Source organism: Ambystoma mexicanum, chromosome 7q (genome assembly GCF_040938575.1).
Source record: "Ambystoma mexicanum isolate Mex_15411 chromosome 7q, UKY_AmexF1_1, whole genome shotgun sequence".
NCBI classification, from domain to species: Eukaryota; Metazoa; Chordata; class Amphibia; order Caudata; family Ambystomatidae; genus Ambystoma; species Ambystoma mexicanum.
The window spans coordinates 897,396,227-897,468,315 of record NC_090941.1 but is presented as its reverse complement, the minus strand read 5'-3'; the positions used below and the strand labels follow the sequence as shown (position 1 = coordinate 897,468,315).

At 46.2% G+C, this 72,089-nt stretch overlaps 1 protein-coding gene across 1 annotated transcript; it reads left to right on the top strand.

Moving 5' to 3' along the window:
* Window positions 1-16,531: 16,531 nt before the first annotated feature.
* PRSS23 (serine protease 23) lies at window positions 16,532-66,630 on the top strand. Its single transcript, XM_069639715.1, has 2 exons — window positions 16,532-16,904; window positions 64,717-66,630. Exon 2 carries the CDS (start codon window positions 64,728-64,730, stop codon window positions 65,850-65,852), a length of 1,125 nt encoding a protein of 374 aa, XP_069495816.1. The 5' UTR covers window positions 16,532-16,904; window positions 64,717-64,727; the 3' UTR covers window positions 65,853-66,630.
* Window positions 66,631-72,089: the final 5,459 nt, after the last annotated feature.

The following is a 72,089-nucleotide window of genomic DNA, read 5'->3' as shown; positions in this document are numbered from 1 at the left end:
TCGACTGGACGAAAACATCCAGTATACAAATGGTCATGCATGTCAATGTGTAACATTCCCAAAAAAATCTTTCAAATCTTTACGCCAATTTCTCAATCAATATGTGAAAGGCAAAGACAAAATCAAAATGAAACTGCTGCAAACTATGGATACCTGTCCAGTGCGTAAATACACAGGGTTACAAGGACATTCATTAGCCTGCATTTCAGGACCAATTTGCAAAATCACCTTCCATCATATCAAAATGATATCAACTCATCATCCAACTATGAGAAATCTAGTCTATAAACTGTACTATGCTAAAAGTCCTGCATTAGCACTAGCCAATTTAAATAACAATCTTCTACATGGTACAGCCAAAGAACTACTTGAAGAAATGTACCATATCCAGAAAAAATATTTTGGAAGTGAAAGCCACTTACAAAACGCAATACCTTTACAACAAACTAGCAACAATTGTACACATGGCAACCTTCTACTACAACCATACAAAAAAGAAGTACTAAAATTTAAAAGTACATCCGCTGAAATACCAAACCATGTGTGTGTGTGTTGCCGCAGAACTTTTTATAAAACTAACACAAAAACTATAGACAAAACATACAAAATAGACGACAATGAAGATTCTAAATGGTTTGAATTAGTTCTCTACCTTATAGCAGAAAACAAATATGAAATGACTGACCCTTTAATACTTTGCAGTTACTGCACTACAAAACTTGACAACAACCAAAATCCTTCACGTGCTATCACAAATAATTTGGAATTATTTCCACTACCAAAACCCCTGCAACAACTCAATTTATATGAGAGTATCATAATTCAAACAGTATACCCATTTCAAGCAATAATACGTCTTCAACCAAAAACAGCAAAATTACCTCCTTCTGAATTGGTGAAAGGTATTTGTGGCAAAGTAGTTTATTTACCATTAAATCTGACAGAAAATGTACACACTCTAGGAGTGCAACGTCCAAAAGAACAATCTTTAATTATGTTAGTAAATGGTGTACCAACAAAAGACAAAACAAAAAAATTTGGCAACAACTCGTCGACTTACATAAAGTTAGACAAGCCTTGCAATATTTAAAAGACAATATTGAGTACTACAAAGAAATAAATATTCAAGAAAACTTAAGGGAAACAACTGAAATAATTCAAGAGTCACGAGAAACTGGTCAATTTGAACTTCTGGATACAGATGCAGTATCCAATATTTTAGACCATTATACAATTCATCCATTGCACTCTAAAAACAGCATAGGTGATGCACTAGAAACGTACCAAATGCAACAAACCAAAGGATCATCAATAGGCATATGGGAAAAAAGTATAGAAGCACATGCTTTTCCTCTACTATTTCCTACTGGCAAAGGTGGAAGATACGATGACAGACCCACTCAAATAACGGCATCAGAATACCGCTCATTACGAATGTATTCTGAAGATGCCAGATTTAGACAAAATGTGGAATACATATTCCACCTATTCTTTGAAAGTGAACTAGCAACTCTATGTTACGGAGTTGCACACATATTGAAATCAGGAACACAGTTTCAAAATATGTCGGCTACACAATTAATACAAAAGGTGCAAGAAAAAGAATAGGTTTTACAATCAAGTATTACAAATCTATTTGCAAACATGCGTGGTACAAAAGAATACTGGTTCCGACGTCACAAAGATGTATGTTGTATGATCAGAAACCTTGGACCACCCACTTGGTTTGTTACATTAAGTTGTGCAGAATATGCATGTGAAGATTTACATGATTTCCTACGCATATCAAACAAAAACAAAACAAACATAGATATACTAACGCCTGGAGAACTTTGCTCTCTAGATCCTGTTAATGTTTCAAGATATTTCCATCATCGTTTCATTGCTATGCTACACTTTATTTGTAATAAAACTGTTCCTCCACTCGGAGAAGTGGAACACTTATTTTGGAGAAAAGAATATCAAGCCAGAGGAGCACCACATATCCACATGCTTTTATGGATTAAAGATGCTCCTAAATTTGGTCAGGACAGTGATGCCACTGTTTTGCAGTTCATCCAAAAATATGTCATTTGTGAAATCCCTTCACAAATGACAAATAGTGACCTTCATGCACAAATTGTACAGTTAGACATAATGTTAAAGGTAAATCACCTAAGAACACATATTACATAAAAAGAACAGAAGAATCAAAATATATCAGTGATTACAATGCAATCATTGCCCACTTATGGAATGCAACATAGATGTGCAGTACATTGCAGAAAATTCCACTGCAGTTGCACGATATGTTACAGCATACTTAACAAAAGCAGAAAAAACAGAGCTTCAAGACCTCTGGAATGACCTATCATCAGACAAAACACTATCTCAGAAATTGTACAGTTTAGGCATAAAAATGCTCTCTCATAGAGAATGTGGTGCCTACGAAGCTGCAGATCGTTTAACCAGTACTGCTTTGTATGGAAAATCTGAAAGTATAGTATGGCTAAGTCTTGGTCCTGCTAAATCTAGAAAAAAAGTTCTCAAATCATATGACGACATAGAAACAATAGCCAAAAATGATCCAAACTGCCAAGACATTTTGAAAAACAATTTACTAGACACATGCTACCCGAACAGGAATACCACTTTGGAAAACATGTGTCTATACCACATAGCCCAAAACTTTGCATACACAAATAATATAAAACCTAATGAAAGCAAAGGTAGATATACAGTGACAGATTGTGAAGGCAGTTTAGTAAAACTTACCAAACCAAGTTTAATTAATCATATCAAATTGTCATTAAAACCTCCTCAACAGAAAGAACTATATTACATGTCCCTCCTACAACTTTTTAAACCATGGAGAAAAGAAGAAGAGTTACTAGATAACTGTGACTGCTACAAAGATGCTTTCAAAGCAAATGAAAGCACTATCACCGATGTGAACTTTATGCAGTACAAAACAATGCTGCAAAATGAACAGCAACATGAAGAAGAACTCCAGGCCCAACTAGATAAGGACACTCCCGACATTAGTAAACCTTCTATAACAGGAAGCCAAGAACCACTGGGACAGCCACTAATAGCAAATGAGGCAGAATTAGCTATGACAGAAGTAGAAAACACCATGTGTTACTTTGAAGAAGATACAGAAGACTTAACTGCACTACAATCAAAACTAAACAAAGAGCAGCGCACCATTTTTGAAGAAGTAACAAAACAAATTGCACATGGTGTACAACATGAAAATAAAGAATGTACCTGCCAAAATTACAAACCTATACTACTATACGTCAGTGGTGAACCTGGTTCAGGTAAAACATTCTTAATCAAAACCATCAGCAAGTTCCTTCAACAATTGACAAACAACAAACTGGCAGTTGTTGTAACTGCCCCCACAGGTTTAGCTGCCAACAACATAGGTGGTGTCACTTTACACCGATTACTACTCCTTCCAGTTAACACCAAAACAAATTAGATTATCGCAAACTTTCTACAGAAGCTGCAATGGAACTACGCAGAGTTTTGAAACAAATGAAAATGCTACTAATAGATGAAGTGATCATGGTCTCCAACCTAATGTGGGCTTTGATTCATCTCAGATTGCAAGAAGTACTTAAAATAAACTACGAAGAACTCTTTGGAGGAAAACACATTATTGTTTTTGGAGATCTTCTTCAATTGACACCAGTGAAAGGTGAACCTATTTTTAAAACCTTAGGACACAAACTCTGCCATAAAACTATTGGCAGCATAGGAAATGTCAACCTTTGGCAACATTTCCAATACACAGAATTAACAGAAAACATGCACCAATCTGCAGACCTCACCTACGCCAACATTTTTAAAAGTATTAGAGTTGGTGTACTATCTCAAGAAGCACAAACAATATTAAAAACCCGGCACATCCATGCACTTTATGGCGATAACTCATGTGCTACTGATGTTATGGAACAATTAGCACAAAAAATGTCAAGTGTATGGCCTTAATGCCAACTCTTGCAAGCTGTTCCAAATTCAATGAAACAATGTTAAAAAATGAAATGCACCAATAATTGAACATTTTCTCCACAGATAAACTGGACGTACATGGTATTACACTACCTATGTGTCAACAAGCCACAAAAAGACTAAATACCTTAGAAAATTCAATCTCCAACACAGCTGGCTTGGAAAAAATATTAAAATTATCCTTAAACTATAGAGTAATGCTTAAACGTAACCTGGACGTGGAGCAAGGACTAGTTAATGGAGCACTGGGTACAGTTGTTGGCTTTCAAACATACCCATGTGACAACAACATTCAGTTTGTCAATATACTCTTTGACAAACTTTCAGAAGTAAAAAGGATAGGGCACTCAACAGCTCGATTCCTTCTCTTCAAAGACATGTATGTACGTAGAGAACAATTTTCTCTAACTCTTTCATATGCAGTCACCATTCATAAATCCCAAGGACTTACCCTAGACAAAGCATTGATAGATATTGGTAACACAGTCTTTAAAGAAGGCATGAGCTACGTAGCACTATCACGCTTACGTACACTTGAAGGTCTATTTCTAATCAACTTTGATGCAAGTAAAGTCAACGCTGATATTCCTTGCATTCTAGAATACAATAGACTATGTTCACTATACACCCCCAATCTAAAAGCATATCCTGTTCCACAAAAAATAAAACGTTGTAAAAGAAAACTAATTCAAGTAGAAATGCAACAGAATCTCACTGCAAATCCTCCAAAGAGAGTAAAATAAGTTAATACTTCATCATTCAGAATAAGTAAAGAAGAACCTATTAGTCAAAGTAATTTAGGTACTTCTTCAGAGAGGCAACATACACTCCGAAAAAATGACTTGGACACAGAACTACCTGGTCCATTCAAATTTTCAAATGTAACTGGTGTAAGTTGTTACGCAAATGTAGCAATTAATATTCTATTTCAAATGCCACCAATTGTTGACAACATTTACTTACACGGTACAGACCAATTGTGTTTGCAAATGTTAGTCCTTCATAGAAATGCAAAAAACAATCCTGACAACACGTATAGTGTTCACGGAATAAGACAAAAATTGGACTACTGTGCTGGAATGGTAAAATTCACCATAAACTCACAAGAAGATCCACAAGAATTTCTAATGTACTTACTACAAGTATTGGAAAACAAAAACATACATATAAATGAAATCTTCCAGATTTCATACATGTGGAAACATACCTGCACTCTCTGCAACAATGTTACACAAGAAGAAATCCCTAACGAGCGCTTTGTGTATGTATCCATACCAAATTGTGAATCCATTCCATTTCAGCAACTTGTACCACATGCAAACCATGGCAGATTATGTACTAACTGCAATTCAGATAATCGATCCACCTTACTAATACAAACACATAGTAAATACGTAATACTAATGCTTCTAAGTTATAATGCAGATGGTACCAAAAACAACTGCAAGCTGACTGGATTCACACATGGTCAAGTATCACTTGGTAGAAAAACCTTCACAACAATAGGTATAATCTACCACACAGGAGCCACAACCAATGCAGGTCACTACACTGCATATATAAAAAAGAAATGTGGATGGTTTGAATGTAATGATAGTACCATTACTCTAAAGCAGAGATTACCAGCAAATCTTACAAAAGCTTATTTAATATTTTTAAAGCCAAAATTTAATAACTAATCTGAACTTAAACATTAACAAACTGTTAGAATACGCCAACAGGTATCCTAATATCCAAAGATTATATGACAACCAAACAGATAAATGAATACCACTAAATTATAACAAGAAAAAAACAGTTAGAATACGCCAACAGGTATCTAACTGTCCCAAAATTTAGCAACAACCAAACAGATAAATCAATACCACTAAATTAAAAAAAAAATAATTACAGTTAGAATACGCCAACAGGTATCTAACTGCTTCAGAAATCTGCAACAAAAATATGGATGGTTACTCTAAAGCAGAGATTACCAGCAAATCTTACAAACGCTTTTTAATCTTCTTAAAACCAAAATGTAATAACTAATCTGTACTTCAACATTAAAAAAAATTCAATGAAAAAACTATAAACTGTTAGAATACGCCAATGGGTATCTAACTAGCCCAAGATTGTATAACAACCAAAAATATAAACGAATACCAATAAATTGTAACAAAAAATAGACAGTTACAATACGCCATCAGGTATGTAACTGCTTCGGAAATCTGCAACAATCCAACAGATAGAACATTAACCAGAAACAAGAAGTAAACACTGAAAGGAAACAAACAAATAGACTGTAGCAAAACAAAAAAGGGTTTTTTAATCCCACAAGGATTATTTTTTCCCACAGTCCCAATGATTTCAAAAACAAACACAGAAACTGAGCAAAATGCACAGTACACTGGTTTGTAAACCAAATATGAGGGTAAAAAAAAAGCTGAAATATCTATTATGAAATTTAATAAGTCTTTATAGAATACATACACTAACATGCTCTTTTCTTTTATCACAGAGCTTGAAAAAGAATACTTCCTCCAGGTACCAAACTCATGTAAAAAATGTATCGAATGTCAACAAATCATGCATTAAGTATAATTGAAACCATTTGAAAGATAATCAAATCTATAGGTATGATGTATGGCTGTGATATGGTGCAGTGGTTGTGGTCAGGACCTAGAGTATTGAGTATACAGCCTACAGCCTTCACCTATGCACCCTGCCACAACAACCACACCATATCACACACATAGTAGCTTATAACTTCAGTACTTATAACTTCGGTCTTCTGTACAGTCTGGCCACAACTCCAAAACATATCACACCCATACATCATACCCATGTTTGATTCTATGGGTGTGATCGATAGGTGTGATATGCTGCAGTGGTTGCTGCCAGGGCCTAGAGTCTTGGGTGCATGGTCTTCTTCGACCATGCAACCAAGACTCTAGGCCCTGACAGCAACCACTGCAGCATATCACACCCATAGATCACACCCATAGAATCAAACAATTTTTAACTATGATCACACCCATATAATCAAACATTTTTAACTAGGCCTCATGGCATTTTTAATGTCCGCAGACACCTTGGATGTCCTTAGAAAAGTTTCTACTTGCCTGCGTACAATATGGACTGGTATAGTGTCCTCAGGACACCTCCATTTTCATATATTTGCGGACATCCCGAACACAGCGTGTGTTCTTAGAACAGTTTCAACTTGCCTGCGAACGGTACGGACATCCCGACCACCACGTGTGTTCTTAGAACAATTTCAACTTGCCTGCACACAGTACGGACAGGTATAGTGTCCTTAGGACACCTCCATTTTGATTAATGGCGGATATCCCGAACACCAGGTGTGTTCTTAGAACAGTTTTAACTTGCCTGCGAACAGTACGGACAGGTATAGGGTCCTCAGGACACATCCATTTTCATTTATTTGCAGACATCCCAGACACCGCGTGTGTTCTTAGAACAGTTTCAACTTGCCTGCGAACAATACGGACAGGTATACTGTCCTTAGGACACCCCCATTTTCATTTATTTGCGGACATCCCGGACACTGCACATGTTCTTAGAACAGTTTCAACTTGCCTGCGAACAGTACGGACAGGTATAGTGTCCTTAGGACATTCTCATATGGAACGATTACGGACATCAAGGACAGCGCTACTGTCCACGGACACAACGAACACAACAGTGTTGTCTACCACCTAAATAGATACAATATTTGAACCCTCTCTTACCCCCCTACCATCCCCAAACAGTCTTACAGACCAGCACACTTGCCAAAATTGTATTTCCCCACCATTTGACACCGTGCTGTCTGCGGACGTCTGCGAATACTAGATGGAGGGCGTTTTCCAAAAATCTGACGCACTTCACGCTCTGCACCATCCAATCAGCGAACACATCGCATGTCCGGGGACATGACGCAAGCCGATTAGCCAATCAGGACACTGTCCGCGGACCGAACAGGGAAGTGTGTCTGCGGACCGGACATAGATATCACAAATTTGTTGTGACCTACTCTTTGGTCATTTAAAAAAAAACTACTGGACAGATTTTCACCAAATTTACAAAAGCGCGCTTTCGGGACCAAGCCGCTGCTCCTGGTCCAAATTTGGTAAAAATCCATCCAGCGATTTGGGCTGTAGATGTGAGCAAAGTTTTTTCCCCATTCAGTCTATGGGAAAAAAAGACATTTTGGGACCCCCCCCTATAACTTTGCCCCTCCTGGACCAAACCTCACCAAACTCAATTCAGAGTGGGCTGTATACTTTTTTTTGCAAAGTTTGGTGAGGATTCGTCCAGGGAGAGCGAAGATATAAGCCGCCCAAAAAGTGCTCTTCCTATGGAAACAGCAACTTAACCATAACTACACGGCCACTACCGTGGGCCGTGTAATCAATGAAAAAACTTTGTTAAAGGGACGTTATGGTTAAGTTGCACTAATAAAAACCTATGAAATTCAATGAAAATACTTTGTTAAGGGGATGTTATGGTTATATTGGACTAATAAAAACCTATGACATTCAAAGAAAAAACTTTGTTAAAGGGACGTTATGGTTTCAAGTAAAGTTTGGTGTGGATTCGTCCAGGGTGAGCAAAGTTATAAGCTGCCCAAAAAGTGCTCTTCCTATGGGTTTAGCAACTTAACCACAACTACACGGCCACTATTGTGGGCTGTGTACATTTCTATTCAAGGAAAAAGCTTTATTTGCATGGTCGTTAAATTGAGAGTATAGTACAACAAAACCCCTGAAATTCAGCTTAAGCCGCCTTTACTACGCACCCCCTGTTGCACAGCCTATGACCACAATGATGACATCACAGATCACATCACTGATGAGATCACTAATTAAATTAAATTACAGGAGTAACTGCCATTAAGCATGGCCTTCAGCCATGGTCAGTGTGCATGGCCAAATATATTTTAAGACATGAATGGGTACTAGTCATGGCCTTCAGTTATGGACAGTGGTCACAACCTTCACCCATGTGCACTGAATATTTTAAAACTCTAACAGACTACCAACCGTAGATTTTGGCCTTCACCTTTGGCTACAGCTTTCAGTTGTGTCCGTTGTATATTATATACACTGATCAGGCACTAGCCATGGGCTTTACCAAAATATTGCACAATAGCCACAACCTTTCGCTGTGGCCACTATATATTCTAGCATATAAATGGGCCACTAGCCATGGCCTATGATCTTGAACAGTTGCTACAACTTTTGACCATGTCCACTGTTTATTTTGAAATAATAACATGCCAAGAGATAGTCTATGACCACAATGATGACATCACAGGTCACACCACTGATGAAATCACGTATTACATTACAACTGCCATTCCCACTGTGTATTATACAACATTAACCAGTCATTAGCAATGCCTTTGTCCTTGCACGCTGTATATTATATATACTAACCAGTCACTAGAATTGGTCAGCAATACAATACTAACCACTGGCCACAGCCTTTGTTTGTACCTTTAGCGAAGGCCCCTGACTACAGCTTTCAACATTGCTCACTGTATATATTAAAACAGTGATGAGCTAATTGGCATGGCTTTTAACCATGTACATTGGTATTTTGGAAAACTAACTGACCTCTAGCTTTGGCCTCTGGTGATGGCCAGTGACCACAGACTTTGCCATGGCCAAGTCCACAGCTTAAATAGTTATTAAGCTAATCAAAGTTTTCATAAGCTAACTTATAAATGAGGAATTGTCTAATGCCATTACTAATGCAATCAGTTATATACAATGTAATTAGTGGTGTCACCAATGATGGACTTTGTATTGTCATAAGCGTTCTCCTACAACATGTAATTAGTTATGTCATTAGTCATGTGATCTGTGATGTCATCTGTTGCAAATCCATTGGGATAATGTAGATGATGCATATCGGAAATCGCACGAGCACCACAAAATAAAAACACAGGGCTCATGCATTACATACGCAGAAGTCAGCACCATCTCAACAACTGGCATCCACCAGTGGGACATCACCGACACTGAATGAAGCTTCAACCTCTGCACCAGTGTCAACTGCACTTGCTGAGATGGGAAGCCGCGCAGGTGCCACAATTAAGGATTGAGAGAAGTTCATAACTTCTGAACACCAGATTAACTGCAGTCCTTAGTTTATTTGTTTGAAGTGGCCATTTATTCCCCCCTTTTTTGGAAAAACAAATAATAAAAACAAAGAAAATACCAAAAAAATATATGTTCCTTTTTATTTTAATTCCCTTTGTTATATGTTTCATCTTTATGTGTTTTCCTCCCCTGTTCCACCCCACTCTTTCCTTCCCCCAAAATGGCCCTTTTAAGGTCATGCTTTAAGTTACAAAAATAAAGCAAATTGAACACAGACTGCAAAAATATATTACAATATCTACTGTAATTTATTATATGCAGTTTCAGTGTCTAAAATCCCCCAGAATGTTTGTTTGTAACCGAGGTTACAATGTTAACAAGGGGGGCATGGAGCTGCGGATAGAACCACTCCAGTCGTTGCTCGCCTTAGCAGCGCAAGCATAAACCTGCAACTCAATGGCTGATGCTGTAGCTGTGGCTAGAAATAATAATATTAAACAAAATATACAAATCTGTGTGTACACATATGTGCATTGTACATATACATATATCTATCATATGTATCAAATGTCACACATCCACAAACCCACGAGGTGCTATTTGCCAGAATATAGCCGCGGCTGTACAGGGTGCCATGTTTACCTGCCAGTAGCAATGCTGCACAATGAATGGGTGCTGGATATCCACGGCTATCACAATTCTTTTTTTAATAAAAAATCTGACAATGGAATATAAATGACAAATAAATAGTACTGATACAATGGTCCTTAAAATGTGTCAATACACGAAATGACTGCTCATGAAGTTATTTAAAGTGGTTGATGATAAATTATACATAGTAGTTTGTATATACAAGTTTGGTGTTAGGTAGGGTGGACAAGGTTCAAAAAAAGGTAAAACATAGGTTGGACAGAAACAATGAGAGTATAGTGCATAGAGAGTTCTACAATCAGAGGAACACAACTACATAAAGTGTACTTTCCAAAATCAAAATCACAAAAAGAGGACTACATTTACTAACCAAAATAAAAATATGGCCGACACATTTTGAGTACAACCTATCACAGACAAACACAAACTTTCAGCAGTAACATCAACCAATTGTAAACACAAAAACACACACATCATACATACCCTGTTCATAGAAATTCATACTAGGAATAATTTTCCTGAAAACAGAGAAAGACTTCAGATATCATGGCTGGTTTGAAAACTGTGTACCTGATAGGAGACAGTTGGCTGTTTAGGTTCAGGTTTTTGTGAGAAACTAAATATTAACATGGACCTAGGTCTGAGAGATTTTAAAATTAAATAGTTTGGCTCATGGGGAATGAGTGGCTATAAAGCAGGTTAAAGGAAAACATTTCTTTGAGTGTGTCCTGTTATTCCAGCAAATAAAGTCCATGATGAAAATCGTCCCAGGTGTCTGATTTCTCTTGTCTCTCTCTAAGAAGTGTTCATAGATGCCTGGTGCTTGATGCAAGATAGGAAGCAGGACCCCCCAGTTCACCCTTTTCTCCCCAGGTTGTTCCGTCAGATAACCTCTTTTGCATATTTACAGCTACCTTTTGCACTCTGTTGGCAACACTCCAGGGCAACTAATGGAGGAGATTAAAGCCCTTCTGTTCAGGGTGAAAACTACTGTCCTTATGTAACTTTGGGGCTATCTGTGGGGGATACTGTGAAGACGCTGGAGGGGGGGTCTGTACTTCCGCTCTCTATTTGGTAGAGGGGAGACACAGAGGACCCCTGCCAAGATTCTCAATAAGGTAGTAATAGACGAGCAATCAAGGCCTAGCTTCTCAAGAGGTGATGAGGGCTGGTTCTTAAGTACAGTGTAGTCCCCAAGCACCCACAAAGGAATGTCTGCACACTGTATCGATTAAAACACAGTCTTTATATAATTAATATTCAAGGTTATGTACACTATCACAATAACTCACTTTGTGCTCAGAAGATCAACAATGGTAAATATATACAGTTCTACAGTGGTACCACAACTATTATCAGATCTTGAAAAAGTGCATCAACTATACGGTCAAAATGTCACACAGATCAATAAAGAGGAAACCAGCAGTAGAGAGAGGAAGGAAAGCAAGATGGTTGAACAATTGGCAGAATACTGGTCACTACCGTTAAACACAGCTCTGTGTGGAGATCCCCCCACCTGGGCAACCTGTAGAGTAAAAATACAAGTCCAGTCCATATATCGTTCCCACTAGAATTCCCAATAGTTCTGCAACCCCAAAGTACCTGGCGTTGTAGCGTTCCTCATCGGGGAATCGACGGCCCTTCTTGAGTGCCCTCCCTTTAAGGTCGTCAAACGTCCGACAGAGAACAGGGTGAGCTACGATGGTGAAGTGGCAGCTTCGTTCCTAGCGGTGCTCGTTGACGGGGAAGCGTAAACGTCCTGCAAGGAAGAGGCGTGCGGGGCACCTCGGCGTCGATAGTTCTGGACCGCAAAGAGTTTGAAGAACTGTGGCCCAGCAAGGGCGTCGGGTTGACGGCATCTCTGTGGTCTTTGGGTGGCAGGAAACCCACTGATGGATACTCCTTGGCGCGTCGACGGTCAGGCCTTCTCCAGCAGGGTACAGCGGCGACGATGCGGACGAGAGCGTCCTTGGATTCGAAAGTTCTTAGGCAAACAGGAGCACGGCGGCTCCGATCGGCTACGGCGGTCGTCGACAGTGGCGTACAACAGTCCTGGCACTTCTCCTTGTGATTCCGCGGCGGTCCCCGTCTCAGGTCGGCAGCCTTTCAAAGGTCTGTCTACCAGGGAGTTTTGGCAAAGATCTGCTGGTGCACGATGGTCCCTCGTAGCTCGGGAAGAGGGCGCCTTACCAGGTCCTCTCTGGGTCAGTCCTGGGAGACACAGCAGCTTTCAGATTGTGAAGGAGAGCAACATCAATTCTTCTCGTCCAGCAGGGCTTCAAGGTTAAGCTTCACTCCTGTTACTCGTCGTAGTGGACTTCAGCTTCTGAGCATGATTCCTAGCAGTGAGAGGTCCCCAGATATACTTTTGATCGCCCATTAATTCCGCTGGGTCATACTCAAGCATCCAATCACGACTAAGGGCATTCATACAGGCAGGCAGACAATCAGACACACAGTGCATTCAGGCCATTCACTTCTCTCCAGACACTCACAACACGTTATGTGTATTGGGACAAATACCCAGCCATTCAACACTACACACTCCATTCATACCGGTTTCGGGCAGGGCTGTCTCAGTCATTGTGTCAAACACCAGATACTAGACACCCACAAGATAGAATGCATATTCGTCACACACTCCATTCACCCAGGTCCCACCCACGGGCGTACCCACAACATACCGTCGTTGAGAAGGCTCCAGCCAGTCTGGTCAGCATTTCCCCAGACTACCATATATGGAACTTCCACCCAACAGCCAGTCAGGGGGAAGCGACAGAGTCAGGGCTTCCCGGGACTTCCGGAAGATCAAGGTAACAGGCGATGGAAGGCAAGAGGCCATGGGGGCCATTTTGTCTCCATCAGGAATCTACCGATTCCAATGACAGGGCTTGGGCATCCCAAAATGGAGTTCGCTCAGGGCACCAGTCAATTCAGCACAGAGCTGCCACCAGCCCGTACCCTGCTCTGAGGGTCACACACAGGTGCCCAAAAACATACACTAGTTGGCACAGGGTTGCACCCCTACCCATGGGTGCCATAAGGGTATCGCATGGGTCTGTTCACCAAAACCAAAAGAGAGAGCTGCACCGCCAGGAGTCCCACATGAACTCCTGCGTGGAAAACACGACAGAACACACGATAAAAAGCAGTAAAGGACAACGATAGGGAGGCCCTGTCCCTCCGATGCATTTCCAGCATCACAGTTCCTAAGCACAATAAAAGGAGGCATACTAACAGTGTGTCTTGTTCTTTGAAACCTGGCATTGTTTTCCTCCCACCTTTGATCCGACCATCTGGCAGGGAATCTAAGGGGTGGAGCAGCGGTTCTAAGAGCCACCCACATGGACCATCTTGGGTCCTGACAATGATTAACCAGAAAGAGGCTTGAAAGGAGGAGGTGATTATCTAGAAAGGGGGGTGGAGGAGAAAGAACGTGACATGGTGTGCTGTAGAATAAAGGAGTGGAAAGAAGACCAGGATGAGGAGGGGCAGAAGGCATGGACTCCTTTGAAAGAGAAAAGAGAGAGGGGAATCAGGAAACAGCTAAGCCTGAGAAATGAGCAGGGAACACAGGAGGAGGAAATAACATGTGGTGAAGCACAGAGGAGGTTGGAGAGGAGATTAGAGCAGAAAACAGCACTAAGAAGGTGGTGGCTCCCTTAGGAATGTGATGTCTCAACTGGTTGAGAAGATAAAGCAAGGATGGGAGCGGGGTTGAAGAGACTGCTTCGCCAGTGAAAGGAAAATATCAGAGGTTTCCAGGCCCTGGGTGGAGACTTTTTGGCCTATCGTGGAGCTAACCCAGCCGCCTACCTTTTCTGCTCAGCCCAAGAAGGGTGTTGCAGAGACTGGAGGGTAGGGGTCTCCAGAGAACTTAACACTGGGACAGGAAGAATATGACACTGACAGTCAACCAAGAATCAGGAGACAAGTGCAGGATCACTTTGAGTCCTAGACTGAGAGTGAGGAAATCTTGTCTGGGATGACAGCAGAGAGAGAGAGAGAGAGAGAGAGAGAGAGAGAGAGAGAAGAGAGAGAGAGAGAGAGAGAGAGAGAGAGAGAGAGAGAGAGAGAGAGAGAGAGAGAGAGAGAGAGAGAGAGAGAGAGAGAGAGAGAGAGAGAGAGAGAGAGAGAGAGAGAGAGAGAGAGAGAGAGAGAGAGAGAGAGAGAGAGAGAGAGAGAGAGAGAGAGAGAGAGAGAGAGAGAGAGAGAGAGAGAGAGAGAGAGAGAGAGAGAGAGAGAGAGAGAGAGAGAGAGAGAGAGAGAGAGAGAGAGAGAGAGAGAGAGAGAGAGAGAGAGAGAGAGAGAGAGAGAGAGAGAGAGAGAGAGAGAGAGAGACACTTTGTTTCATCGAAAGAACTTGCTATGATTTAGAGACTTTTTCTTGTATTTGACCTTTGGAGAAGCCATCCTCTGTTGTTGTTGGTCTATTTTTTACTGTGTGTAGCACAGACGGGGACGCATGGAATGAATAAAAGTACATAGAACGGACTGGAGTGCATAGAACTGCGTGCCGTACATAGTATGGTCTGGAATCAGGGAACGTTTGAAAGAGCATGTAACCCATCATATCACACCCACGCTTACTCTCTTCTTTACACCACCACTCAACTACAACACAGAGATACTATGACACCATTCGGTATAACTGTTCTCATACTAACATCTCCCGCTCACTCCCCATCATTCTAAGTAAACACTGCTGGTTACACCCCCCCCCCCTGCCCAGCCAGGCGTTCTCCTCAGGCCTAACGCAGCCACAGTCGGTCTGGATAAATCCTGCCAGAACGAACACATACCCCTGATCTCAACCACCCCACCTACCAATAAGAAGCAGCTATTTCACGAATACCGCACCAGCTGCACACATATCCGGTGCGCACACGCGCCGCTGACTCTCCCTACTCTCTCTACTGACCTGAACTTCGGTTCCCAAGGGCGTTCAATCTACCAGCGCCTTCAGACCATACCAATGGTATATAAGGCGCTATATAAATGCAACATAACATAACTGTTCCTCGGTCTTGTCACTATCCACTGCAAACCCATTTTTGTTAAAACCAGATTTTCAGTGTGCCCCTCATTGATTTTCAAGTGCCAGTCAAACGCTAGAGCTTGGTAACAGGTTGCAACAGAACAGAGGCTCGGTCGTTTCTGCGCCCTTCATTGTGTGCAATCAAACAGGCCGTATTTCTGGAGACAAAGTCATACGTGCCACTGTGAAACGGGCTTGCCGTGTGTTCTCATACGAGAGAGCAGATGTTTAATACTGATTTACTGTCGTGCAAAGGCATAAAAGAGAAAGGACGGACCTTTAACCCACTTTCCTGAATAAAGCCATTCATTTTTGCGCACATTAACATCTGCATGGAAAGCCTGACGCACAATGCCGCAGCGTGGCGCTCGGTAATGCCAGAGAGCCCTACCAGGGGGTTTCCTCTCCATTCTCTGGCGGTGGGAAATGTTGATGGGTGCCTTTTGCCCCAGTCAGACATTCCTTCCTGCTCCAGAGACTCTGCACAGAGGGAGAGAGAAGGAAGGCAGTCAACCAGAGTTAACTTTTTGTTTTAGGAGGAATCTTTTTTCCGGTTTGGGAGGTGGGTGTGTGGGATGGGAAAGACTAACGGGACGGGCACTGGTGTTGGATTGTGCTAACAGGGTCTGGCAGAGCCGCCCTCTCTCTGTCATCACCGCAGCGGGGCTGTTTGTTCGCGGCCAGCAGAGTGTGGGTGGGTTGCGTCACGTGACGGCGAGGCGTCCACGGACTTAAAGCCGGGCGCAGGGAGTCCCAGCACTAGTCGGCAGAGCGGCGTGAGGAACCACCTGCACGCACACAGCACGCAGCGTCCCTGCCAATCCGGGCGCAGACAGGGGCGCGCCGTTCAGCCCATGCCTTCCAAAGCCGAGGGCGCGCTCCGCGGATACCTCAGGGAGTTGCAGCGCTGTCAGAATGGGAAAACCGCAGGATTTCGGTCCACACGGAGGATGCGCGCCTGATCAGTTTTAAAGCCGGGAGCTGATTCACGAGGCAGGCGTTTGAACAAGTCTGGAGCTCACTTTGGGTGTCTGCAAGTTGCCCACCTGCCCAGTCCTGAATGTAGCTCTCCGGAGAGGGCGAGAGCTTGGAGAGCTTTACGGGGCGGTGCACGGTGCATGCACTTGGTAAGTACTTGAAACGCACCGTCCACGGCGCCGGGCAGCTGCGAGCCCAGTGCAGACGCGCCCCACACCCCCACTGCCTCTTTGTGTCCAGGACAGCCCGGTTGGCATGGGCAGGCAGAGGGGGCACGCTTGCCCTGGGATCGCTTTATAGGGCTATGGTGCAATTAATACCAAGCACTGCGTGTCTCGTGCGAAGGGGGCGACACCGGGGTGCGACCCACCAGCATAAATAAGGACAAACGCGACGGAATGGGAATGCATGCCCCCCCTACCCCCCTCCCGCTGAATTAGCTATATTCTGAAAAGCGCCTTTGTTCTGCTTTTTAATTCCTCCTGCAGACGATAATAAGGGGGATGGAGCGGGGAGTGCACGCGCCGGCGCCCTGTCCATACAACCGGGACGTCCCATTTAAATGCAAAGTTAGGTTTCACTAAGAAATTCCGGACAAAGGCATGCCTTATTCGCTTGTTATTCTTAATAGTGTATTTATTGTATTTAGGAATAACAGGCTTCATATTTAATGCGACATTTTCAAATCCGTATTCTCCAACCCACAGTATCCACGGTGAATTATGAACTCGCTGATAAACACAACTGCCGACTTCAAAAAATTACAAAACATTCCACAACGTATTTTTGATACGTACTTTGGACGTGTATGAAACGGAAGGAAAAAGTTACAGTATATGGGTTTACTTCCAGAATTACCTTCCCAGGTGTTTGGTGGCCACTAAATACCCGTGAGGGAGGCGTGAGTGAGAGACAGCCTGCACTGCCTGCTGCTGCGCCCTGGCTCAATACAATGGGCCAGTGTTTGATGCAGAGTAAACAGTTAGATTGCCACAGGACCACATTTCTTCCACTTGATCGCTCCCCTCCTCTAGAACCCATCTCTACCACAAGATCGCATCTTCTTCACAAAACCACATTCCACCACCAAACCACACCTTTTCCACCAGCCCGCATCGCCTCCACTAAATCAGTAGACGGCATCATAAAACCACATCCCTCCCACTGAACCACGTCTTCCCCTTTAGACTCCATCACCTCATATAGAACATACCTCCTTCACAAGACCACCTCTCCAACAGTCCACATCTCTTCCACCCCTAGACCACATCACTCCTCTTGATCATATCTCCATCCCTAGACCACGTCATCTTCATGATACCACATCTTCACCTCTGGACCCCATTATCTGCTCTAGACCAAATCTCCTTTACCAGACTGCATCATCTCCATTTGACCCCCATTAGTTTGCCTAGACCGCACCTGCTCTACTATCCCATATCTCCTCCACCAGACCACATTTTATTACCACTAGACCCCGTCTTTTCTATTAGACCACATCCCTCTGTTGGTCCATAGCTCCTTCACTAAACCCCATAACCTCCATTTGACCACTATCAGTTTGCCTAGATCCCACCTCCTCTGCTAGACCATAGCCTCATCAACAGACGACATTTTCTACCACTAGACTCAATCTTTTCCACTTGGTCACATCTCCACTTTCCATCACTAGCACTGATCGCCTCCTCTAGAACATATCTTCTTCATAAGACCCCAGCTCCTCCACCAGCCCACATCTCTCCCACTTTCCACCACTGGAGCACATTGTCTCCTTGTGACCATATCTCCAGCACTAGACCCTGTGATATCTCCCCTATAAACTATCTCCTCCGCTGGACCATATTGTCTCTAACAGACCATATCTTCATTGCAAGATCCAATCTTTTCCGCTAGACCACATATCCTCCCTATTCAGTCAGTACACCATGCTGTCTACTATTGATCAGATCTCCTTCACTAGATCGTCTCATCACCAGAAGACCCCATCACTTCTTCTAACTCCAGACATATTGTCTTCACCAGACCACATCTCCATCTATAGATCCCTCCTTTTCCATTAGACATCCTCTCCAGTTTCCATTACTGCACTACATCACTTCCTCTAGACTTGATCTCCTTCACTCCATTAGACTATGATCACTTCCTCAAGACCACATTTCCTCTGCTAATGATAGTGATAATGACCTGACCACATCACCAACAATAGTCTACATACATTCTATCAGAACATGTCTCCTTCGCTAGACCTTAGGACATAAGGTCTGCAACCCATTTCCTTTGTTAGACCATATCTCCTTGACCAGTCCACATCTCCACCACTAGACCCCACCATTTCTATTCTATTCTCTTCAACTTCTGACCACTAGAACACGCCTCCTTCTGTTGACCATACCTGCTTCTGAAGACCGCATCACCTCCATTAGACACCCACCGGCATCCCCCACTAGGCGATACATCCTTCACCAGACTAATTCCCTACACCAAGACCCTGTAGTTTCCAGTAGACCACATCTCCACTTTTCACCACTAGACCCCCATATCCACTGCCAGACTATTTTATATCTCCTTCACCAGGCCACCCCTTCATGTTAGATCCCTATTTCTACACTACATCACATCTCGTCCATGGGGCGGGTAGGCTGTTCCCTTTTGCATTTTTCTGCAGAGAAGTAATAACTAATTATTCACTATGTTCTGAAGATAGAAACTCACTTGGAATATAATAAAGTCTTGTGTGGGCAAGAAATGCCCCCTGATTTGCTTCATTTGCCCAAAGTGGTCTGCCGGCCATTTTGTTTAATCACAGACTGGGACGATGTGTGCATCTGTGCGGTGTAAATCGTGTCCGGTGATATCATTGACTCTAAAATGTGACACAGCAGGCGACATTCTGATTCAATTTAAAACCATGAAGATTTCTGTGCAGGAGACGTGTGACCAGGCAGGTTTTAATGTTAGTGTTTAACTGCAGAACAATGTATGTCATGTTGGTGGGTGGGGGCTTTGACGGCAGTCCATAGTTTCCGTCAAGAAGGTGTGATCAAGGGAGAAGCAGTGGTAGACGTGTACAAATAAAAGTAGTGGAACTGTGACCTGGGCGGGGGGCAACGTTCAACACATTGTTCAAGGGTTGCAGCCATGCTGCTTGACAGCCAGTTGAGTTAAACCAGATTTCAGTTTAGCTGTAACTATAAAGTAGAGAAATATACTTTAACATCACAAAGAACAGTTGCGGAATGGTGCAAAAAGTTGTTGAACTGTTAACAGTAAAACATAGAAGTAGTGGCACTCCGCTCCCGACCGTTCCTGCTCACTTCGACCACTGGGGAGAAGGGCTTTCGCAAGTGTACTTTTAAAGCACTTAGAAAAGGCTCTCCATGTGAAGGTCTGGAATGAACCCTCGAGCTCACATAGATCCACCCCTTCGAGGGCTGCGTCACTTAGGCCTCATCTGAGCGCATACTGACAGCAAGCATCCCCAGCTGACCCCTTTCTCCCACAGCGGTGCATGGCCGCTCTCGGAACTATCAGCCGGCAGAGGCGCCATGCTGATGCTGAGTGGTAGGAAGGAAGACCCCCTGAGTGCCGGCGCCGTTGGGCATGTGCCGATATCCCGGCCCCGCCCTTCGGATAGCGATGTAGTCGGTGCTGCATTGTGTCTAAATATGCCTGCCTGAGATGGGCCCCTGAGGCGTGCACCCGAGCCCCGACGCTTGATGGCACAGCTGTGCCCGTTGTACTGTACACCGGGTGGCACTAGAGCAGTAGCGCGCACGCGTGTCTAGAGTGAACCCCCTTTGAGTAAAGACATGCTGCCAGGAAGCCTCAAATGCCAAGACTGCTTACTTTCCTATTAAGTTGTCACCACGGTCACTCGTGTGCTCCCCATAGACACCCCTTGCACACCCTTAGGCCACTAAGCCCCATCTGGAGGATGGGGGCAGCTCCACAGTGTGCAGACCACTGCAGGCTCAGCAAACAAGGGGTGACTTTGCACAGCGTTGTATCACCTCGTTGGAAAGAGCAAGTACTAGCTTTTTAGTGGACATTTAGAGTTTCAGCTCCACTGCCCGTGATATTCTGCAGCAATTAACCTCCCTGCTACATTCCTTTGAATCCGTTATTATTTAAGCACCCCAGTGGTGCCCGAGCTGTTGGAATTCAGGCCCCCAAACATCATATTGAAGTGAGCACCCAGGAACCCCGAGGCATGTTCAGTCGGCCCTGCCTGGGTGCGAGCACACTTCTAGGTGTGACTGGGCGGGGTTTCCCTACTGGGCCTGGGCGTACCTTGGGTTGTACCCTGTGTGGTGGTAGATCGGTTTCTCGCCCTCTTGACATACCATTCGTTCAGAGGTCTGTACTTCTGGCAGAAATTCTCTAGAAAGAAGTGTGTCCTTCATCCGGGAAATATGCACTTAGCGCCCACGCCAGTTTGTATCCTTTCATTACAAGCTGCCAAAAGAAAGCTCTGGAATGGAAGAGCCGACAGTGTCCATTTCTATGCAGGCCCCGCGTATGCATCTCTACTGCTTAATGTATGTATATGGGAATTTCAGCCACTGAGGGTAATGCAGCTGGAGCCGCATGGACAGAGCTCGGTAACACTGGGAGACCAGTGTGCGGTGTCTGCCTTACTGTCAAGCGACCTGGGACCAGATTATCTAATGTTCGTACCAATGCTAACAAGCATTGGCAATGCCAACAGTTTGGGCTTTTGTGTAGGCATGGGAAAGGCACTTTGTCAGGCACTGCTGTAGTGGTATTAACTGCCCATTGATGGTAGCAGCTGCAAAGTGGTGTGAGTTCCTGGGCCTATAAATGCAGTGCTTGGCAAATGTCTAATACTTATGTGCAAGCCAAAACTGTTGGCTTTGCCAAACCTTGTTTTTAACAGGACTTCAGTGAAGGACACACAGAGTACTTATAAATGAAGTGGCTGAAGGCAGGCCTGGTTGAGACATTTTTAGTACAACAGTAACAGCTTTACAGCTCCAATTAAGCAGCTAACTCTCAGAAGACTGCTTTAAAAAAATACTGGCAGACACTTTGTTTTCTAAGTTTGATAGTAAGGCTTGATACGCAGCAAGCTCAAATAGTGCTCATGAGGAGGTGTTTTGGGCTGGGAGGGGCAGGAACTTGGTGGGCATGGGCTTAGGGATTAGCATGGCCATGGGCAGTGAATGGGTCGGAAAATAAACAAAAAACAGCAAAAAAGTTTGTGTCCCTCCCCATATGCCACTTCCCCCCTTTTAGCTGATAGGCGGCACACGCGCCACCTCTCACGCCACATATGAGCCCAAACTAAAAATGGAGCAAATGCGCTTAGCAACAAGGGTCGCATTCCCAAACATGTGTGGCAGTGCAAGCACCGTTTGCGCATGTATAATTGCACATGCACTAGTGCAAATTCAAACTGTAAAAGTATAGTTAAAAACAGTGCGCCTCTCTTTGGGGGAAACAGCAGATAGTGAATTGGTGCGGGCTCACTCACTTCTGCCAGACACAAAAGCCAGCAGCAGGGGGGTTGCTAGGTCTGGAAAAGACCCGGGACTAAGCAGATGTCAGAACTGTTGGGACTGGGGGCTATCTAGTCTTTTGGCTGTAGCTCCTGAGATTCTATCCGGGGCTACAACCAAAAGATCTGGGGCTATACCCCACTTAGTCCCCCCTAGCAACGCCCCTGGCCACCAGCAGGGCTTAACATGTCTGATTCTTAGCGGCCGTCTGGAGATGTAGCGTTTAGCTGACACACCTGTTGTAGAGTGCTGTGCATGTCACACGCGTGTTGTAGAGTGCTGTGTGTGCTGCTTTTCTGCCACTTCAGGGCATTTTGTGTTGGGCATTTGGACTGGCTCGGGCTCTTTAATAAGTAAAGAGAAAGAGGCCACTTCTTCGGTCCATGTGCGCGACCTCACAGCCATCCTTGTGACTTAATGTTTGGCGTAATGCTGATAAGGAATGAGGGGGTGAGGGTACATTACTTTTGGGTGCAGTTTTTTGCCCTCAGCATTGCAGAACGCAGAACAGAAATGCAGCGAATAAGAGTCTTGCTGGAATCATAATAGGATCCGCTTTTACAGAACGCTCCCACTTCTAAGCGCTGCAGCTATATATGTGATTACCCAATGTATTAGCCTTTTCGGGATGAAGGGCTAGGTCGGCCGTGCCGAGATGTGCACACTGACCTCCAGGTCAGAGGCGAGTGCGTAACACGCGAGCTATCCCCCCAAAATCCTAAACCGACACTTAAGTAAGACCGCTTAGAATTCCTGTTAGAGCCAAGGATGACTCCCAAATGTGCGTGGTCGGGTGAGGGGTGGAGGGCGCCGCTTTCACGAGAACGTGGTGAAGTGCTTTGTTGCTGGCCCAGGGCAGGTGGCTTTGTTTCCTCACTTACACTAACTTGTTATGTTCACATGCATGGCATGTCACGTGACTGTCCTGTCTGAGTGTAACCTTGAGACTGGTGGTCGGGCGCACTCCGCGCGCCGCCCTTCCGCTGCACTTGGCGTTTCCTCACGCTTTACCCCCAGGGGCGCTCCGCCGTCTCGGAGTTAGTTCCGCTCTGTGAGCGCCACTTTATTGGACTTTGTCCGCTCGCGCCTCCCTGTGTATGGGATTTGTCTGGCGTTTTCAGATAACCTGCCCCCTCCCCCCCACTCCCCCGACCCGAGCCTCCGCTGGAGCTTTGTCTAACATTGATGCCTTGACCCTTTCGCAGAGAATTCTTCACCGTGTGCATGTTCACGAGTTCACGCTGAGCACGGCGCTTTCTTGCACAATCACTTGAAAAATGAATACACAACACCATGTTAGGATGTTAGCCATGGCAGTGTTGCTAAGATGTGCCAGTCCGTGTTTGAATGCATTAAATGACAGCGCCACCTTCCTGCACAGTGTACAGCACCGAGTCCGATGCGCGTTTCTGTGAGGGGATTGCTGTTTTTGTGTGCCCGACACACCCAGAGAGCCACCCCTACAAGGGGGCCCAGGTGTCCGTCTGTGGGGCAGTCGCGAGGCAGCGCCTGTCATATCTTGTGTCCACGCTTGGAGTGGCCGATCGGGCATTGGCGGGCCACTCTGGGCCAGTTGATGTCTCGGTCCCCTCTGGGCCAGCTGGCAATTATCCCCAATGCTACTGTCCAGTGTATGCCACATTTCCATCTTCGCTTCTCCAAACCCTTCGAGTTTTGGCTTTTCTCTAGTGTTCGACAATGATATCAAATGAATCCAGCACTGACAATGCCAACAGTTGGGGCTTTTGTGTAGGCATGGGAAAGGCACTTGCCAGGCACTGCCATAGAGATATTAACTGGCCTTTGATGGTAGCAGGTGCAAAGTGGTGCGAGTACCTGGCCATCTAATAGCAGTGCCTGGCAAATGCCTAATACACACAAACCAAAACTATTAGCTTTGCCAATGCTTGTTTTTTTTTTTACAGGACTTCAGTGAAGGACACACATAGTCATTATAAAATCGAGTGGCTGAGGACAACCTAGTTAAGACATTTTTATTACAACAGTAGCACATTTACTGCTCCAACTAAGTAATTAACTCTCAGAAGACTGCTTTGAAAAATCACTGGCAGGCACTTTGAGTGCAAAATTTGATGGTAAAGAGTGAATAAAGCGAGCTCAAAGAGTTCCAATGGGGAGTTGTTTTAACTGGGGAGGGTCAGGAATTGGTTGGGAATAGGGATAAACATGGCAATGGGTGGGCAAATATCCAAAAAAAACACCTACAATATTTGTGTCTCTCCTCATGCTTTCTCTCCCGAAGTCATCCAGCAATCACAGAATTGGTCTTTCCTCACCACATGGCGTGGAGGAGTCCCCTGACCACCCAGATGAAAGGTAAGCCCTGTTGGACTTTTGGGGAGCCCTAACCACTGGTGCTCTGGGCGGACATGTGTTTTTGTTTAAATATCAAAAAAACGAATTAATTATCTTTTTGCAAGACTTTAAATTAAAAAGAAAGACGCTTGCCCCGCCACACTATTGTTGTGTGCCTTTGTGCATTCTACATCCATTGACTTCAGTTGAGGGCCATACTCTCCATCATGGCTGCCGCAGGATTTGTAGGCACTGGAGTGCCTGCCTTGAGTTGGAAGGCCTTGCTGTGATTGGGCCCCTCTTCCATCAAAGGTCCATTCAGGCGAGCCGGTAGGTGAAGCTGGTCCGCCTCCCAAGGCCTGATTCTAAAGCCCCTGTCTGTGCCTGTCCGGGCCGAGGAGGGCCTGAAGGGATCCCTACCCCGCCTCAAACTATGTCTCACCTCCAGACTAATTACTACTTCCCCATGTTATTGTATTCATGGACATCTATGCACTTTGCAGACCTGCAAGTGAGTAATGGCTGAACTCCTCCACTAACCTCTCCTGAACCTTTTACCGTGCCTTGACACTCTACCTTCCTTGAAGCAACTAACCCACATCTTCTCTCAGTGCATTTTTGCCTCCTTAAAAAAACGATTTTAGGTGTGTTTACTCTTTTATCTGTGAACCATTGCATTGTGACTCCTTTTTTTCTGATGTAATTCTCTTCGTTTCTGGTTTGCATTTATGCCTTTGTGACTACTTCTACTAGGCCACCTGGTGAGCTTAGCTAGAACTGCGCTGTGCAGCTACTCTTCTTCTTTAATTCCTCGACTAAACTCTGACGCCCCGATGGTGCTCTTCATCGCTCCTATTTTCTCTAACTGCTACACTATCACCTATCCCCTCTCACTCTCCAGGTTTGCTAGGAAAAAGCACAAAAAGGACATATTGAGAGCAAACCCTGGACTTCCCATCACAGACACCTATGTCAGAGCTTCCTCTAGAGAGGGTTTGACTGATATCCTCTTCTCTGTCCCTTCTCCAAATCTTTGGACCCCCCATCTTCACTCTCTCTCCTTCCTCATCTTCTACCATTAACGGAGGCACCAAGTGAGAAGCCTTCTTGGCCGACTTCTCATCCTCACGTTGCTTTGTTAATGTCTATCACACAGGCACTATCCTAGATCAGGGTCCACAGCCCACCCCCCTTCTCTTTGACTGAATCCTGCCTTCTCTCATTAACTTCCTTCCTTCTCCTGTATCTCCTCCTTCTACTCTCTCTGACTGGTGTACCACGCCCCTGTACACCACCTCAGAAAACCTTCAAAGGCAAAGACCTCCTCCAGTTGTTTACTCTTAACGCCCACTTAGCCGACAAACACTCCACTGACATCTGTTTCCTTCTTGAAGACATTGACCTTGACATTCTCGCTCTTACTGAGACATGGTTCAATGCAAGCTCAGTCATTGCTTTTGGCTCCCTCCTCCCTGAAGACTTCAAGCTCATCTCCAAGCCTCGACCTCACCAAACTGGTGGGAAGTTGCCTTAATATTCCCTTAGTGGGTTCTTGCTTCCATCTTACCCACCCAGCTCTACTCTACCTTTGAAAGCCTGGTTTGCAAGTTGGTCATCTCTCCCATCTCCACCCTGACCATTGCTACCATTTACCAGCCTCCAGGTGCCACCACCCTGTTCCTCTCTGAATGGGCTGATTTCTGCTCTTCCTTTCATCCACCTCCAACTTCCTCCTCTTGGTTGATTTCAACCTCCAACTGGACTCCCCCGGCTCTGCATCCATCCTCTTCACTGACCTCTGCACCTCGCTTTCCCTCTTCATTCTCCCTTCTGGGCCAACCCACTCAGCTGGACACACTCTGGACGGACTAATACACTCCGACCTCTCCCCCCCCCCACTAGTCACACCTCTCTCTTGGTCAGACCATTTTCTCCTCTCCTCCCACCTAGGCCCCTTTGGCCCCTGACCACCCCCCCAAAAGCCCTGCCAACCTTGTTCGCTAACATCCACCTGATTAAACGAGTGTCAGCTGCTGCCTTAGCTTCCACCTTCACCCCCCAAACCCCTACCCCTTATTCTACCTCTGACTGTGCCCTCAGCAACCTCCACCTTTCCATCACCAATTCTCTTGAAATTCTTGCCCCAGTCATGAGGAGCCGCCTGAAACCTGCCTCTAAGCACAACACCTGGTACAACTCCTAACTTGCTGCCCTGAACCGAAAGTGCAGGGCAGCAGAGCGAAAGTGGCAAACCTCAGGCTCATCCTCTGACAAACTAGCCTGTCGCCTGTTCCAAAGGCAATGTAGACTCTCCATGCATGCCAAGAAAAGAGCCCACATACAGGCACAGGTTTCCAGGGCAAACAACCACACGGCTGAACTTTTCAAGATCTGCAGGGAACTAGCCAACCCTTCGGCAGTCTCCTCCTCACCTTCTCCTTCCCAGGCCCTCTGTAACGCAATGGTCACACACCTCGCCACCTAAACTCAGGACATCCTGATCAACCTTGCTACATGCTCTCACAAACCATCACACATCCCCATACCTCCCCTGGCCCCCACCTTCCTCCTTCTCCTTCTCCCCTGTCACACCTGAAAACATTACCAGAGTTCTCCGCTCCATGGAGGTCTCAAGGTCTCTTCTAAACAGGTTTCCCCTTGCTCATCCAGGACCATCAAAGATAACTTTGGCTCTCTTGCCCCTGCACTCACTGATTTCTGCAATTAGTCTTTTGACACTGAAACTTTCCCCTCCTCCCTTAAGAACTCCCTTGTGCGTCCATTCCTTAAAAACCTTGAGCAGACCCTACCTGTCCTGCCAACTACCACCCTGTTTCCATCACCCCCTTCCTGGAGAAGCTGCTGGAGAAGATGACATTGCCCCAACTCAACTCACACACCGAACTTGTTGGTGATCTCCACGACCATCAATCTGGATTCTGAGCATCCCAGAGGCATGGAAACTGCTCTTATGAACACCCGTGAAGAACTGTTCACATCTCTGAACCCTTGGTATCTCGGAACGGGCACTGGGCTGGTTGGCATCCTTCCTTACTGGCCGCTCTTCCCAAGTCATCCTGAGCACCTTCTCCTCTCCTACTTCCTTCTCCACCTGGGTGTCACCCAGGGTTCTATCCTCTCCCCTTGTCTCTTTAAAATCTACCTTGCTCTGCTTGCACGCCTCATCCCCTCCTTCTCCAACTTCCAGTATTACACAGACGACACACAGCTCTTTTTCAAACTTCATGCTGACCCTTTTGCACCCTCCATCATCCCTCACTGCCTATCTGCCATCCAGTCCTTGTGCACCTGCAACGATCTCTGCTTCAACGCCTCTAACGCTGAGATCCTTCCCATAGGGACCCCTGCTCCCTCCTTCTTCCCTTCACTCTGGCCTTCCTCCTTGTGCTTTCCCCCGCTCCTTTTTCTGAAGCCAAAAACCCTGGAGTCATCTTTAACTCCTCTCTTTCCTTCCTCCCTCACACTCAGGACATTGCCAAGCAGTCCCACTTTCAGCTCTTCCTTCTCAAAGGAATTCTCCCTTTTCTCACTTTCCCCCAGAGGCTCAATGTTACCCGAACCCTGGTTCTCTCTAGGCTTGACTATTGCAATAGCCTTCTCCAGCTGATCCAGAATAGAGCAGCAAGACTTATTCTTGGCCTTAAGCCCAGGGACCACATCTCTACTGCCTTAAAAAGTCTTCACAGGCTCCTGGTTGCTGTATGGACTAAATACAAATCTGTCTGCTTCACCCACAAGGCTGTCTGGGCTTGGGACCCCACTATCCTCAACTTTATCCTACTAAATACTCAACCTCTAGACACAACGTTCCACTGGCACCAACTCTTTGCGTGTAAAGTGTTTTGCTAAAAGGGTAGGTGGTTGTTCGCTTTCCTCAGCTGGTTCCCTCCTATGTAACCTGTGCCTTGAGTAGGACTTTCTTAAATTCTGGAAGCTCCTTAAGACTTTCCTCTTTACCTCCTTCCCTTCCACTCTCCTCTGCTAATCCCACAGTTGCTGTGATTGGTGTCTGGGGCCTTTATGCATCCTCGGGCCCCAGACCCCCCACAACCAATCGCCCCTGCTTCTGTTTACCCTCAGCACTTGCATCGGCACACCCTCTGCCCCGTAGGTTCGCACTTACACCTAACGTGCCTCTGGCCGTGTAGCACCCAAGAATTATAGCACTTCATCTTTGGCTGACCCATGAGCTCGGACTCCCCAGTACTTACCCCCTCTGCCCTCTTCCCTGCTGCACTTGCACGTTATGAAAACTCACAAGTCATAGTAGGTTCGTCCTTTTTCCTTTTTCCTCCCACTGCTCTTAAATATTGTGTTTTTTCATGTGTTTCATTCCCTTGTTCCCTCCCTTTGCTCTGTGGGCGCTTTGAAACAGTATTTTACTTACTGTATAAGCGCTTAACAAGCAAACAATACATAAAATAAATATGCCATTTATCATTATCTGTACTCTAATGCAATAGCTTCGACTTATAGGTGGCGCTAAGTGGACACCGAATAGCGCAACCTAAAAATATTGTCTACCAACATAAGGAGCAATAACATCGACCTAAAACAGAGAGTGAAAAAAGATGGCATATATGGGAGAGGGGAAACAAGCAGGTTTACAGGTTTTGCACCATGGAATTGGTGTGGGGTGCAATAAGCAAAATGTATGATATTAGCTTTAAGGGGTCTGGGATAAGTGGTGGTTGGCGAGCTGTGGGCACTGGGGGGCAGATAGAAGATCTTTTTTAATTAAGGGATCCACATGTTTTCCCATCAGGTTTTTGACATTTTATAAGTGAGATATATTTTCTTATTGTATATTTTTTGGTAAATGGTTTTGAAGCCGATATGCGGGCGCAAGTGTCATGTTTGGACACCTGTCATGATATTCAGATGCTGAACACTAAGCTAGCATTGTACAGACTTCATAAAGTGTCCCAACATGACTTTCAAAGCCTTTCCAAAGTGACCTCCGTGCATTGGCTTAGGGGGGGCCCATTTCCATCCCCACAGGGCGTGGAAGTAGGAGGCGGTCGCGATGCAGACCTTGGAGGCGAGCGAGGGATCAGAGGAGCATCAGAAAGGTGGGACTGGGACCTGGGGAGGGTCACCAGAAGGGCCATTGGAATCTTCATCTACACTGGGCATTATTGCAGGGAAGCTAAGGATTTTGATAGGTTGCCAGTTTCCGAACGTTCCATGCCGAGGGCTAGCTGGTGGCAAAATTACCCAATCTAATGATACTCAATGTATAGACCTCGGATGGATGAATGAAGAAGTCATTTCCGCTGGAAATCAAACTTCTGTCCTGCAGGCTAAACTTTGGGACGAGTGGTCAACTCACAGAGGTATCTTGCCCGCTCAATGCATGGGGAATGGATGTCTACTGGCAATATATGTTATTTACTGTAGGACTGTATAACACAGTGGGAAACAGAACCTCGTACATTCATTCTGGGATTCCAATTGTAAAATAAATTCTGGGGCAGGTGTGGGCAAGTCTTAATGCACAACCTTTGACCCAGGTGACATCATGGGAAGTGACATCACAGAGTGTGACATCATAGGAAGGGGCCTCACAGGCACCTGCCAATTGGCAATGCACTGGCTGGGCCTTGTTTTTTTTAATGACAGTCTGCTTTCCACCATAACTAAACAGTGATGAAAACAAGGTTTTAAATTAAAAATAACCACTAGCATTGTTCTGGGCACCCTTAGATACTACACCAGTGCCTTAAGTGGCACTGCAAAATGAGCCGGGGCTCATCAAGGGCCGTGGCCTAACGGCAGGGGGTCACCCAAGGTGAAAGGGTGAGGTCCCTGGAAGCTGAGGCCTTTTTCCTAAAGACTGAAACTGCCACGAATGAGCGGGAGTTTCAGAATTTAGAAAACAAGGCCTCTGCTTCTTGAGTCGCCTCAAGTTTATCTCCATAATGGTGGCGCCGGCCCACGGGCATCTCTTGCCTCGCAGGTGCGGCAACACCATTATGGATCAAAGATATTTTTTTTAGGAAGCGTGAAGCTCTCGCCCAAGAGCGTGAGCTTCACGAATTAGAAAAAAATGCTTGTCGTGTAGTGGCCGGGGCTGCCAGGGCAGAGTAGTGGGCCCCAGCAGGGCCCCGCCTCAAAACGAGATTTTAGTGCCTGCCGGGGCTCGGCCCCGGCTGGCCCTGGCCAACTTAAACCACTGTACTAGACATTGTTGATAGAAACAATTCATGGTTTGTAAGTGGCTGGTGCGCTTCTGCAAAGTGGCAGTCAGGCAGAACATAATGGCATGGAAGGCTGCCCGGAGAGGAATGATAGTCATCGTTAATTCAAAGCCTTGCATCCATCACTTTTGCATTGCGAAGAGGCCGTTCAAATGGAAGAAGTCACGCCATTCAAAACCCAGTTACATTTATCATATGTTAACCCATTTTTTTCACCTATCCTCATGAATATAAGCCTACAGAATGCATATATTTTTGGACAGTATTTGTAGTTTTATTTTGCCAGTATAAAACACAGGATGACATGTACCAAAATGCAATCTGATGGGGGCTTGAAAGCCAGGACTCACCGAGCACCTCAGACGGGCCAACTTAATATGCATATCTCTCTCATGGGCCACCTGTAATATGCATATCTCTCTCATGGGCCACCTGTAATATGCATATCTCTCTCATGGGCCACCTGTAATATGCATATCTCTCTCATGGGCCACCTGTAATATGCATATCTCTCTCATGGGCCACCTGTAATATGCATGCGTGCCAGTACCATCTGCTCTTAGTCTTCCAGCAATTCATCCTAGTGTTCAGGATGATGTGCACACAAGGTGCAGTCCCACAAAAAACGAAATGTACAGTAAGTTACATCGACTGGTGTTTTTCAGTTTTAGAAAAGGGTTTTCCTTTGTGGCGTTAGCACCACGTTCCAAGGGCTGGAACAGGGTGAGGGTGATGGCCCGAGCCGTTAACCAGGGCTCCGGGGCGTTACTCCCCCCACCCCCCGTTCCAGCCCATGGAACAGGGTACTTACGCCATTAGCATGTTGGGTTGCCAAGGTGGTAGCCCGGGATGCTAAAAGAAAAAGTGTTCGCATTCATTGAACGGGATGCAGCGCACGTCCCGTTCAATGAAGGGAAACACTTATCCAAAATGGCACCATGGTTGTAGAAAGCGGGCTCTGTATGGAGCCCCTCCTCTACCTCATCTATAACCATGGTGGCCGGAAAAGCGAGGCACCGCCGTAACAATCAGGTAAGTGGGACTGGGGGGGGGGGAGGGGTTGGGAAAAGAAAAAAAAAAGAGGGTGAGGGGAAGATGGCAGCCCACGGCGGGGGAGGCAGCCTGCAGGTTTCATGGAACGAGGGCCGAGACTAGTGATTCCAGCTCACATTTCATGGAATCTTATTGGCTGCTCCCCCGCCCCGGGTGCTAATGTAACATATTCTATTTCTATATCCAAGTCTGAATACTGTGTGTTAAGGAAAAAAGAAAACAGGCTGTTTAGAGATTATGCTGTACCTTTACTCCCCTTGAGGTAACAGTGTGTGGCAGCAGGTGGGGATGTTAAACTGACTGTTAATGGCCTTTAATCACGCCGCTGATTACCCTTCTTCTTATCTTTGTCTGCTCTGGCCGTAATTAATAAATAACTATGACCAGAGGGAAACAAAGACAATGTTAAGGAGTACCCCTAGCCCCTTCTCAGCCCCTGTAATTCATGGTCCATAGGATGCCAGATCAGGTGGAAGAGGGGGGCGATGTGCCTCCCTCGGTTTCCCAAGGGGGGGTTGAAAGCCTCCTGTCCCTGCATTTTTAGTGCCACTCCATTCTTCAGTGTGGAATAAATATTGGCAGCCTTTACATGGGTTTAACAGTGGGCGATGAGAACGAGAAGTAACAATGAAGGCAATGACCCCTTTCCTTTCAGTAATGCAGCGGCCGTTCCTATAGGGGACTATATACTCGCCTCTCATCGTGAATGAAAATGCACTTAACTCTTCCCTCTTTCTGTGCATGGGCCTTGCAAACACAAGGCCCATGTTGGCAGTGCACATTGACAAGAGAAGGCACACAACCGTGGCAAAGATCCAGGCGCATCAGAGGAGTGGGAATGACAGGAAGAAGCTAGACACCACATGGAATCTTTGCTTTTAGGATAAGGCAGGTTAGACATGATGTATTCTGTGGCCCTAGGATTTGCAGGGCCAAGTGCGGCAAATTAAGTCTGGGTCCCCTGAATTTGCATGTGATAACATCACAGGAAGTGACATCGCAGGAAGTGACATCATAAGATAAGGACCACTACATATGTAGGCAGCAGCGAAAACATGGTAATCCAAGAGGAGAATTTACAATAACTACACTAGCAAAGTATAAATGGTGCCCACCTTTTAAGCCCAACAATGTATAATGAAATATTCCAAAGAAAACCAAATTCAAACATGAGACGTGAGCTTTAACGGCACTTCTATGTGTTCTTGTGGGTAAGCGTCTGCACTGGAAACATGATATCCTCATGTGAAAGCCTAGTAGCTGAACACTTGAGCAAGCACATTTTTTTTAATTCTGGCCTCAAAAACACAGAACCTGGGTTTTGCTACAGCTTGTTTTGTCAGTGGACGTGCGATGCTGGCGAAACAGACGTGACTATTGCTAAATTCATCGATACTCACTCCAAGAAGAGGAGTTAGAGTTCAGCAGCAGGTGCATTAACCACCTGAGCTATCCCATCCCTTGAAACAGTAAAAGTAATATAGAGCCGGGCAACAACAAACGGAAGTAATGGTTGAAAAACATGAGACTGATGCGCTGCCTATTGCACTAAGAAAAACAAATAATATTTTTGCTATTTTACATTAAGCTGCTGGGCTCAAACTCTCAATCTTTCGGTTAGCAGCCGGCTGCATTAATTGATCATGCCACAGACATTACTTAGGGCTACTGGCACGTGGCTAGTGGCCGGGCATGCTTACCAAGCATCTTGCTGAGCACAGTAGTTGTATAGGTCCGGGTTCTGCATGGCCAGCTGCTTCCTATTTTTCGCTCCTTCGCGGCTTTACCGCATTTCTCGTGCTGCCCCTTTTACTGTGGTCTTTCTCTGTGGGCGGGCCCAGCCCCCCGTTCTCAACTTCCTTTGTGACTCTGCTTCCAGGAGCGTAGCCGTAAATGTGCACCGTTCAGACTGCCGGGCCGGCACCTCCTTCGGCTCCCACCTCTACTTTGTAGCTTCGCTGTTCTCGGAGTGCACCGTGGCTCCTCCTGGGCATCGTCGTTACCTCTCTGCTTCTACAACGGGCTCCGATGATGTGGTTCACCCGCTGGGCTCTTCGCCTGCCCGAGCTCCCGTCACCGCGGACCTTCAGCTGGTCTTTCCCCCGGCTGTTCCGGACGCAGCACTCCTCTGCTCACAACGATGCAACGGCCATCTGGCTGGGCTCCCTGGACACAGCGCTTCTTTTCTCCTGTTGAAACCTGCTTTGCTGGTGCTTCTTCCTCTCGCTGGATAACGCAAGTTTGGCCGTGCCCCTTTATGCTCCGTGACACGGCGTGGTCTTCCTGTTTGCAGCGGTCTCGTCCGACGCCTCCTCCAGTCAGTATTACGAGTGCTGCATGTTAGAAACAAGCGCTCCTCACTGCTAACGCAAGTTTGGCAGTAAAGAAAACGTTTCCTTCTCCCTTTTCCGGGTCCCAAGACGCTTGCCCGAACCGGACCGGAGACCAGAGCAGGAAAGCTGCAGCTGAATCTCGGTAAGTGCTATTTATTTAAAGAAAAAAATAAGCACTAGCTGGGTTTTTTTTTCTAAGTTTTCCAGGCTGGAGGAGCCCGGAAAACTTAGAAATAAAACCGCAGCTTTAAAAACGTTGTATTTATGTTTGCAGTCGCTATTGTGTTGGAAAACGCTGCAGTTTTTCTTTCCAAGTTTCTCAGGCTCCTCCGGCTCGGAACCTGAGAAACTCGGAAAGAAAAACCGCAGCGTTTTCCAACACAACCGCGTTGTGTTTCTGCCTGAATCTGCTTTCCCATTTGGGGCTCTCGGGCTCTCCCGTGGGGAGCCCGAGAGCCCCAAATGGGAAAGCAGATTCAGGCAGAAACAACGCAACATTTAGCATATCCCATTTGGGGCTCTCGGGCTCCCCACGGGGAGCCCGAGAGCCCCAAATGGGAAAGCAGATTCAGGCAGAAACAACACGGCATTGCGGAAAACAACCGCATTGTTTCTGCCTGAATCTGCTTTCCCATTTGGGGCTCTCGGGCTCCCACGGGGAGCCCGAGAGCCCCAAATGGGAAAGCAGATTCAGGCAGAAACAACGCAGCATTTAGCATTTCCCATTTGGGGCTCTCGGGCTCCAGCACCGAAGACCCAAAGTGAAAGCCACAGCAGGCAGAAACACAACGCGGTTGTGTTTGAAAACGCTGCGGTTTTTCTTTCCGAGTTTCTCAGGCTCCTCCGAGCCGGAGGAGCCTGAGAAACTTGGAAAGAAAAACCGCAGCGTTTTCCAACACAATAACGTTGTATTTATGTTTGCGGTCGCTTCAAAAGCGCTTCAAAAGCGACCGCAAACCTAAATACAACGTTTTTAAAGCTGCGGTTTTATTTCCAAGTTTTCCGGGCTCCTCCAGCCCGGAAAACGTAGAAAAAAAACGCAGCTAGTGCTTATTTTTTTAAAAAATAAATAGCACTTACCGAGATTCAGCTGCAGCTTTCCTGCTCTGGTCTCCGGTCCACGTCCTCCGCGTACAGCACTAATGAAGGGAAAGCCACCCAGCGGTAGCTTTTGTTTACTACAGCTGGCTGGCTTTTCCTTCATTAGTGCCGCAAAAGCAAAAGCCAGCACAGGAGGGCATCCATTTCACAAAATGGATGCGCCCATGTGCTTGCTTTTGCGAATTTTGAGCTTGAATAGCTCAAAATTTTACATAGGAAGTTTTAAAAAAGAGAATGCTAGTATTTTTTTTTTATGTTGCCTATCTATTTTTTAAATACATTTTTTTACTAGACCATGCCTTGAACACAACGCCATCAATAGTAAATTGCACCCACTGTTAAAGCTCTGCTTTCAGCAAGAAAGTGATCTGCAGTGCTTATGAGGCCTGCAGCGCCTATTGGGCCACTGGGAGGGGAGGGGTTTGTCTCTCCAGAGTCACAGCAGGAGGTTGACAGGTGACAAGTTGCCTCCCCAGAAGAAACAAAAGGGAGCCAAACCTTGAGGGACAGCAGCCGCTTTTGAAACAGATATTCCGGCAGCGTGTGCCCAGAGTGGACTGCAGCAAGCTTAGGGGCTCTGAGCACACGCCCCATGCTGCAGCCTGCAAGAGGGAATCTACAGCTCCCTCGGCGCGGGGCCCTAGCAGGCACGGGGCAAGTGCGGCTGCACCTGCTGCACACACCTAGTGCCGCCCCTGGCTGTGGCTGATACTTGCCATATAGTTCTATGGCTTCGATTCACAAATAAGGGCTCAGCGTAGATATGCAAGTCAAATCTAGTGCCCTTCTCGGCCCATACCACTAACATTTTGCACCACTTTAGGGCAATTTTTGTAGCAAGGCAATAATGCACTGAATCCATGCACATTTGCACTCCTGTGATTTTTGTACTGGCGCACATTTGTTCCTGCATCTTTGCCAAGTTTCTGCAATGCGGGCTCTGACATCTATAAACTTCCTCTTTCCATACATTCGATCCAATATCAACCCATGGCAGTACGGGTGGTAGATCCCAGGGCGCGAGGCTAGGGGCCAGTCAACGGGGGCCTTTATAGCCCTCGCTCACTGTGAATGGAACATGCACTGCTTCCCTCTGTCAGTGCATGTGCATTGCACACAGAAGGCCCCTGGTGGCAGTGCACAATGTGAGTGTGTCAGTAGTGCCACACGGTGTTCTCTGCAAATTACTCAATTGAATGAACATAATATGTGTCCAATGCACAACGTCTTCGTGCATGCAGAAAAGGAATCTAATTCCACCCCAAGTCTTGTGATTGAACACCTAAATGCATATTTGCAATGTACTGAACCGAGCAGCTTGTATCACCAAACCACGTATGAATTAATAAGGCAGGTTATTTCAATGATCTATATCAAATGACACTATTGCATGCATTATTGGATGTTCTTCACTTAATCTTGACTATATGCAATATTAGACACACCGGGTAGGTCCAGCTGGACAGGCAGGAGAAGAAAAGTGCTCAGCCGTGGCTGATCTGATCTAGCTTCCGGCAACACAGCCGGACCATCTGGAGACTGATTCTGGATTACAAGATCCATAACATATGCAGCGTAACAGATCCCGCTATTCCTCTGGCGGAGTCCTCCGCTTTTCAGCAGAAAGTGTTCCTAGCGAGGCTTAGCTTCACGTGTGTAACCAATGTGACACGTACATTATGCAAAACAGGGAAAGGAATGCTGGGTTGGCTTACCTTTTAGTTGGAGAGCATTCTAAGTAAAACACTTCAATCAACCCCGGGGCAGTGGCGGGTGTGATTGATGGTCCCCATGGGCGTGTACCCTGAGTTCCTTTGCGTACTTTATGCATCACCCTATGAGTCCAGGCATTTTGGTTTCATCTGTGCTTATCCCCTGGCCTATCTTCTGCTCTGTTAAATTACATAGTGCAGCATAAGCCCCAAAGGATGATCAAGGCACCACGAGGAAGTACAGACGTGGCGAGGGAAGCTAACAAGATGACCCGGGGTATACATGAGCCCTGTCTTGTGTCTTGAATTTGGGATGGTGTGCCCAGTTTGGACCAAGCTATGACCCTTCGACGAGCTCCGAGACTGAACGACGTGCCAGGTATTGTTTCTACTCTTTCATGGGTGAGATTGGAAGGTGTGGCCCACCCAGGGGCTGCATAGTACTTTAACGGGGATACTAGTTGCTTGCATACTTTTCTGGCTCGCCTTTTGTGCTACGTCACCAATCCATGCTTTAGGGAAGTTGCCAGAATACGGACAGGTAAGCGGGAACCCTACACCTAAAATGTCAACTTAACCAGCTTCCTTTCACCCCCAAATCTAAACATTTTACCATATTAGTCATTCCGCCCACACTAGTACCCTGAAGGGGACTCAGGAACTCTGAGAACATGCTTAATGGTTCTGTGTCACAGGACTGTTGGTACTTCCAAAATAATTCAAGTTCATGCGTGTGAATCAGCACTATTTTGTTGATCAGGCTTGACATCTCCCATGATGCCTAATGTTTAGTGAAGGATGATTTCCAGGCATATATTTCCCAGGTATCTGTTTTTCTTCCTCCCCTAAGTGTTTCTAGTTGTTACTGAAGGGGACCGGGGAAGGTTGAGAGCGCTGAACCCGAGGACACTTTCTCCAGGAGCTTCTGGTCACTTCTTCCCATGCCATTTAGCTCTGTTCCTTGCTGGGGAGTTATGGTTGGCAGCTGCCACCAGTCCTGGTTTGACCCAGACTCGTCCCCACCCAGGGCAAACATCTCTAAGATAAAACCGTGTCTTGGGTTCAGACCTGGACATCATTTCCTGATGTATACCGTGACCCGGAAATGACTTGGAACCCTTGATAAGCCCCGCCCAAGTCTTGCAAAGCACAGGCTCATTGCACTCTAAAGGAGCGCATTCTTCCTGTTGCCTAGCTCTCCCCAGCCAATGAAATCTCACCACAGACACCGTAGGTCCCAGAATAAGATAGCGGGTTGCAGCACTCGCGCATTGTCGGTGTCAGCAATGGCCACACACCAAAAAGCAAGCTGTGGCCCTAGGGGGACACATATTTAAGGATGCGTGTAGGCGGCTGATGCTGCAGTTTCATGTCAGCGGGAAGTGCCCTTCCAAGCGAAAATCCTGCAGGTAAAATGAGGCCTACTATGAAGATAACTTCCCCATAAAGTTGAAAATTACAGCTCTATAGAAAGTTTGTTGGGGACGAAGGGTTATCAGTCACTTGATGTCATCATATTTAATGCAGAAGTCGTAGCAATCATCCTATTAAGTTGCTTTTGGAATTTGGAACATGCTTTTGGTTTTGGTGGTCACAGATTATCAGTATTTATCAAATATAAAACACTCTCCAATACATTCCTCACAACGCTACTTGTAAGGGCCCATTTCTCCATCTGCTGATCAGCACAGCATAGTTCCCTCATGGGGGACTTCATGGGGGGCACTGCAGTGGCCAAGTTGTTCATCTTGGGCCCTGCAGGCCTATACTTTAACCCAATCTTTGGCACCTGACCATAACTGTGTGATGATGGACACGTTTCTTGATCTCGCTGTCTCCCATATGTTTCTAATGTGAGTATGGACAGGGAACTTTTCAACTGTACAATTGGATGTCCAGCATTGCCCAAAGTCCATGTTCCCACTCCCCATCCCACCTGGCTCTGTTAGTCGGTCTCCACCAAACCCCAGACATGGGATCGGCTACCTGTCAATCTCCAGATACTTTGAACTAAGACCCCCACGACCTTTGCTTGATATTGGCTATGCTGGCTAGGGCTGATGGGAGTTGTATTGCAGACCTTCTGACACGCCAAAGCTTGAACACACCAGCAAAATACAGCAGAGTGTTCAACGCACAGGACCTCCTGTTTCAGAGGCTCTCGCTAAACCCACACAATGTGTAATAAATACATGCACATCTGTTGACATATAAAACATGCATTAACATGGGCAGAATATTCTAGTTTATTTCTAAGGAGTCTCCTGATTCTCTAACGGTTCGGCGTATATTCACTGGTTCCAGTCTAATGGGCTGTTCTACACTTGAGGTACAGACGGCTGTAGCTTTTCCCAAGCCGGTGCATCTGGCAATTGATAGAGTTTGCCTTTGATGGGAATAAAGCCACATCCTTTTGAGAAAGACTAAAAGGATTGGAATGCAGTGGCCAGTGCTGGATTTCCCACCACTCAAACATGCTGGTGGTGTGTGCAGTCAAGTAGGCCCTGCGGCACGGATCCTGCTCACGTTCTGATGCTAGCAGGGGGTGCTGGAGCGAGTCACATTTTCAGAGAGTTTTGTGCTACCCTCCATCTCCACGGATGTTGGATGTTGTTTGTAATCTCTTAAAAGCGAGGCCATATGCATTTTAACATAACATGCATTTTGTGTTAGACTTTATGAAAATAGTATTGTTTTCACAAATGGTAGCATTAAGGTAATGTTGTGGTGGGGTATCAATCTTAATCACAGTCCTGCTTGTGTCTGGTTTTCCGTACCCATAATTAACTGGCATCTGTTTCCTAGCGCATTTCGTTCTCCCTTAGTACATATGGTTAAAGTTTGGGGGAATGATTTAGCCTTCTGGCGAGGCCTACCTCTCAGCGACCTGCTTGCACAGAGCCAGCGTGCTAGCATTGCAGCTCTCCAAATGACTTGGACTACGACTCCCAGGATCCCCCACCATTGACTATGCTGGCTAGGGGGATGGGAGTTATAGTCTAAAACATCTGGCAAGCCAAAGGTTGGAGACCTCAAGTATACCTGGAACGTCAGGCATTACAGATCCCCCTGGCCGTTTGTTCAGTGAGACTGCGATTCCAATGGAATTCTTTTGTTTTCATTTGCCATGTGTACCATAATGAGGCATCGTGCGATATTGTCACCTACATATACTTTGGCAATGATGCATTCAGTGGTGGGCTATGCTGGGTAGTAAGGCAACACTGCCTGATAGAATAGACTTGAGGGCAGCAATGCCGGGGCCGGGTGGGAGTGCCAGTCCTGTGAACAGGCTCATCAGAACGCCTGCTTGTACTATTGGTTACAGCCGGTCATCTGGACAACCTGACTGGCTGTACCCCAACATGGAACTACATCACAAAAAGGGCTCCTGCCATTCATACACTGAGTCACTAAATCAAGCACATTCTTACGGTAGCCAAATAAAATATCACCGCCCAGCAAAGAAGGGTTTCACGTGTTATTTTATTCGTGGTAAAACTCCCAAAGAAGACCTTTATTCATGTTCATCCTGCATGTATACAAATGCTGACATTGAATTCTTCACATGTATCCTGTATGTGATGAACTAATGCACTGTTTCCCATGACCTTCGGACCCAAGTGGTCTTTCATCAGATCTTATAGGTCTACCCCCATCCTTTAGAATACCATCCTGGAGGTAGCAATGGCAGGCTTGTATATTATTAGTACGAAACGTGTACAATGCACAAAGTGCATGTGCTTCATTCTACGTGAACCCCAACCACCCCAGCTATACATTGGCACGCTCATAGTCTAGATCATGCCTATCACATCCACACACCAGACCACAATCCACACAGACATATACAACAATAGTTAAACAACATAAATAGAGCAATTCTTTTCTTATCTATTTCAACACAAAATAAACTCAGCAATTCTTTTCTTGTCTATTTCAAATAACACTCGGGTTTACGCCCAGCATATTTTCTGCCTATGTCTCCGCCAACGCTCTATGACTAAACATTCGAGTCTTTGCCGATTTCCTAGTGCAATTGTAAAGACACGCTGGGACCCGACCCACCCCTTCTATTGGCGTTTTGGCACGTTTCCAGGGACGTCATTTGGGGGTCGCACTTGCGACCCCTGAGGCCTCCCTTGCTACCCTTGTGGGCTCGCCTGCTACTCCTAAAAAAAAATATACATGTATATTTTTTTCAATGGAAGCTCCTGGTCTGTGGCCAACACCATGTGGCTCTTTGTTTCTGGAGTGAGTGGCTTTCTTGTTCAGGCCTCTTAAAATACAGGGGGTTCCACAAGTGCAACATTTTGAGCCGTGACCCTAAATAAGAAAGAATAGGAATAACAAATAATTTGTCTTTCTGGAATTCTATACAATAATTGCTAGACTCATTAAGGGTTTATTTCAGGCACACTTCAGGGGGCGATTCACTGATTTCGTCTGTTCTTAAACACCCTCCCAATGGTATGCATGTTGCCAACCTCTGAAGCCTGATACGTAGATTCACGCAGGCTTGCCATGTGGCCAGCTTTGCACCAGACCTGCAGATGAACTGGCCTGCTGTTAAATCTCAGTTACCAGTTTAATGGTATCCACTACAAAGAGTAATTTGCTTTCTGACTTTCAGAACATTCAGACATGTAATTGCTCAGTTTAGTATAGCCGGTAAGATAGCTATAGCGGGTAAGATAGCTCAGTGGGTTGAGCGCTTGCTGCTGCAATGTGTGTGTGCGATCTGCAGGTTGCAAGTTCGAATCCCGGCAAGACCAACTCAGCCTTTCATCCTTCTGAGGTTCATAAATGAGTACCAACACAGGCTGTGTGACATTGTATGTATATTTGTTCTATATAGAGTGCTTAAACGTAAGTTATATATAATAACATATCATTAGGCCTTGGACGTCTGCTTGCATTCACAGTAATTTGGTAATATGGGCCCATTGATATTAACGAGACATATGGTGATCCATTCTTGTACGAAATGAATGTCAAATTACAGTGATATCGTAACCATATTTTTTGCATTGTAATTCGAAACAATGTTAAGTGATGCCACTTCCTGTTTTGACAAGGGGTGAAAAGTCATGTTCCATAGCTTCCCGTGATGTCACTTTGGGGTGGGGTCAAATGACATCACTTTCTGTGATCTCATCAGAGGTCAAGGGTCGTGTGATGTCACTTCCACTACTCTGGCATTTTGGTGAAATTACCTGCCTGTAGGTTTCTATTCACAACCGCCTTCCTCCGATCAGGACATAGTTTTAAACATGACAGCGGACTTCAGACACTTCCTTGTTGCAGCGTTACATGTGAATGGGGCTTCTGGCCTGGTTCCTTTTTTCACTCTGTCACTTACAACTCTGGAAAGCTAATCCATAGTGACTCTGTGCGATCAAAGCTATACACCTTCACTGTAGCTGTAGATATATTCAACACTTGCCAATGTGTTGGACTCTTGGCCAGTAAGAAATGCTGTCTTGTGTGTAAGTATAGAATTGAGATGGTGACTTCTTATGGCTGTCCAGCAGCTTGCAAATGTTTGCTCCCTGGGTAAAAAAGTGAATATAAGTTACTTCTTCATAAATCTGCATGGAAGATTTCAGGGAGTTAGCTGTGGAGTGCGCCTCACTTATGGAATGAAGCATTTTCAAATCATCTGCAGACTACACAGGTTCATATAACCCATATTAGCACCCCGGGTGGGGGAGCCAGCCAATCAGGTGGCTAGGACCGCGAGCTTCACCCGCAGGTACAAGTCTGTGTTCCAAGCTGCCTGACAGCCGGCTCTCCCGACCACCATCTTCCCCCCACCCTCGATCCCATTTTATTTTTCGTTATCAGCCCCCACCCCCCACTTACCTTATTTCGGCTGCGGCGTCGCTTGCCAGCACAGCCTCAGCTTCCTCTCAGCTTGCAACGGCCTCCATGGAAAGTGAGCCCCGCCTTCCCTTTCCATGGCGGCCATGTTGGTAAAGGATTTTCCTTCCTACAACAGGAGCATTTCTCTATTTTTAGGGCATAAAAGTATGGGATACACCCATTATCTGTAGGGCTATCTGCTGCCTCCAGAGAGTTTACCTATATAACTAATTCTCAATGTCAGAATAAAACAAGGGGCCATAACAAACACTATGTGGCCACGGTGACAATATACGGCTACAAATGGGGAGGGGTAGAGATGAAACCCCTGAGTATGGAAACATTGAAATATACTTAAGAGTTGCTTTGTATGTACTGACTGCATAATTTACGTCCCATAGGTGTACATTATGAGTGAGCCTGGTTTTCACATAGATGCATGTGCTATGCATGCCAACATGTCTCCTGCCCTAAAATGTGTTCTCAGAGTACGAACTCCTGGGAAAATCCATTTTGCCCATAATATATGTGTGGACTATCTATTGCATATATTAGGAATTGGATAGGGTTACCAATAAATGGAATTTAAAATTCTAAACGCTGCATTCCTCAAATATGTGTGTTCTTAACTGTTAGACGCTCTTCACTTTTGCAGACAAAAGCACACCTATGAGTACTTTTTCACAGTTACTGCATTACTCATATCCAAACCATCTGTCAAGTGCACAGGTGATAGTGCCAGGCTCATGCTGCACATTTCTGAATTCTCACACACTTGGGAGCATTGTCATTTGTAGCGCCGTGGGAACTATCCTGGGAATGCCCACCGATGATGGGCTGCTAGCTACAGTAAACTCAAGAGAAGGAGGTAGTGGTACGCCATCTCCAGAGAACAGGCCTTTCTTACATTATCTAGAAATGAAAAGGGCCGCGTGTTTCGTGCAGGTGTGCTTCTCCAGTGACATGAACCATGATTCACCGATTGAATAAATGGTGGCCCTGAGGAAGGACTTTGGTATTCAATGCGTTGCTGTTTTGTCTTGTACATTTTGGAATATTGTCCTAAATCCCAGAGTTAGTGTGCAGCGCACACTTACATCTTCAACACTGTTTTTGAATCTGCCAGTTGGTAAATAGAGCAAGGAGATACATAGCTCGGAGCTGAACAAAGTGCTGGAAATGGAATTGTTTACTGTGGGATCCCACCAGATACCAGATACCAGGGGAGTGGTGGGAGAGATGGGGGATTCGTTTGGATCTCCCAGCCCCTGCCCACATAAACATTTACCTCTCAGAAGATTATTTATGAACACCTAGAAAATAATCCAAAGAAGCAACGTTTCCTATAATGTTGCAAGCAAAGTATAAAAGGTGCACACCTTTTAAAACTAAGAAACCGTACTTAAATACTTCCTGATTTCCTACAGACTACAATCTTAACAAGCCAGTTCACAAAGCTTCTGATCAGATGCTGAAGTGGTCTTGTGGGTAAGTGTCTCATCCCTGATCCTAACAATCGCGGTTTGAACCCCAGTAAAAGCAGTTCAGGAATTACTAAATAAATAAAGTGTGCAAATAGATTACCCAATCAGCTATCAGGTAGATATTTTATGACAGATCCGGGAAAATCACGTCCAATATCCACCACTGGTTCACTGTTCACAGCAAAGCCATTATTGTGACTTTTCTTAAACTTTCGGAAGCATCAATCAACCTCACCAAACTTCCTAAAATAAATCCGGTCTTGGATGGTGTAGAATGGTAACTTTGGCGAGTACTGTCTCATGGAGTCAAAGGTTAAGCTTTTCAGTGCCTAATGATTGTCACAACGTCACCTGGTGGTCACCCAGCTTTAGGGGTTGAATAGCAGCACCAACCCCTCTCTCCATTCAACCCCGGCACAATGACCAAGCGTGGCCAGACGGGGACAAAGGAGGTTGTGTTCTTTGTTAGTTCCCATGGGATAGAGCTATCGAAGCACGTGGTCGGTAACTAGGCGTTTGCAGAATTTCACAGGGCATGGAGAAAATATTGATACCTTTGAGTTTTACCATGTCAGTTCTTTGTAGCAGGCTGGTACAAGGAAGAATGCCACACACAGTACGTTCGGATGTGCTCTATATGACTTATAAAATAACTTGATATTGATATTTTATTTCTATCGCGCTCGTACACAAGTGTTTCAGAGCGTGACAAGGCAAGGGAGGGGAGCTGGGGAGAACAAAACAACGATCTTACTAGGCCCAATGACATTGAGAAAGCGCAAGTGCATGGAAGAGGGGGAGGGGGAAATGTGCATGGAAGGGGGAAGAAGTGGAAAGTGCGAAGCAAAAGAGAAACGGATAAATAATAATAAATAAATAAATAATAAAGGCAACAAACAGTGCTAGTGCAGTAAGTTCTAGGTTTCAGGAAGCAGACACGGTAGGTCTGATAAGTGCAGGAAGAAAGAGGGGGGGCTGTAGGGGTACAGATAAAGACCCCAGTGCAAGGGGTGGCCTGGAGGCAGTGCTTGTTTATAGTAAATTGTTTACTATATAGCGCTTGCAGGTCTTACGATTATGCGACTCAGTGGCATTTAATGTATGACCCTCCGAAGGATGAAAGGCTGAGTTGTTTTTACTGGGATTCCAGTTTAGGTCTTGCAAATTACACACGGGTTGCAGCAGGGACTGCTTTATTTACCACAGCACAGCACCCACAACAAAGCAAGTGGCAGACACCCAAGAGGAGCTATATCCCAGCGGCCTCTTTCTCAGGAAGCAGCCTGTGATGAGGCCCAGGAAGTGGAAGCAGAGCAGTCTTGTTCTTCATCCCTTACCTTAGATTGGCAGTCTACACAGGGGAGGACATGTGAGGTTGCCACTCCGTTCTACTCATTGTATTACTCAATGTGTACCTTATCTCTTTCACTTGATGTGTGCGGTTTGAGACGGTGGTGCATATCTCTGGCCCTTGAGCCTCTGTACCCCCTAATAAAGGCATGCTTTCCATGTGGATACGCATTTACCTCAGGATATCTGCGTTGGGTCCCCAGAAAGCCGGACTCATTTGAGGCCCTAGATGTAGGGTGACCAGATTTTCAAAACAAAAAACCGGGACGGCCAACAACATAAAAGAGGGACTACCCCATCGCAGCCCACCAATTACCGCCCCTCCCCCAACACGCCCCCACAACCACCCCAACCATATTTCCAGCACTTCTCCTTTCTATAAACTGTTTATAATCGTATTTGTGCAGTTTTGTCTGTGAATCGTGGCATGTTAATTCAAGACGAGCGTTAGGTCTAATTGATATTACATCGCCTGCTGGACAACCATTTGCAAACCAGTCTCCGCGGCACAGTCAGTAAGTGTTCTGACTAGTACCTGAGAGGTTGGGGGTTTGAGCCAAACCTCCAACTTCAAAATGCTGAAAGTGGTCTGAAAAATAATTATGGTTTTTATTACCGTAGCCCCCAAACATGCAAACCCCGGACGGGGTTTCAAAAATGAAAAAACTCCCGGGACCCTGGGACGGAGGGTGATTTCCCTGGACTGCCCCGGGAAAACCCAGACGTCTTGTCACCCCACCTAGAGGCCCCTAGTTGTGGGCCATTTCCCTTGCTACGGTGAGCAGATGAAGAGGCATCGCTGTAGCCTGCCCCCCGCCCCCTTCTTGCAGTTCACTGCATGTCATGTATAGAAAGTTCTCCTTGAAGGCAGGGCATAGCACCTTGGTATGAAAAGCTTAGCCTCTGCTGCAGGGTTGGAGGCAAACGTTGCGTGTTTGGGTGTGGGCAGGGCCGGACTGGGCCATAAAATTGTTTCGGGCAACAATGAAAAAGTGGCCACAGTTGCAAATGGCAATTCATTCCTTTTGTGCTACTGATTGAATAGTTTCCAAAGGGGAGTATTTTGATAAAATGTGATGCAAATTGTGCCTTTTAAAGCATATTTATTCATCAATACTGGTCAGAACGATTAGCCGCATAGTGAAGTAACTCATCAAACTGGCCCACATTGGCCAATAAAGTGGTCCACTTTGACCAAACAAACCGGCACACACCAGCATTTTGCATTTTTGGTGAGGCCACCGGCCTACTGCCCTATAGGCCAGTCCGAGCCTGGGTGTGGGGAGTTAGAGAGGAGAGGGGATATTTTAATCTCTGTCTGCTTTCTCCCACCAGCAAATACGCAGAAGACGGCATGCCTCCACCCCACTCTGTCCAGATCCCCTTAGCAGAAAAGGGGCTTTGGAAAATGTTTGAATGTGTGAACTAAAATGCACTTGTCCTTGCTGCATAAAAATGTTTATCCCTGGGTGGGTTAGTGGTGGGGAACAATAATGTGTGTTTCGACAGGATTTAATTAAATTCACACCTAGATTTTGAAAGGTTGATTGAAGGATTTCTCAACTTCTCTACTGCCTGAATTCCCATTGATCCTCCTGCTGGCAAAGGGCTAGTTCTGGTAGAATGCTTTACAGCAAATTAATGGCCTAGCCCAGTTTCACCGACCTACAGTTTGTCCAAATATGTTTTGGCTGATACCCCCCATCCCCCACACTTTTCTACTGCAAAAATACACATGATAAGTGAGGCTAGGGTAATTATGGGGTCGGGAGGGTAAGCAGGGGGTGCAGGGTGTCACTCCTCGCATTGTTCTTTAATAAAAAGCAGAAAGTCAGCAAAAAGATTATGCAAACGTGTAGGTCAGTGAAAAATAATCGGCAATAGTTTATACAACCAAAATAATTTCTGTTGTGTTGTGCTCTGTCAGGTTTTAATGCAAACCCACCTGTTGCTTTTTAAGGGGTTCCGCCGTGTATATACCTCACCCTTCCACATGTTGCTCTCCCAAGCAAGCTTAGGTCTGGTTACCCATGATGGGGCCCAATAGACGCTTGACAAGAATTTGGTGTTTGAAACTGGTGGTGATTCGTTGCAGTACAAAACATAGTAACATAAAATAACATAACATTTGAAATATTTATTTTACGTGTGTGCGGGAGTTAGTCCCTTAATAAATCCATGGGAGATAGATGCACTAAGCAATTACTATTCCAGTGTGAGATTTTTGGAGTAAGAGTAGATTGTTTAAAAAAGTGTGACCTCAGATAGTTAATTACTCCGCTGCCTGCAGAAAATGTGCTACTTGATGCTTAACCAGCCCAATATTTGTGTTGGGGGTATTTCTCAAGGCGATCCTGCATGCCACAACCTGCCTCACCACTAGACACAGGAAATGTGATGATATCATCACCACCAGGAAAGATCTATACTCCTGATATCATCACCACCAGGAAAGATCTATTCTTCTGGGTTCCCAAGGCCTGCATCGTCTTCAAGTCAACCTGCATGATCTGAAAGTCAAGATGACCAATGGCCGCCCTGCATACCTAGCCTAGAAACTCACATGTGCCACCAGCGCCAAAAGCAGGCTGGAATCCAAGGAAAGCAAGAAGGGGATCATCATAAAAGAACAGGCCTTCTCCTGCTACTCACCCTCAATATGAATAATTTACCTCCAGCAAACTGACTGGACGCCCTCTATTCTGCGACTCAGGAGGGAACTGACAATGGTCATCTTTAAAGGACCTTGTCAGACACTGCGCTACATCATGCACTGCTCCACCTCCGCCACCCCTGGCTGCTCCTGTATCATCCCCCTTTTCTTGAAACTTTGTAGGCTACTCCTTTCTGTACCTCATCTGTTTCTACCATGATAGGTTTGGGATATACATACATGCTTGGTTTTAAGTGGGCCGTGGCCGCTAGCCTTAGCGGGGTGAATCAATGGCTAATTGGTGAGGGCTCTGCTCGTTCCTCTGCTAAAAGACAATGAAAAGATGTGAGGAAATACTGCTATTCCCCAGTAGATGTCACCGTCACCCATGTTTAGATTCACATCAGACATTTGAAATTAGATAATATGTTGATTCATTTGTTTATATTTAAAACACCTTTTAAGAGATTTTACTTCCTTCCATGCAAGGATTGAAAACGCGAGCACGCCTCTTATGCCTCTACTTTAGTTACATAGGCCACATGGCCACGCCTTTTAAATATGTGCTTTAGCTATCCGCAATTCTTAGGCCCCGCCCAACAATTCTTAGGCCACACTCTCAACTATTCTTTTGTGACTCATTAAGGTCCCCTAGATTTCTTTTTGTCCTGCAATGCGGCACTGCATGCAGGCCCCACTTAATATGTCAGTACACTGGCTGCGCTCTGATCTATCGACAGTGTTATTTGCTGACATTACAGGACCAAAGACACCAGACATCCATGTTATGTTATGAGAATTTATAGAGAGCACGACCACCCGGAGGCTCTTTGGCACTGTAACAGAACCGAGGTAACAGCAATGTGTGGGGGGAGGGGTCTGTGTTTCTGGCGAATGGCTTAAAGTGTAAAAAGACTATACACGTTTTACAATAAATGATTCCCCCCGGACCTCCTCCACGGGAAAAATCATCTGGGCGAAAGTCCTTATACTCCCAATGGGACGTCCTGAAATTTTGAACAGCGCACTGCCCCGCCAGGAAAACCAGAAATCTACCCCCCTGATGCCTAGAACAGTAGGTCGCAGACATGATATGTTCCATGAGTTTAGCAACCGATTGCTCCATAGACTGCTGCATACTGAGTCCTGATTCACCCACACAAAGAGCTTTAAGTGGGCCGGGGCCTGCCGGGGCTCGACCCTGGCAGGCTCTGAAATTTTGTTTTGAGGCGGGGCCCTGCTAGGGGCCCACTAATCTGACCTGTCAGCCCCGGCTACTACACGAAAAGGATTTTTTTCTGAAGCGTGAAGCTCTCGCTCGTGTGCAAAAGCTTCATGCTTCAGAAAAAAATACCTTTTAGCCATAATGGTGCGGACCTGCGAGGCGTCCCTTTAAGCAAGAGATGCCCGTGGGCCGGCGTCACCATTATGGGAAAAGAGTGAGGCTGCTGGAAGCTGAGGGAGTTTCAGTCTTCAGGAAAACGGCCTCAGCTTCCAGGGGCCCCACCCTTTCAGCCTTAATAGTGATGCTGCCCCTACCCAGCTGGCAAGGGGCAGCGCCACCATTAAGGCTGAATAGGTGAGGCGCTGTCCCCTGCCAGGCAAGCCAATAGAAAATAAATGCAGAGATCAGCACCCACTCCCATGGGGAGTGGGTGCTGATCTCTACAAAAGGCTGCATGGAGGGGGTGCCTGTGGCCCTTTGAGCCAGGGCTCGTCAGGGTGGCGTGGCCTAACGTGCCAGCAGGACGCCCGCCGTTAGGTCACGCCCCCTTGATGAGCCCCTGCTCATTTTGTAGTGCCACTTAAGGCACTGCCCACACACGTGCTCCCGGAAGAAACAGTCTGTCTCTGGCCCTACAATACGCGGTGCGCCCCGTGTGATACTAACTTGACGCGTTGGCTAGCGCTTGCCATTCTGTAGCGCTGCAATTACTTGATTTAGTGATCTCATTATAAAGGCAGGGGCGTTATTCGAACATGTGACCTACGAAATGATAACAGGTCTTTGCAGCAAGTGCTTAACTCCCCTAGCTATCTGACGCGTGTGTGAGCCGTATTACCTCTTTCTTGTGGTAACACTCGGACAAGTAATAGGATTTATTAAACAGATGTATGCTCTCGGTTAATTATAATTAAAATCTGTTTATTTGAAAATGTGGATTTGTGTGTGATTGTTACAGTATTGTATGCAGACTTGGTATATAGCCCCATTCTCTATTCATTAATTTGCTATGAGGTTTAATGCAATCCGGAACCGCCTCATCTTGTCTTGAGGGATGTGGTAATCTTTTCCGTAAAAAAAGGGAACTGTTTGTTTAGTATGTTTTTAACAGGATTAAAGTAAGCAGCTCAACTCAGTGTGAATAAGCCTTTGCACACACACTTGCAATGTGTTCAGGAGCGATTTAAGGAGCAGCGAAGCGGGGCACGGAAGAACGTTCCAGACACACACTGCTATTACCTGGAGCCAGGCCCAGTGACAGAGAGGTCGCAGGCAGTGCTGACTGAGGGCTGCTCTGAAGACGCACATTCCAGAGGCATCCGCCGCCACGTGATGCATTCAAGAGACAGAGAACGGGTTGGGAAACGATGGGCCAGTCTGTTTGCTCTCCTTGGCCAATGCTGCCGCCTACTGGATGTATTTACCCCCGCACTAAGCAGGGCTTTACATAGTGTAGGATCCCCGCTTAATTCAACGGTAAACACTTGCATATAAGAATAGCAGATGAAGGGCCAGATTCATGGAACGTTTAGCGCGCTCTAAAGGGACTTTGCATTACCAACACACACGTTGAATCGGGCCTGATTCACAGAGTGGTGCAAAATGTAATGTTGCAGTGCACAGCCACTTTGCACTCCAAGAGTACTCTTTGCACCGTGAATTAGGCCCATGTAGCGTGGTGGAAAGAGTACTTTTGCAGTGCAAAATACACTTTGCACTGCTCTGTAAATCGAGCCCGGTTCAGCCTGTTTTTGGCCAAAAATGCAGCAGAAGAAAAAACAAGCGGTGAATGGACGTCATACCGCAGCAAAGAAGTTTGAAAAAAAACACGTGACCTGTCACTAAATGAGGGCCCTAGCCGATACTGTTGAAAATAATATAATGAATTAGCCGTTAAAAATATCACTGAAATGAAAATGTTAAAATATGAAACAAATAGGTCTATGGAGGTTCCAATGGCTTACTCGTTTCGCTAAAAGGAAATACGTTATTCTTATGTATTTAATTGTATCAACTCATTCTAACGACGCGGCTTCCAATAAAATAAGATGTTTTCTCTGACTTATAGTTTCTCTCCAGAGTACTACAAAACAAGAAACCTAATTCCTAATATCTGGAACCTATGGCGTGATTCTAAATATGGGTGGTACTGCCATCTACTGGGAAAGAGAAGTATTGTCACTCATGAATACATTGACTTTCAGTTTGGGGGAATCGGGTAGATTTCAAACAGGGAGTTTGAGGAGCGTCTTTTCTGTCACATGGGGCAGCACACCTGAGGCAGAGAAAACTACACAGGCCATGGTCTGGCAGGCTCGGAACGCTGACACCAGGCACAGCTGGACACGCGCCAGTAGCAGGCCTGCACTGGATGGGCCCATACACAGCTCTACACGAGGTATGATATGATAGGTTATTTATTACGTGCTTAATACCCAGAGATTTCTCAGCGTGGACCCGGGGATCCAACCTGTGGTGCTCTGCGTCGTCTTGCTTCTAAGGCGAGCATGTTGCCCCTGAGCTATCTTCCTGAGACCTGAGTGCCAGGGACGTTCATTTGCAGGCTCTTGGCAAATGTGTAGACTGGACACAATCTCAATTTATGTTACTGCTTCTAGCGTGACCCTAGCTCAAATGCAAACAAAGCACTTTACAACATAGCAAAACGGCCCCCTCGAAGCAATTTCTGCTTTTTCTAAATTTAAATGTGCCCCTCCCAAATTGGAGTTGAAAGTAAAAGGTGCATTGGCGTGAACAGGCCTCTGAAAATCTATCACTGCGGATGCGAGCGAGCAAGCCCACATTGGGGGAGGCTTTGGGGGGTGTTACGGTTGACACCAGATCGCCACGTACGTGATGATAGTTGTTCAGTGCATATTAGTATCTAGCATACCCAGCACTTAAATGTGCATGAGAAAGCTGGCTGCAGGCCCCTTGCATCTTTCATGAACCGACATTTGCAGCTCCCTCTCATCTCTAAGCTGACATTCACTTTATAATTCACTGTTTCTTCTAGTTAAACTGTGTAAATTAATATAGTACACTTTGATCCAAGGGATGAAAGGGATCAGAGGGGTTGGCAAGATGGGTACACCTCCAAACATGGCATTTCACACATCATTACAACCCAAGTGGGCAGTAACTGCAGATCTCAGCTTGCCTTAGCAAATTATGAGCTCTGTGCGTGCACTGCCCCCAATCACGCTCACCCTCTGTCCAAAACTCTTGTGTTCCCCCCACACTCCAAACCCACTCCACCAAGCCCACTTTGGGTGGTCAGTTTTCTCTCTCTGACCCCTCCACCCACGACACTGCTGAAATGTGGCAGATCACGTCCCTGCCCGCCATGAAAATGGAAGACGGGTCTTCCATTTCCTTCACAGCCATTTCTAAACAACCTGCACAGTGGCTGTGTGTTTGTTCTTAACTTGTAACATGGTGTTAACACCTGCTGGGTTGGCCTCTGGGCTCTAATAGCAATGATGCCCCAGTGGCATGATCGATTGGCCGATATCAGCACCAGTGCACCATTAAGGCCCAAGCATGTAATTTGGGCTCCAGGCCATTACCAGCCACTCAAGCCAGCAACAGTGGAAATTGTCTTTAATATCTCAGGGACTCATGGTACCCCTCAGGTAATCTAGTGTGCTGAAATCTTTCCCACCGTAAGTAAATGCAGTGAGATATTGGGACTCTGGGTGCAACGGAGCGGAGAAGAATGCATTCTTGAGATCTATCACAGTAAAGTGTGTTGCTTCAGTGGGTATTTTGCAAACAATTGTAGTGGAATTGGGTACCACTGGGAATTCTTCCTCTACGATATTGTTCAATGGGCATAAGTCCTGCACCATCCTCACGTCATTCATAGGGTATATGGCTGTGTTGCATGGGGACTCTGATGGCTGTATTATTTATGCCCTGTTGCCACGATGGTGTCATATATCACTGTGGCAAGTGTATCAATCTCTCCCTCGTTCCTTTCTCTCCTTCCCTCATGCCGCCACTCATTCATTCGACCACTGAAGTGCTCAATCACTCACTGCTCGCCCGCTCAGTGGCCCATAGTTCTAAAATTCTTCAGAACAGAGTTCCATGAATGTAACGGCACAAGTCATTTTCTGAAGAACAAGGAGGTGATCTTTTGTGGTATTAACATGTGCATGTTAACAGCGTTAAAACTCTACCAGGGCAAAACAAAATTGAGTGAAATGGAGTTGCCAGGGAAGAGGTGAGCTTGACTTGTTTTCTTTGGGCTAGTACTGTAGGCTTCTGTTGCACGTAAAGACAGGTAGCATTTTCTAATGAGCGCAGTGCAAATTGAACGCGTACAAGCAAGGTCTATTGCTTTTACATGCCCATTTTGCGCTTCAGCTCCTTTGCATGCCCGTCCAAGGCATTTTAAGGGTACAAAGCAGAGTTTGCATCTCCGCTTTGCTTTCCTCTTCCATCTTAGAATAGCACCACATTTTTACGCCTGCATCATATTTTCATTCCAGCATAAAACCAATAGATTCCTATGGAATCCCCTTTGCATTTGCACCTGCTAATGAGCAGGCAGATTCCATAGGAATTCATCAATAAACGCCGTCTGCAAAGCATAAGTTGCAGGCAGCGCTTTTCTTTTGGCAAAACTGGGCATAAAAATGAAAGTTAAGTGGATTTTGCCTTGTTCCACTCTTCACTGTTGCACTCCGCCTTGCAAGTTATGAAAACTGCATGCAGGGGTCCCAGCAGCACATAAGTGCTAACATTGGCGATTCCCTTGCAGGCAATTTGCATTTCATTTAAAATAACTCCCACAGATTTATTAACAGGCCTCTCCTGTGGCCAGAGGTCACCAAGCGCCTAGCATTTTCAGAGCTCGAGCTCTTCAAACTGTTTTGGGCTCACTTACGTAACTCACTTCCTACAGTGATGTTGCGCTTTTGCGAATTACATTTAACTTGTTCTGCACAGTCCCATCCTTGTGACACTTGGTTCCATGTGATTATGTCACAGTGAAAAACTCACCAGGTAGGTGACTTTTCTTCCCAAGACCCCTAACATTCTTTCCTCAATTATTCTAGGAGGGGTTGAAGGGGCCCCTGCACGACCCTCGGATGTGGAAACAAGGCACAATCACCACACACAAACTGATACGTCAGACACGAGGTTGTATTGCCAAAATCTAGGGTTTATTGAAAAAAACAAATAGTCCCAGTTGGCCAAATGGTCCCACGCCCCGCAACGTGTGTCTAACAGACCTCGGGGGACGCAAGCTAACAAAAGTTGTACATCAGTTACATATATACAAAATGAGTGTCTCACAATCAGTAATGACACATTTGACACGTTCGATGCCGCCCCTAATTCATTCTCTTTGAAGTGGAGGGGATGATTGACAATGGTGACGAATATGACATTTTAGATCACCATATTTAGTAACAGTTTGCAATCTCGAATTTACAGACACTATTCTTTATTTTCGAGAACACAGCACTTCTGTTTTCATGGACAAGCTGCGCGAAGGGGGACTGGCACATTCCAGGCCTTACTATCTCCTGGTTTCGATTCACGCTCTAGAGGTCAGCTTGCTCTCCGGGGCTCACAGCGCTCAGAAGGGGGGCCGTAAAGAAGAACATAATTCAAACCCTTTAATATTAGTTTCGTGCATTGCTATTCTTTTAAGGAGACTCACTGGCATCCGTGTACTGATAAGAATGCCTTGCTGTGAAGGAGGAAAACAGGTTTTTCTGTCTGGCTCCTCGCGCAATGTTTCAACATGTCTTTAATAACCTTGGACCATTGAAGCAAAATAATATCTACAGCAAAGCAGTTTTACATGAGGCAAAAGTGGCGATGTTAAAGAGAAACATACAGAAAACAAAATGGCGATTCTGGTTACCTTAAAATGGCCGCACTCTAGTTAAACCAATAGCTACGTAATAGGTAATGAGCATATATTTTTATACTTTAAATGAGGCGGTTGGTCTTCGGCAAATCAATTATCCTGCATTGCCTTCTGTTCGAGGGGTGTCTACTTTTCTAGACTGTCAGGGTATCATTATATATTATTACCTCCAAGCCTAGAATATTTGGGAAAAGTGTTTTTCTGGAGGGTGCATTTTTAGGGAAATATTACCACCTGGTGGCTATTTCCACAGCAACACATATTCTAGGGGCCCGATTCTCATCTTGGCGCAGTGAGCGTGATAAATAGCACGACTCACTGCCCCATTTCTTGACACCCAGACACCACTGCTATTCTCATGTGGGCCTGGGCGACTTCGCAAAGCACGATAGTGCTTTCGCTGTAATCCGCCTGTTTCTAATGGAAACAGGCAGATTGCAGAATCTCGGCAGCATTTTCGTTAAATAACGAGGGAAGTTATTTATCGAAAATGCACCAGAGAACACAGTTCCTATACACCAAAGTGAGCAGCTTCCACATTGCAGGATGTTGAAGCTTCTTACTGTGGTGTATAGGAAAGTGTTCATATACACCGGTGTGGTGTATATGAACACTTTCATTTAAAGCGAGCAGCTTCAACGTTGCATCCTGCAACGTTGAAGCTGCTCGCTTTGGTGTAAATGAAAGTGTTCATATACACTCGTGCGTTGTATATGAACACTTTCATGTACACCAAAGCAAGCAGCTTCAACGTTGCAGCAATGTTGAAGCTGCTTGCTCTGGTGTACATGAAAGTGTCCATATACAACACGGTGTATGGACACTTCCATTTACACCAAACAAGGCTCCTTGTGGCACTCCTCCAGTTTAACAGCACCAAAAGGGTACCGTAAATGTGCGCTAGTTTAGCGCACATATTAAACTGGAGGAGTGCCAGAAGAATAGGCTTCCAAAAAGCCAGTTTACGAATGTGGCGGTTGCTAAATTGGTTTCCAACCCATCCTAGCAACCTCCACATGTATTCCGAAAGTGGCGCATTCCTTCTGACTTCGGAAGAATCCGCCACCTTCAGAATAGGTCCTAAGTACCGAAAAGGTTGTTAAGCCTTTTAACGTCCTTTTCGGTACTTAAAACCTACATGATAATCGGGCCCTGGGAGGGGTATAATTATATATGATTACCTCCAATCCTAGAATATTTGGGGAAATTGTTTGATTGTCTAGGGGTGCATTTTTAGGGAAATGTCGCCACCTGGTGGCCATTTTCACAGCAACATTATCACTGGATACCATGATTCTGTACGTAGAACCTCTCCCTGCTGTCCCTGCAAACTTCCAGGGATAACAGGTAAGTGGTGTGGCTTCTTAGCTGAAATGGCTTATTCTGGTCTCACAATGGAATGGTTTTTATTTTTGCTTAATTTAAACGCAACATAATATTAATGTGTTTTGAAAAATACTTACATAACCCATCGACGACCTGTACTTTCAAATGTTAAGGACCTGCACTAACACTTTAAGTTTTGGCAATTCTAGAACTATTCTGTGCTCAATTATTACTGAATGGTCCCTTTTTGTGCGCATTTTCATGCCACCCTCTTATAATTCCTCTTTCCTTTCATCGGCTCTCGGTCGTAGCGCGTTAAAGTGAAGTGTTTTGCATACACAAATAATCAATAATATACGAAATAAAATCTCTTTCGCTTACCAGGTGTCGGTTCCACTCCAGTTAGGAACTTAACACACACTACTCTGTTATGTTGCTCTGTGACATCTCACATGACAAGCCAACAGCACCTCGAGGCCAAACTCACGGTAGACATGGGATAGACATGGGATACACAAATGCCTATTAACATTAAGATGCATTATCAAGTGTAGCTCTTTTTCCTTGCCTGCTTAGTTGGTAACATGCATAAATACATCAGAGCTGGAGTTCTCTTTTCAATGTGTTATATTTGATTTTACTTGTATGATTGCGTAGCTTTCAAAAACACATTAAAAAAAAAGAAACGAAAACAATACAATAATACAATCGATAGGCACACACGAAGCATCAGAGTCCACAAACGAGGGCTTTACTGTGTGTGTGGTAACAGTGGCGTAACACAAAATGTGGGGGCCCCCCTGCGAGCCATGCTGAGGGGGCCCCCCAACTCGGCAACAAATCACGGGTTGCCCCACACTCTGGGCCGGCCTAGACTGTCACGCTTGCACAATACGCATGAACGTGCTGCTGAAGGGGTATGCCGCACACTGCACTAGGAAAAAGATATAAATATGTGTTTTAATGCAATATACAGCACACTTTCTGAGATAAATTGGCTATAAAGCCAGAGTGTTTGCAATTGTTTTGTAGGGTAACACAATCCAATACATGCAAGTCACCAACAGTGCACAGGAACATTAATGCTTCCAACTGGCTGCACAATGTAGACCAGTGTAAACACGTAATAACATTATAGTACAGAATGCCAGGCCACATTTAGACATACCTAGACTGTTTTCAGCAAAATGCCAGTCAAAGCAATCACACTCATCAAGAAGAGAGCACACAATAAAGCATGTGTCTCCATGGCCTCGAACAACACGGCCAAACTCTTTAAAATCTGCAAGGAACTGGTCAATCCTGTTGTGGTCTATACCTCTTCTGTTCCCTCCCATGCCCTCTGTACAGCTCTGGCCTCTCATTTCTCTGCTAAATCTCAGGACATCCTGTCCTCTATGTCCTCTTCCTCTCTCGGCCCATTTTGCCCATCTCTTCTCTCCTCCTCCTTTTTCCTCTTTCTCTCTGACAACACCTGACGAGGTTTCTAGACAAGTCCGATCTATGAAAGTGTCGTCCAAACAGGTGCTCCGCTGCTCCTCCAGAACCATCAAAGCCCATATTGACACCCTCACTCCAGCCTTGGCCGATTTCTGTAATCACTCTTTCGCCACTGCAATGTTCCCCTCTCCCTTTGAGCACTCCCTTGTGCACCCACGCTTCAAGAAGCAGTCTGCTGATCCTACCTGCTGGAAAACTATCGCTCAATCTCCACCTTTCCTGAGCAAACTCTTGGAAAAGCTTGCCATCTCCCAGCTTACTCTCCACACTGAATCTGTTGGTTGTCTCCATGACCATCAGTCTGGCTTCAGAGCTGCCAGAGGCATGGAAACTGCTCTCCTTAACACCTGTGCTGCTCTCTAACCTTGATTCCAGCATTCCTTCTATTCTCATCCTTCATCCTTCCTCTGCTTTCGACAGGGTCAACATCGCCGTCCTGATCAATCGACTCTGTGAGAACCTGGGCATCACAGATCAGACTCTAGAGTGACTGACCTACTTCCACTTGGACCGCCAGTCCGCTCCCAGGTCGATCGTGGTCCCATTCTCTCCGCCACCTCTCTCTACCTGTGGCATTCCCCAGGGCTCTATCCTCTCACGCTGGTTTTTCAACCTCTACTTGACCACTTTGGCCTCCCTGATCTCTACCTTATCCTCTAACTTTCAGTGTTGTGCAGATGACTCAGCTTTCCTTCAGGCTCCCCTCATCCTCCTCTCCTCTCTTGCTCATTCCTGACTGTCTATCCACGATTCAGGATTGGTGCGCCTCCAACAATCTCTGCCTTAATGCCAGTAAGACAGAGATCCTTCTCATTGGGACCCTTGCCACTGTGTTTCCTCTCTCACTATAACTGACCACCTTGGGCCCTCTTCCTTTGCCTTCCTGCGAGGCAAAAAACCTTGGTGTCATCTTCAACGCCACACTCTCTTTCTCTCCTAACATCTCGGACATCACCAAGAAGTCCCACTACCAGCTGCTCCTCCTCAATGGAACTCTTCCCTTTCTCACTCTCCACCAGAAGCTCACTGTCTCTAAGCTGGACTACTGCAACAGCCACTTTCTCAATCTGTCTTCCTCTAGTCTCCGTCATCTGCAAATAATCCAGAACAGGACTGCAAGACTTAGCCTTGGCCTCAAGCCCTGGGATTGTATTTCTCCAGCCCTGAAATCTCTCCACTGGCTGCAAGGATCAAGTTCAAGAACCTTTGCATTGCCCACAAGGCTTTCTGGGGCCAGTGCCAACACTAAATCCAATGCTCTCTTCCAAAATACCTTCTTTCTCTAACCCTTCACTCAGCTACCTCCAACTCTCTAAGGCTTAGACATTTCTCCAGGCAGAGAGTGGGGGTAGACCTCTCTCCTCTGCTGGTGCCTCCAACTGGAATGGCCTCCCTGCCCCTCTCAAACTTGAGGCGGAAAACCTGAAGTTTCGGAAGCAGCTAAAAGCTTTCCTCTTCTCTGCTGCTTTCGCTCTCTCCCCCCCCTGCTGACCTACCTGACCTACCTGTCTGCTGTACTGACTGGCTGCTTGGCTACCCTCAGAGTCTCTCTGAGTCCAGGCTCTTTCTTGATTGGTCACCCTTGCACTGCCTCCGGGCCTACCATGCACTTAGGGGCTGTAACTGTAACCCTGCAGTCCATTGTTCTCCTTGCACAACCAATAGCTGCTCTGCCCTGGCTGCACTTACTGAGAGCATTGCTGCCCTGTTTTCCCCTCCCCTCTCACTTGCACTTCCCTGCTCCCTTTTCCCTTGCACTTCTCGTTCTCACAATGACACAAGGCCTAGTGAGATCGTTTGTCTTGTCCTCCCTCTATCATCCCTCCCTTGTGTACACTTGTATACAGGCGCATTATAAATGACTTGAATCATATCGTATCATTTTATCACAGATGCCCAAAAAAATATACAATGCCGCAGTAAGAAATGGCTAGACTGGCAGCACCCAAATGCCAATCTAGCCAGGTAATTAAAGTTAGCAGGACTACTTTATCAGAAATGTCCAGTTAAAAGAAAGTCATACCAAACTGAGGAATGACTAGACTGGCTAAATCAAAATGCCTCTCTAGCCACTAATACCATATATCATGCCTGCTTAGCCTGGACATGGACAACCATTATGATTTATCACACAATCCTGCCCCCCCACACATCCACTCTCCCTCCCACCCACCACCCCAACCTCCACAAACAGCTCCTTGGCCCAGAATTACCTCTGCGTCCCTCTTCCTTGTCCCAGAGCTTTCGTATGAGGCTCCTTGCCTCATAGGTAAGTACTGGGATGAGGAACAGTGGGACTAGGAGTGATGAAGATTACAGGTAGCTAAATCAGGCATTACCTCCATGTACCTCTACCTCTTCCCAGTACTTTTGTATGAGGCAGAGTGCCTCAAACACACGTACTGCCTCGTATATAAGTACTGGGACGAGGAAGAATAGGGCTAGGAGTAAGCAAGGCATTAAACACAAGTAGTAGCGCAACACCATTGAGTTGACTGGGCTTCAGCACTACCCCCCCTGACATTTTGGGCTATATTGACTCAACTTGGCTAACCTTTAGAGCAGTTGCCAGACCGAACAGGACACAGATTTTAAACGGCACCTGGTTTTTGCTGTTAACAAGAACCCAGCAATTACCAACGTAAAGCATTTCACTGTTAGTACCTGCATTCAAATGCCACATTGTTTAGGCGATTGAAATCGTGATGTGGGTTTAGTACTTGCATGCCAGGGGAGTGATTGGAAGGGTAGACAGGGAACAGGAGACTTATAGGAGAGAGTTAACTGCTTGTAACATTGAATCTGCACTAGAATAGTCTCATTAAAATGCGTAAATAATTTGGATGCGCCCACACAAATAAGTTTCCCCCTCCCCACCGCATGTGAAGTTAGCGCCTCTCCCAACATTTGAAGGGTTAGCCCCCCGAAATGAAGGTTTTCTTGTGCCCCTGTACACAAGCACAAACACCCTTCACCTTATACACACCCAGTCATCCACACATTTAAGTGTGCACCCTTTCACCATACACTCACACAGGTAGCCACCTATACATTTATGTGTGCACCCTTTCACCATGCAGGCACACCCCCACAGCCACCCATACATTTAAGTGTGCACCCTTTCACCATACACACACAGGCAGCCGGCTATACATTTGAGTGTGCACCCTTTCACCATAGACTCATACACGCACACCTCATGGAGTTGAGGGGGGGCCCTATTACTTAAAAAAGAAATTGGGGCTCATTACGGGTCCAGCGGTAACCGTGCCGGTGCTACCGGCGGGTTGCCGCCAGACCCATAAAAAATTACTATGGCCTGACTTCCCGGTGCCACCGTGCTATTTCAAGTCCGGCGGCTGGGAAATCAGGTGCCGGTAATTTCGTTAAACCCCAGACTCCACGGGAATGGGGACACAGAAGCACCGGCACCATTGTTAACGGTGCCGGTGCTTCCGTGACAGGTCTGCCTACCGTGGCTGCTGTGCCTGGCAGGGTCAGACCTGTCGGGCACGGCAGCCCCACCAGGCAGACCTGTAATATGCCGGTCCGGAAACAACAGTGCCTGTAAGCTTACCAGCACCGTTGTTTCCGGACCGGCATGGTCAGAATGAGCCCCATTGTTTCTTTTTTAAGTCACTATAACTTCATTAAGAAATTATTTCAGTTAAGGACCGAACCATAATCAAAATAATTTCTTTATGTTGGCTGAGTGGCTTCAAAAACAAACAATTTCTTTTTGAAGGCATAGGGTTCCCCACCCCCCCACCCCATGACATGGAGGCCTCCAGCCTAGGGTCTTCCATGTCATGGGGTACGGGGGCCCTCAGACTTCAAAAAGAAAGTTTATTTTTGTAGTCACTCTGCCTTCATAAAGAAATTATTTCTGTTACAGAAATGTTCTTTATGAATGCAGAGTGAATTTCAAAAGCAACTTTTTTTTTTTTTTTTTTTTACTGGGGCCCCCTCCCAGCCATGTGCTGGTGGGGCCCCCCCAGTGCTTTAAGTGGGGTAAGAAATTGAGGGGGGGCCCTCATTTGGGGGCGTGGCATCCGCTGTGGGCGTGGCCTAAAAGTGCACAAAACATAGTAGGGTGCGCAAACAAATATATAAATGTAGTAGAGCATTTATATATTTGTATGCGTACTAGTATGGTTTGTGTATTTTTCAAGCCTTCTTTTATAAACATTGCAATGTTACATATTTCTATGTTTATAAAAGGTGGCTTGAAAGTGTACAAACCATAGTAAGTTGCGCACACTTGTGTGCTTACCTTACTACGGTTTGTGTACTTTTCAAGCCACCTTTTATAAACATAGACATTTGTAACATATTTCTGTGTTCATAAAAGATGGCTTGAAACGTACAAGCCATCTTTTATAAAGCGTTGAGGACGGACAAAACCCAAGGTGGTTTTGTCCGTCGACAAAGCTTTATAAAAGATGCCTTGAATTGTGTACGTTTCAAGCCGTCTGTTATAAACGTAGAAATATTTCTACGTTTATAAAAGATGGCTTGAAACGTACACAATTCAAGGCATCTTTTATAAAGATGTGCCAAAGGAGACAGGCACCTGTAACTTCCCTGATGACCCCTCAGATGGGGGGGTCATCAGGGAAGTTACAGTGACTGACAGAAGTGCCAGCCAGCCTCAGCGACGCTGTGGCTGGCTGGCACTTCTGTCCACTTGCCTAACGTTACACTGGCGGGCGCATCTCCCATCGCGGCTGCGGCCGTGGCGGGATAATGCGTCCTGCCATGGCGTGGTGCGATTGGGGGGCCCCGGCAGGGCCCTGGCTCAGCCCCACTTTTTGGAGACTGGCGGGGCCCGGCCCCGGCAGGCCCCGGCCCACTTAAAGCACTGGGCCCCCCACACCGCGGGCCCCCCCGCACCGCTGGGGCTGCGGGGGCCCCTGTTACGCCAGTGTGTGGTAACCGCTTCTCAAATTAGTGGCCTCAAGCCAAAAGCGAGGGTTTCTAACAAGTTGCGACAGTCACATTGCACACAATACAGCCCGATTCTAAGGACTCGATTGCTACAAGAGATTGTGCAGTAAAAAGAGGGAGACGTTTGTGCGAGTTTGTCTTGTCTTCATGATATCCCTATGGGAAGCTTCTATTGGTGATTAGAGCCTGCATTCTACACTTTCTGATTGTGTTGAGAGAAGATTGCATGCTCCAATGTGGCATTAAGACGTGTTTGCAGGCAGACTTGGCTGTATGGCCTGCCAGCCTAAGCCAAAGTAGGCCCAAATGCCCAAGCTCTCCCACAAATGCCGATATTTAGGCTCTTAGGCCCCTGGCATATTTATCGTCAGTGTGGTGAGGGTCTAAGTCCCTTTTCACTGTTCATTGCAGGTGGGGAGCAGCAGGATGTGGGTTGCGGCAAAGTCAAGGAAAGCTGAGTGAGATTGATTGGGCATGGACGGGGATGGGATGGATAAGAGAGGGCTTTAGATTTAAGAGGGGGCATGTGGAGCGAGAGTGGGGGCAGCATGGTGGCACCCTGGCAGTTGCAGTGGCAGAATGGCACCTGTAGCGCAACACAGGCATTGAAGGTAGCTCACTGGCTAGCTCACTCACGTCGGGTGCTTATACAGTTTTAAGCACAGCGTTGATGAGCAAGCTTTTCCATTTTGGGCTTGCAGCCCGAGCTCTGCTGACTCGGGACCCATAACTGAAAAGTCCGCCTGCCAAAGTGTGTTCATTGCTACTCTCTCAAAGGGCATGGTCTAAGAATTAACAAAAAATGGTAGCCACGAGAAGGAAAAATGCGCCGTTGGCCCTTTTCTATTTCCATTGCATGTGGGCGAGACATGGTCCTAGCGTGGAGGCAGTAGCAGGAAGGTACGATTTTTTTTAGCCAGAGGGCAGGGGCATATTCTTGCGATCCGTGGGGCGAAGGGTGAAGGCAGGGCCAGGGCCTGATTGGAAAACATGTGGTGGACGAGGTAGAGGTGCCTGCAGGCCACTGTGGAATGCAGGCGGATAGCAGCCATTCACGCCCGTGTTCCCGGCTTCCATGCACGTCATTGGTTGCCGCCTCTCCCTGGTTGCTAATAATTATACATCTAAAGAGTGCTTCTTAACACATTGTGTATAGGCGCTATACAAATAAACTATCATATCACTGTACTGGGGGAGGAGGAGGCATCCTAACTTGAACGCAGTCTATTGTACAATCGTTATTTCGTAGTCCCCATAAACTATCATGTACACAGTAACCTACAAGAAAACGTTTTATGTTAAAATTATGCAAAACATTTGTGTCACAGTGGAACTGTAAGAGCACATCCTTAATGGAAAAAATGCCCGTTATGTATGCAAATGATAAGAAATGTGCTTATTTTGCCTGTCTTTACGTATAACTATATCGGTTATGTTGATGTATCTTATTCTTTTCTTTCCTTTAGGGGAGATCACCATGGGAAGCAAACACCTTCCAGCATTGGTTGTTTTCCTGTGCTCTCTTCAGAATGCTGCTCCTTCTAACTCCCGTTGGAAGCCCACATGGCCAAATTACAAAGTTCCCGTAATCCTTCCGCAGTCCATCATGGATTTGGACAAACCACACTTTGATGCGAAGGCAAACTTGGAGGTGGTGTCGCCATGCGGGCCAGCGTGCCACAAGCGTTCTCCGTCACCAACATTTGAGGAACTGAAGGAATATCTGTCTTATGAGACCTTGTACTCTAACGGGACCCGCACTGCAACCAAAGTTGGAATTTACGTTATCAACAATGGCGGTGCCTCTTCTGGGGCTAGATCCCGAACAAAGAGGCAAATTTATGGCCATGACGGCCGGTTTAGCATCTTTGGGAAGGACTTTTTACTCAATTATCCCTTTTCCACATCAGTGAAGCTGTCTACGGGTTGCACAGGAACTCTCGTGGCCGAAAAGCACGTACTTACCGCGGCCCACTGTATTCATGATGGCAAGAGCTACGTCAAAGGAGCGCAGAAACTTAGGGTGGGCTTCATGAAACCTAAGCTAAAGGATGGGGGCAAGAAACTGGACCCGGTAACTTCTGCGTTGCCCGAAAAGATGAAATTTCAGTGGATAAGAGTCAAGCGCACACATGTCCCCAAAGGGTGGATTGAGGGTAACGCCAATGACATTGGCATGGATTACGACTATGCCCTATTGGAACTTAAGAAGCCACACAAGCGGAAGTTCATGAAGATTGGTGTCAGCCCATCAGGGAAACTGCTGCCTGGGGGAAGGATTCACTTCTCCGGCTATGACAATGACAGACCGGGACATCTGGTGTATCGCTTCTGCGAAGTCAAAGACGAAACCTACGACCTTCTGTATCAGCAGTGCGACGCCCAGCCGGGGGCAAGTGGCTCCGGAGTATACGTAAGGATGTGGAAGAGGCAGACGCAAAAATGGGAACGCAAAATTATTGGAATATTCTCAGGGAACCAGTGGGTGGACAACAACGGGGTGCCTCAGGACTACAACGTGGCCGTTCGCATTACCCCCCTAAAGTATGCCCAGATCTGTTACTGGATCAAGGGAAACTATGCCGACTGTAGGGACGGATAAGACAATGGACACGCCCCACATGAGCAATAGCACTTCAAGGTCTTAAATACTTTTTCTAGGAAAAGCCAAACTTTTTCATGTCGTTAAAATGTTTTGTATTCTCATGTTTGACGTGGACTTTGACCTAAAAGCCACACCGTTTCCAGACATTTAACACTGCCTTCGCTTAAGCTGTTACAAAAGGATAGAAGAAAAATAAACAGACATAAAATTACCAGCTTTTAAGACCCCTCAAATGTCAGACTTTTTAGGTTTACCCTTGATGTACTGCTGGTATTAAGCACATGCCATTTTCTCCAGATATTGGAAATATACACTAATACTAGGAAACCTCAACAACAATGCTCTGTTGTCCAACTGGCTGTATTTTTCTTTCTTACCCAGGTCTGCACTTTTCAGGTCATTACTTTTGTGCTAACCTGCTCCCTGGAGCTGTTGCTGGCTTTGCCAGGCAGTAATACTTAAAGAATAGAGGAACATGTTCTCAGGACTCATGCTACAGATACAAATATGCAACGTATTTTGCATGTACTCTCAAAAATGTGTTTTCTGGTTCCTTTCTCTGTTTGTTGGCACTTTCTGTTTTTGTGATGCAGGGATGTGATGTTTTTAAATATTTTCTTTTTCCGATCCCTTTAGTTTTCTTGCTGGTGTTGTCTTATGTTCCTCTTCAGTCAAACCAGCACAGAACCAGAACCACTTTCCAATCTTGGACCCAGGTTGAGGGCCAATGTTGTAAGCTTGTCTTTTGGAAATAAACATTGCATTCCTCTGTAAAGTGTCTGCCAGTCACTAGTTTACCTTTCGCCAGTGTCGAAAATGACTTTGTTTGTTCAATGCATATGCCTGGTACATCATTCCTGTGCCCAGCTGCAGTGTAGCGCTGCAATGCTCGTCCAGTTCCTTCACAATGGAGACCGTTCTACAGGATAACAAAGCATACATTAAGTTTGACCTACGTTGCATAAACCAAGTGAGTGGGTCAACTGGGGGCAAACACAGCAATTTTGACGATTGTATAATGTTTCATTGGGTAGCAATGTTTCTCGTCCCTGTCCCTGTATTCACTTAATGAGGAAATCATTTCAGTCCTTACATAGAAATTCTCCGGAATGCCGAATTCGGGTTCTGCAACTAATTTCTGTCGCGTTCCTCCCACTCTGGCAGAACCTGCAAGGCCGACAACCGCCACGCTGCGTGCGGAAAAAAGGCACAGAGACGGAGCTGGTCTCAAACACGTCTTTATTGCTTTTCCCCCAAACACCAACTGCCTTCCATTTCCCTTGCGTCACATCCCGCCCCACTTCCCTTGGCCCGCCCCCTCCCGAACTACAATACCTAACATGACATCCCCCCCAAATTAAACATTTGCAAGATGGATTTGGTCCATCTCTTCAATGAGGCGTTTAGGTGTGGTTCGTGCTCTCTGGGGCTTAGGCAGCTCCCTGCCGATGATCGAGGTATTTGCTCACACTCGAAATCACTCCGCCCATTGGCAACAGATTCTTCCCCATCACCATGGTATGGTTCATCTGATGAGTAAATTTCTCTTATTTCTCGAGAGTATTGTCTCTCTAGCATGGTCCGTGTTATCCCCGTGAGATATGACGAGTTCCTCGTTATTTGTCGTTGGTCTCCCACTGCGGTGATCATCCATACTTGTCGTGCAGTTACGATGAGCGGATCCTCTTGGTATGTGGCCACGTGTTTGTTGGTCTGTGGTTGTTTAACCCCCTACTGTCTCCCCCACTTCCAGTGACGATTCCTTGGCTTTCTGTTTAGCAACCGCATATTGTTTCATCTTTCTTTTAGCCTGCTCGTTTCTCTCCCCATGTCCTCACCACCTATGTGGTGGCAGGCCTCAGATTCTAGGGTAGCTGCATGCGGATGTTCCTCCGAAACATCACTGCATTTCCGTGTTGAGCTGTGTGGGGTGTTCCTGTAGTCCCTTAGAAGTAGATGAAGAACCTGTTTGTATGGTTGGCCCATGAGATGCGCAATCTGAAGCGCTTGTTTCAGGTTGGCCATGAAGTGTTCTATCATTCCGTTCACCTGTGGCAATAATGGAGTAATTTTGCGATGTTGAAACCCCATGTATTCACTGAACGTCTTGAAATCCTGTCAAGTGAACGGGGACCATTGTTCGTCTTGACTTGATTCCATATGATGTGAAAATCCTGTCTAACATGGGGATAACGTGACAAGCCTACATGGATGCTACTAGTTGTACCTCGAGAAACCGGGAATACTCATCCAGGATCGGGAGCACGTATTTCCCACCCTCCATAGGCCCAAAAAAGTCAGCCGCTACTACTTCCCAGACCCCTCTTGAAAGTTCCGTTATGCTCAGAGGCTCAGTGTGCCGGTTAGGGGTGATCAACCAGCATGTGGGACACTCACGTAACAGTTCCTCTACCATGGTGTCAAGACCAGGGGACTGCACCTTTTGTCTCAGCATCCTCTTGGTGGAGACAACCCCTCTGTGTCCCTCGTGGGCTATGTCCAAGGCCTTCTTTCGCAGCTGAGCAGGTACAACCAGGTTGCGTCCTTTGAGCAGAACGTTCTCTTCTGACAGTGCTAGTTCCTCTCTGGCCTGTAGCAAACCTTCCACATCTTTCTGCACTTCCTCCACTTCCAGGCGTCCCATTCCTTTCCCCTCCTCCATCGCCCTGACTGCATTTACCGCATGAGTGAATATGGTGGGGTCAATACCTTGGGGTATGTTCTGCTGAATTAGGTATCTTGTATATCTGTCTGCCACTGAATGCTCCGGCTTGTCTCCTGCTATAGGATGTCTCAACAAAAAGTTGGCAGGATTCTCGTCTTTCCCTGGTCGGTGCACAATTTCAAATGCATAGTCCTTTAACCTCAGACCCCACTTGGCAATGCGTGGTGGCATCTTGGGCTGCAGATTCCCATATAGGAACAGCAGAGCCTGGTGATGTGTGGTGATTTTAAAAGACTTGCCATATAGAAATAAATTAAAGTGTTCGCAAAGCCCAGACGACCGCCAGACTCTCCTCTGCCTGCGAGTAGGTCTGCTCCGTCTTCGTCAAGCTCCTGCTTGCATAGGAAACGATGTGCCGGTGTGTTGAGCTGTCCTTGTCTTTCTGAGCCAGAATTGCCCCTAATCCAACTGGGCTCACATCCACTATTAGTTCTGAGGTCCAGACTGCTTAAAAATATGACATATTATGTGCTTGCGCAATGCAATTCCTGAAGTTTGCGAATGCTTGTTGACACTAGGCAGACCACTTGAATGCTGTGTTTTGCTTGGTGAGGGCACGGAGTGGCTAATTGATGGTGGCAACATCTTTTATGTACCGTGTGCAGTAGCTTGTGAGCCCTAAAAAGGATTGGAACTCAGAGACATTTGATGGAGGTGGGCTTTTATTGAGGGCCGTTACCTTCTCAGGGTCTTGAGTCATCCCATGTTTGGAAAAGATGTGCCCAAAGAAACGGAGGTTTCTCTTCCTGGACTCACACTTTTCTTTATTTAGTGTGAGAGTAGCCACCCCAAGAGCCATAAACACCCGCAAGAGAGTGTTGTTGTGCCTCTCGACATCTGTTCCGAAAAATAAGATGTAGTTGCTGTAGTTTATACAGTTTGGGGGTGTGTTTAATTATCTTATGGATTTCCTCTTGGAATATTTCAGCCGCCTAGGACACACCAAAGCGTAAACTTTTGTATCTGTAGAGCCCCAGGTGTGTTGTGAAGGTTGTAATGTTCATGCTCTCTGGGCTTAGGACCAGTTGATGGTACCCCTTTTGCAAGTCAAGTTTCGAGAAGACCTTGGCCCCATTCAATAACTCAATCATATCAGTGGAGCCAGGTGCCTTTCTCTTTTAATGGCCTGGTTTGGCCTCCGCATGTCTGCACACAGGCGAATGGCTTCAGAGCCTTTCTTCGGAACGGGTACAATGGGGGATACCCATGTGGTGGGACCCACTGCTGGCTCTATGATGTCCTGCGCAAGGAGGCAGTGGAGCTCCTCCTCTACTTGCCGCTGGACATTGATGGGGATTCCTCTGTAATGCTGTGCTATGGGTTGAATACTTTTGTCAATGTGCAGCTTGATTTGTTGATTTCGTAGCTTCCCGATTTCCTTGAACAGCGTTGGATGTAGTTGACTGATTTGGTCTACTGTGTCCATATATTTATGAACCATGAGTTTGTACAGAACATGGATCACGTCCATGTCCACAGCTGTTTTGAAACTTAAGATGCATCCACATTCCTTGACGGTGTAGATCACGTGGATGGGAATGGTTTTCTCCTATGTCTTATACCTACATTTGCCCTCGGATTGTCCTCTGCACTTCAGGGAGACCTTGTCTCCATAAGGATAGATGTCCATACTGGATGAGTGAAGTCGGGGCATATTGGGCAATTCCTTGTAAATGTGTTCACTATAACGTTAACCTTGGTGCCGGTGTCTATGAGAAATTCTATTGGTTTTTCATTCAGGTTCATGAGTAGCATCGGGCTGTGTTCAGTTGCCACCTTGTTTCCGAATGCATATAAGTATCCCTTCTTTCTTTGTTCCCCCTCAGATGAGCTCACCTTCGACTCCGATGGGAACTGTTCCAGGAGGTATCAGAAATTCCGCCTCGAGCAACGCTCTGAAATTTGTGGAGGCCCCTTGATATCTCTGCCTCTTTCTTCGCTCTCTTCTTGGGCTCTCATCCTCTGATTCCCTGTACCGTCTCCCTTCCTCCTTGTGCCTGCCATGTATCTGAGCTGCCACTTGCGATACTTGTGTCGCTGTGGTGCTGCTTTTCACCACTGAGTGGCCAGTTACTCCCTTCCCCATCTTTCTTGCATGGGGACATGCATATTCAAAACATACCTCTTCTCCACATGCCAAACATCTTTGACCTATCGCTCAGCACACCCCTTCATGTGGGAACGCGTATCCACATTTATAGCAGAATTGTTCATTTTGAGCCCTTGGCTCCCTCTGTAATCTGTGAACCACCTCTGGATGGATCGAGGCCCTTTTGGGACTGTTGAAACCCTCCACTTGAGAGTCCACCGCCAGCTCTGCCTGGGCCAACATCAGGATTTCATCCTGAGTCCTCGACATTTGCAACAACTTGTGCCAGAATGACTGTGATTCACATCCGGCAATAATCTGGGACCTCGAGGCCTCAGTTTTGGAATAATTCCCAAAGTCACAGTGTTTAATCCTTAGCCTCATGACAAAAGCATCCATGGTTTCGCCCTTTGACTGTTTGGTACTGTGGAACAGGTGCATATCGTAATCCACATTTTTATGCAGAGTGAAGTATGTAGCCAATGCCTCTTTCAGTCCTTCAATTGTGTCAATAGAGTCAGGGGGCAGTTCGTCTATAATATCACTTGTGGCTGGACCCACCGCCAACTTCAGCAAGCATTGCTGTCGGGTGTCCTTCAGGGGCCCTGTGGCCCCAACATATAGATCAAAGTCTCTGATCCACCTTGCCCATCTTGGTCCTATGTTGCTGGTGTCAGATACATCAAATGTCCCTGGTAGTTGGACAGAAAGTGACTCCTGCACCCGGTGGGAGTCTTCCGCCTGCAGCGTCATGGGGAGTGTGGCTGGAATGTCAAGGTCTGACATGATGCTTGCTCACTAGCTACTCCAAATCCCCACTGACCAGTTCACTGGAGCACTCTCCCAACGTGCACCACCCGCCGTACGTCCTGGGTCTGCAGGTGCTGGATTGTTCCCTTTCCAATCTATAGCTCACCCCCACGTCTGACAGACATGTCCGACGTGGCCCTCTGGTACAGCAGCTGCCACTCTCGGCACGAGCACCACTAGAACTGGGGCCTGTAACGGCCGCCTGGCGAGGCACAAGCACTGCTACTGTGGAATTATGTCTCCTCCTTTGCTCTACTCACCGCCATGGCACAGTGGCGAAAGCTGACAAGTCCCGGTGCCCAGGGACCCTCATGCGCTCCACTTCCTGCGAGCGCGCTAGCCGCCAGGCTTCACGTCGTGTACCCAATCCTTTTCGGGTCAGCACCACTGTGTGGGGCGGCACCTCCTCGGCGCCAATGTTGCATTCCTCCCACTCTGGGAAGGCCGACAACCGCCACACTACACACGGGAAAAAGGTGCAGAGACAGAGCTGGTCTCAAACACGTCTTTGTTGCTTTTCCCTCCAAACACCAACTGGCTTCGTTTTTCCTTGCATCACATCCCGCCCCACTCCCCTGGGCCCTCCCCCCTCCCGAACTACAATACTTGA

What these genes read in the sequence shown, in the direction of transcription:
- PRSS23 (XM_069639715.1), top strand. Translation starts at nt 64,728, where the DNA reads ATGGGAAGCAAACACCTTCCAGCATTGGTTGTTTTCCTGTGCTCTCTT.